Consider the following 71,243-nt stretch of genomic DNA (forward strand, 5'->3'; position numbering starts at 1 on the left):
GTGGCACCCTGAGGCTGGGTGGTCCTGGGCCAGGCACTACCCCTTAGGGCCTTAGTTTCTCATTTGTGACTTCCTGAGTCCAGGAGTGCACTCAGTCATGGAAGTGACCCTGGGTGCACGCTGAACCCCTCTTGTCCTGTCCCTGTCTGGGTCTGTGATGGAGGTGGTCACAGGCTCTTTCTGGGGTGGGGGGTGAGACTTGGGGAGTTGATGGCAGGGACCCAGCCTGGGCTGTGCTCTCAGGCCCATGGGCCACTGGTGCTTAGGGCCTGAGGCAGCATTTGGTTCTAGTAGGTGGGGACAAAGCACTGTCACTTTATTCATAAAGTAAACATTAGGAGAGTGCATTCCTAACTCTCTCTGGAGCCAAGCTGGGTGCTTCCCAGCTCAGAGTGGAACCCTGTGTCCTGGTGCTTCCAGCACCCTCTGCTGGTGGCTTTGGGAGACTCCACAGCCTACTGGGCAGAGAAGGGGGGCTGAGCTGCCTCTGCTGCCCTTTCCTTTGTGTGGCCAGTCCTGTGACCTTGTGGGGCTGATGATCAGCAGGAGGAAGGCTGATCAGAGACCTGGGATTTAGCTGAAAACCCATTCACTGTAACTCAGGACTGGCATCAAATTTATTATTATCTTTTGTTAAATATTTTATATTTTCAGAGCATATGTTCTACAAGAGGGGTGGGGCTAGATTTTCTTCCCAGTACATTTTTGTGTGTGCAGTTATGTGACAGGAGAATAAGTGACACAAACAGGTGGTACACATGTGAGAGGGGTCTCAGGCCTGGGCCCCTGCATGCAAATCATGAGTTGCTCCTCTGATTGAAAACAGCCTCTGGACTTCCACCAGGTAAACCTGAGACCCAAGTCTCACAGGCAGGTGACATCAGAGGAGGAGGTCCACTGGGGACAGTCATACCTGCATTCACCATATCTTAAAGGAACAATACACAATGTGGGGGGGGGGTTTCCTGCCGGGCAAGCCCCTGCTCGCTGCACGGCCGCCTGTCCTGCAAGCGTCTCATGGGGTGGGGGTGGGGTGTCAAACATTGTGGTGCTAACTGGGATGAAGGTCTTTCTCCTGCTAGGGGTGTGGGTAGCTAGGGAGTATGAACTGGGCTGGGGTGGGGGGCCCTGGGCAGAATGGCTCCAGCCTCCAGATGGTCCTCTGCTGTTCTGTGAGAGTAGAGGCTTGACTGGCCTGACTCACTCCCCAGGGCACTGATGTCAGGGACAGATCAGGGGGCAGAAGACAGGGCCTCCCTGGGGCCACACGCACATCCACTGATTGCCTCCTGGTATAGAGCTATGCTGGTGGGTCATCTGGGCCAGCCCCAAAGCCTTCCTCAGTGGAACCCACAGTGTTTGCCTCTCATAAGGATGTTCACAGCTTAGGATGGTGCCTTGGGCGGCAGATCTAGGTCCCAGAGGGAAGAACCAGGTGATTCTCAAATGGGGCAGCTCTAGACCATCGGGTGATTCTTCCAGTTCTGGGCTAGGCAGGTGAGGCTGGGGACTTTCTCCAGAGAGAGGTGGCCACAGTGGGGTCTGTTATGACAGCACTTGACTGGGTGTCAGAGGCAAGGATAGTCCAGATTCAGAAACACCTTCCCTGGGCTCCTTTCAGACTGAAGTTTTAAAAAGTAAATTCTTCACAGCAGCTCAAATAGTCTCTGAAGTTCTAAGGAAAAAAACAATGTTGAATAGTACTTCTCAACACGCAGGAGAAGAAGGTTTGCTGTAACTGGCTCAGCACTGTGGAGATGGCTTCTCTGAGCTGTTTGGCCAGGCTCAGGAGAGGACACCCCCATTCCCCCCACAAATTTCTCATTTGTTGCTTTGAGCTGGAATGCATCTTTGAGCCATATGCATCTTCTCCTGAGCCTTGGAGTGGCACATGAAGAAAGCCATTCCCATGGGAAGAGAGGCTGCATGGAGGGGGCAGCATATTGGGTGGGTGCTGGGAGACCACAGCTGAACCTTGATTACTATGTGATTCTCAGACCCTCATATTCCTCATCAGAAATCAGGGATCACACCACCCACCATGCTGAGAAGAGGCACCCAAAGAGATACTTTCCATGAGAGTGCCTGACCCAGGGCTGGCCCCTGTGGATGTTGAGCTAAGTGGAATCTGAATCTGAAGGGGAGAAGGGCCCAGGGATCAGCAGGGTGGTCCTGGGCAGGCATAGTTATAGAGTTCAAGAGAGCCCTGGAGCCTGGGTTTTGCTCTTCCCCAGACTGAATGAGATGAGTTCCCAGCCTGGGCCTCCAGCCCTCTGCTCGCTGGCCAGGCACGGTCCCCACCAACTGTTGGAGCCCAGGGTCCAGTGGGCCTTGCCTGAAGCTGCTTTAGTAGCTGCTGTCTGTGAAGAAGGGCACTTGGGCAGATGGGATGCCGTCGCTCTCCTCTGGTGGCCCTGCCAGCTCCCCGTACTCGCTGTTGTAGAACACCTGGCCCTGGGCCCCCAGGTCTGGCCTCTGCCGCCTCCCTGGTGGGTCAGGGTGTGCCATGGTCACGTCCATATTCCTGCCTGGTCCTTTACAGCTGCTGAGACAGGGAAGGTGATGTCAGTAAGAAAAGAAGAGAAGAGTGATTGAAACCATGTTGGGTCTGATAGGAATCACCAGACACAACTGGAGCAATAAGAAAAGCCAATGGAAGCACACTCAGACTTGACTTAAATACAAAAACAAACCGATGTGACTGTTGGCAAACACCAGAGCTTTCTTTGTCCCAAGCCTGTGTGTGGGACAATGGAGAAAGCCCAACTTCATCCCCCCAAACCTGCTTCTCTCCCAGTCTTGCCCATCTCTGTAAGTGACACTAATGCTGATTCAATGACTCAAGCCCCTGGGTGTCATCTTTTCTTCCTCTCCCTTTCCCTCATCCCTTATATCCAGCCCACCCAGAAGTCCTGTCCTGTCTATTCCAAAATGCATCCATGCCCCTCAATCCATGCTCTGCCCCTACTTTAGAGTGAGCTGCCATCACTGCATGCTCTGGGCTACCCTAGCACATCTTTCTTCTCCCATTCATGCCTCCCTATAGGCCAGTCTTCAGAGATCCTTCAAGTTAGATGGTGTCCTCCTCTTGATACACCCTTCAATGGCTTCCCAACACCCTCAGAATAAAATCCAAGCTTCTCCCCCTGGGCCCAGGAGGACTTGCTGCTTCCAGTCCCCACCTTGCCTCACTGATGGCCCTATGATTCTCCCTCCTTAGCACTGATTTTCTTTGAGATTTTTGAAAATTTGTTTCTTTGCTTTTGCTTCCGTTTTTGCTTTGCATGGTGCTATTGAAAAGCCCGATGCCAATCTCTCTCTCTCTCTCTCTTTTTTTTTTTAAGTGACTTGGTCTTTTTGCCTGGATTCCCAGAATGTTTATCTCTAAAGTCTAATAGTTTAACTAGGATATGCCTCAGAGTTTACTCTTCTTGGGCCAGTTTTCCCAGGTACCCTTCCAATATGTAGATTCAGGTCTCCTTTTATTTAAGAGTTATCTTGATTTACATATTTAAAATATTAGTTCTATTTCACTGTTGGCATTCTTCTTCCTCAGAGACACCAATTGTACATATGTTGGACCTTTTCTACTCAACTTCTAAATTTTTCACGTTCTTTCTGACACTTTTTTACTTCTTTACTTATTTGTTTTAATTTCTTGACTTCTTTTCATGTCTATCAAATGTGCCCTCCACTGTAAGTCTGATCATATCTAATTGTCCCTTGGGCACTCTGCTCTTCATTTTTGAGAGGATTTGTTTTTTATTTCAATTTCTTCCATGAATTTAGTCAGCTCCCATTTGATATCTTCACACTGTTCATCCATTTCTATTCTGAAGTTTTGAATTTATGATTCATTGTGCAGCTGCTTATTTAATTATAAATTTAATTCATGTTGATGTGTTGTATCAGTTTTTCCATGCTTTTTTTTTTTTTTTTTTGGAGTGTTAACAGCTACTGAAAACTTTTAATTCTAATTTTATTTTTTATTCTTCTATGGATAGTGCTTATTTTTTCTGTTCATGATTATTCACGCTGAGATTACCCTATGGAAGGGGGGCCAGGGATGTGAGTGTCTCCCTAGGTTTCTTCATTCAGGAGTGCTGTATCAGATCCACATCACCTTGAATTCCTTCAACTGCATCCCTCTTTCCAAAGGCTCTGTTTGTGTCCCATGCTGTATCACCACTGGGGACCAGCCAGTCAGTTAGCAGGGAGTGCTGGACCCCCTCCTGGCTGCTGCCATTCATCCATACTGACCAACCACAAGCCCAGGGTTTCCAGATCTTCCTTTCACCTACAGACTTGGATGAAACACCACACTACAGGGAATGAGATCTGGCATCCTGAGTGGCCACTGAAAGGGCTGGGTGAACCACCTGGAAGTGAGGGTGAGTTAACTTCCCATAGGGTGAGTACTAACCAGTGGTTAAGAGGAGATAGGAAAGAACTGGGAAGATAAACTCCCTCCTTCTCCCTGACAGATGCCTCCAAGGCACATTCCATCCTTGCACCTGTTTGGAGAATGTTCCATATGTCAAGTGAATGTACCTGCCAAGTCACCTGCTACACCTCTTTGTGGCTCATTACAATGTGTTTCTAAGGGGACCTGGGAAGAGAACAGTGTACTTTGTTGCCCCATCATGAGGTGCAGTTTCTGTAATGAACAGATCCTTGGGTATCTGTCTTCTGGATTCTTAATACAATCTTGCTTCCATAAGAATCTTCTGCAACTTTCTTTTTCCTTCACCACCAGGCACCTGAGGTGTACACTCACTTCCTGCTCACTGCCCTTTCAGAAGCAGTGCCTTCCCAAGACAGCTCTTCTAGAGCTCATACTCCATTATCTCCCCAGTCTGTGTGGCCACCGTCCCAAGGACCTTTACATTCCCTTCTCACGGGGCAGTCCCCATCCTGCCCTCCTTCTGCCAGGGCATGGGCATGGCTCTGCTGGTTCTGCTGCTGAGTTCTATACCCACACATAGTTGGAGTCTCTCCCCTGGTTATATCATAGGCATGGGCTCTGAGAGGCCTTGTTCCATGTGTTGTTTTCAGGAAGATCTGTGGAGATTTGAATTTAACTAGCTACCATCATCTGGCTCACCCTCTTACTGAATTACTTTTTGGAGAGATAAAAAAAAAACTGTTCTGTAAAGAAACAGCCAGAAACTCTTTCTGTCAAAGAAATTAGCATTAATTCTCCAAACCTAGGTTACTAATAGAGATCACCAGATAGAATCAATAAAAACAAAAAATGCCAAGATGCATGACACAGATGCAGTAATTATCCCTAGGCATATGACCCCACAACCACCAGTGTCCACAGTGCTGCAAACATGCCCTTTGTAAGCTTCTGGGAAAATAACAGATATTTGGCTAAGTTGTAGAGGTCTTAACTATAACTATGAGAAAGGCGAAAAATGGCATCAACTATCCTAATGTAATACAAATTAACACCTGTGGTCTAGGGTAAAATATTCAGAGCCAACATCTGTTGATTCAAAAACAGCCTAGGCAGAAGCCAAGATTTGCTCTGAAAAACTGTGTCAGATGACCCAAAAAGGGGACCCTGACAGACACAGGTGTCAAAGGTGGAAGTGAATGGTCTGAACACAAGGATCTGAAGAAAACAGAAAAGAGCACTGTTTTATATAATATTGTAGGTCCTGTCATTTAAACAGCTATGAGCAAGTCAACTAGTAAAGTGGATAAGTAGATGTTTAACTACTTTATATATACCCTTAAAAGTTTAAATATTCAGTTTTTTTTGTTTGTTTGTTTTTTAGAGATGGGGGCTATCTTTTGTTTTTTTGCGGTATGCGGGCCTCTCACTGTTGTGGCCTCTCCCGTTGGGGAGCACAGGCTCCAGACAAACAGGCTCAGCAGCCATGGCTCACGGGCCCAGCCGCTCCACGGCATGTGGGATCCTCCCAGACCGAGGCGCGAATCCGTATCCCCTGCATCGGCAGGCGTACTCTCAACCACTGCACCACCAGGGAAGCCTGGGGGCTATCTTCTTGGGCAAATGGAGGTCACTGTTTATGCAGGTCACCCCCCTATGCAAGCACACAGGAGGATTTCTCTGTAACCATATTCTTATCAAAGTAGGACACCAGCCAGCTCTAGGTCACATGATCTGTGGCTTCCCCTGGCTGGGGGAAGGGTGTTACATGCATTGGGCATGGTGGATCTTTCCTGGTTTCACAAAGAGATGTTGTCTGAGCATCTGTCGAATGGCAGGGAGGTTTGGGGACCAGCACCAGGTGTACTGGGTCAGGACAGTGATGGGGGAGAGGGGGCCTTTGGTAAGGCTGGTGGACAAAGGCCTCATGTACCGGAGTGGCCTGCCTTGAAAGGCACAGAAAGGCACTATGGAGCCATGAAAGGTTTCAGGTAAGAGAGTTACCAGCACATGCCGGCCTGGCCTCCCTTCCCTGGCCCCTTCCAGGAGAGGAGGCTCCAGAAGCCCTACCTGAGCCCACTTTCTTGTCTGTGCCTGCTCTCCAGCCGCTCAAATTCCTCGGAGGCCAGCACCATCCCACTGTCCGTCTGGCTATCCTGTGCAGAGAAAACAAGCCAAGGCTGTGGGCCCCAAGGACCTGCCCCGCTGCCAACCTGACACTCATCCTGCGGGAAGTGTGCGGGAAACAGGCATCTGTTCCATCACCAGAGCCTGTAGGTTAGGGTTACATGCCCCCACCACAGAGAGAGAAACTGAGGCCTGGCTCAGTAGTGAGGCCATGCCTCACTTCTCAGGAAGGTGGCAAAACTGGAACACCCCACTGGGAGACATAAAAGGTGGCTATACACATGCTCAAGGCACAGGCAGAGCGGGAGCACCAGGAGAAACAGGGAAAGTATCTAAAGGACCTGGCAGCTCATAGCATAGAAAAATGATCCTTAGACACATCCCAGGTTTAGGGGGGCTAGGTCACCTTTAGCCTGACTTGGTGTGGTTTTCATTTTGATTTCCATGGAGGGGAACTGCACTCTTGTCAAAGATGGGGCCCCCCAGCGTTTTCATCTGGCCCTGGGAATGGGAGCCCGGGTCTGCATGGCTCTGGTCCAGGGCACCCACTGCTGCCTCTGCACCCAGCCTCCCCTGGGCCTGCGCTCACTCACCAACCCCATCTGGAGGGAGGCTGGGAGGCTGTCTGTGCCTTCAGGCTCACGGAGCTGTAAGAGGTCTACTCTGCTTGACCACATCTGAGAACACAGGTGGTTTTTCCTGCCCCTTACCCCAGCCTCCTCCTCTAGCGACACAATCTCCTCTCTGGCCATGCGGCTTGATGACCACCAAAGGGGGATCCTGACTCAGGCTGATCCCAGGAGAACCATCTAGAAGGAGTTATCTTTCCGCTGTGTTCCTACTAGGGTTTCTACCTTGCTGGGAGAGAAAGAGGGTGCTAGGGAGGTGAGCCCCTCTGTGACCAAGGAGGGCACAGGTGAAAGCAGCAGAGACACGGTGGCACTGCATGGGTGCCCAGACTCCAACACGCCTGAGGCACAACATGGACTTGACATTTTCAAGCTGGTTTCTGCTGCTGGCCTCAGGACTTCCTGACCTCTGACTCCCTGTGGAAAGAGCCCAGTGGCCCTGACCTGGGGCTCACAGGTGCACCCACCCCACTTACCACTGAGGCCTTGTAGGTTGTCAGGGTCATGGGAAATTCTTCGAACGTTTTCATCCTGAAGGGACCCTGGGTCTGAGTCCCCCTGGCAAGGCATCCCGGAAAGGACACACAATTATAATATCTGTGGGGAGAAGACGTAAAGTGCTGAGAAACGCTCTCCAGCACCCTTCCTGAAAGCTCTTTCCACCTCTCATTCTGCATCCCTCTCCAGTGGGGAGGGTGTGGAAGGTGAGTGGAGGGCACCCAGCTTATGTGTGACATGGAACTGGAGAGAGACTGGGGGAGGACTTCACCCCAGGATGGGCCACCCTGTACAAGACAGGCAGTCCCGGTGGTTCTGCAAGCTACTGCCTGACCTGCACGTGCGTGTATGTGTGTGTACATTCGAGTGCCTGTTCGGGGGCTGGTGGAAGGAGCCTGGCAAGAACCAGCTGGGAGTTCCTGTCCCCCAGGCCTGGCTTTTCTCTATGCTGGGGAAGATGGGGTGGGGAGTCTCAGAGCCCTTCTCTCAGCAATGTCAATGGGAATGTGGATACACGACTTTCTTGGACTATAGACATACACTGGCAAGAGACCTCTGACCCCAAACTCTGGGAACTTAGGCTGCATTCTAAATCCTAAATACAGGTTAGTGAGTGACCTGCCCTGCTCCCAGGGTCCCTACCAGTGGCCCTTGGGACTCGGCCCTCTCCCCACCCGCTCTGCTTTCTTTCCCTGCAGCGTGGAGCTGGCCAGGGCATTGTGCCTGAGATGGGCACTTCCTTGAAATTGGCAGGGGGAGGGCCACTCAGGGGCTAGGAGTGCGGGCAAGCAGAGGATGCCAGAGGGAAGAACTGAGGAGGTGTGGAGAAAAGCAAAGTCGCAAGGTTACATGGCCTTGGAGGGGCCCCGAGACTGACCAGGACCACCAAGGCGTCACTGACACTGGCACTGTCATTTAATGTCACTTTGTTGAATTGGTATACAATGGCCTCTCAAGTCCTTGTAGTTCACTTTTCCTTGATGACTGATGAGGATAAAACATACTATGTCCCCCTTGCCTGGGAGACCCCTGGACCTGGAGAGGGTGGCTGACCTGGCAGCCAGGCTGTGCCGGTGCAGGCTCGGTGGGCTGTCCTCCATGTCAGCATCAGTCTCCATGACATGCAGGGCCGTGGTGGATGCCTGCAAGAAGCTGCCCTCCTCTGAGCTCTGAGAGCCACAGGAAACCACGCAGTCCTCCTCTTCCTAGCAGGAATGCACAAATGGCCAGGGTCAGAGGCCCCTGTGCCCCCTCAGCCCCACCCCTGCACTCAGGACTGCTGGAGTTCCTGACCCTTCAAGTGCTGTGCTCAAGGGCTCCAAGGACTAAAGGAGCAAGCAAATTCTCTCCACAGCCCTCCCAGGTGCCCCATCTAAGGAGGAGGTAGGCACAACAAGAGCATCCTCACTCCAGAGCCCCGGCTGCTCCACAGCCTCAAGAACCAGCACTAGTGCTTCCCACCCTCTTCTTGGGCAGAAGTGGACCCCAAGTGCCTGCCTCCAGCCCCTGAGGCTGGGGCAGCAGGCAGCTCCCTGCTCCCACCTCCAGGTCCCAGGGCACTTGCTGAGGCCCTGAGCTGCCCTGAGCCAGCCCTGAGCTGCCTTTATTCCCCACCCCTGTGGGGGGAGATACAAATCAAAGGCAGGTGAAGGGGGCAGAGAGACAGAGGGGGAGGGAGAGGAACACACCACTATTTTGCTGGGAGGCAGGGCTCCTTGTAGGCTCCCTGAGGACCAGCCTGGGGCTCTTCATGGGCAAAGTTGGACTCTGACCATCCACGTGATTGTTCCTGGGTTGGGGCCAGAGGTTGCTGTAGTAGGACAGGGAGAGTGGGGGCTCACCTGATGGCCCCTGCCCTGAAGCAGGTCCCCCAGGATCTCCACCAGATCTGAGAATGCAGGCCTCTCTTTGGGGTCTCCGGCCCAGCAGCTCAGCATGATGCGGCGTCTGCGGGTACAGCCGGATGCTGGATTGTGTTCTGAGTGCACCCCTCACCCTACCCTGGCAGACCCCAAGCCCCCTGCCTAATAACCCCTCACTCCTGCTCTGCCTTCCTCCCTCCCCAGGGCTTAGGTTAGGGCTGTCCCTCCTGCCTGCAGGGAGGAGAGTCGTCAGTGGACCAGTGGTGGAGTTAGAGACCGTGTCTGCAGGCCTCCACCCCCACCCCTGTGACCAAACAACCTCCCACCTCCCACCCTTGCCTGCGTGCTGCCCTTCCCATGCCCGTACACAGCCCCTCTTCCCCTTTCCCAATGTCCACCCACCCCTCCAGCCCCCGGTGCCTCACGGCTTCCCAAGAGACTCACATGGCAGGAGTGGCCAGCTCTGGGGCCCTCATCCGGGTGCCTTCTTTCAGCCGTTGGCAGAACTCCTCATTGATCTGCACCCCAGGGTATGGGGAGGCCCCTGAGGGCAGGAACAGGATGGGTGGGTGCGGGCGGAGCAGGCTACTACTGTTCAGCCCAGACCCCGAATCGCCTCTGTCCCGGCCCTCCATGGCAGAGGGCTTGGCCTGCTGCTCCCCTCCCCCACTGCTAGTTCTTCATCTGGTTAAGAGGACGGTGGCACTCGCTTGTTAGAGCTGCCATGAGCATCACCACTTATCACAGGCACATTAGCGAAAACATGTCCCATCCTGGGATCATCGGGGTCAGTAGAGCTTCGACGAGCCAGTTGAGCTGCCCTGTCACAATGAACCCTCTTAGGAGAAGCTTTCTCTAATTCTTCCTTAAGTCCTGTGGCTGTACCAGCAAACAGGACCTAACCCCTCCTAGCTCCCCTCTTACCTCTCCTGACCAGGGGAAAAACAGCTCCTGCAAGCCATACAGCAGTGGAACGACCCTTGTCTTAAGAGTCAGATTGCTCTATCCCTCCCTCAAAACCCTGCATGGCTCCCAGTAGACTTAAATTCCAGGTCCTCATCCTGCAGAGGCTGGCTGCACAAGTCACCTCTCCTAGCTCTCGCTGCATCTCCCAAAGCCACCTGCTTACACCCTGCCCACCTCCAACACGCGGGGACCATGGCCATGGCTAACCCCTCACCCTGGACTGCTGTCCTCCTAGGCCCACCTGCCTCTACTCCACCCGCTTTCCTCAGCCTCGGCCCTCCTGGGCCCTCTAGCTCACACACAGTGCTGTCCTTCCTGCGCTCTTCCATGCTCTTTTATATTTAGTAACAGCATTGGTCATGGCTGCCATTCAGTGTTTTCACTTTCCCACTTGTTTACTGCCTCACCCTACCCTGGTGGGGGGGGGGCTTCACCTTGGTCCCAGCAGGGCCCAGGTTCCCATGTGAGGTTCTTGCAGGTGTGGTCATTGAGTGAGCACCCAGTCTCCTCCCAGCTGCTCCCAGCCCTGCAAAAGCAGGAGCAGCATCCCCAAATGGCAGGTGAGGAAGAGGCTCAGCCAGGGAGGGAGAGATCTGGGGGAACTCGTATGGTGTTACCCTCTGTGATCTGTGTTGACCCCAGGGGCTGCTGAGTGAACATAGCACAGGCTGGAGGTGAAGGGGAGATGTAGGGGGCTCTCCAACCACCTGCCTCACAATGACCTGGGCTGCTCACTCCAAGTGTGCACCTCTGGGCTGCTCAGCTCCCTGTGCAGAGGGGCTGGTGGAGTGACCTGGAACCTGTGATCCTGCCTGCCCCTTCCCCTGCACCCTGCCCTGGACTCACCCAGGGAGAAGATCTCCCACAGCAGCACCCCAAAGGACCACACATCGCTCTGTGTGGTGTACACCTTGTCGAAGATGCTCTCGGGGGCCATCCACTTCAGGGGCAGTCGGGCCTGTGGGAGGAACATGTGTCCCCAGTGGGGGAGGGAAGAGAGGGAAGAGGCCAAACCCTTGGGCAGCCCTCCTCCTGCCCCCAGTCTCCCCAGGACTCTGTGGAGTCACATCCCAAGAAAGGCTTTTTGGTCACATCCACCCTGTGTATAATCGGATGGCTCTTGCAATTTGCCCTGTTCCCCCTCCCCCATCCTGCAGGTAGGATGCAGAAGACTTCATTCCTCCCTTGAAGGCTTCTGCCCTGCTACTGTTCTCCTGGGTCCATCTGGGTCCCTCTCTTCCTCTGTGCTCTCCCAGGGAAAACTTGCAGCCCTCCTCCACCTCCAGACCCCTTGGCCCAGCATCCTGAGGAACACTCGTATCCCTGCACACCCTCACCACCTCCACCTTTCTCCACTCACTTGGTCCCCAAGCTGGAAGCATGGCATCATTCCTGATCCCTCCTCCTGTGGCTTCTGATGTGCCTTTTCTCCTATGGCTTCTACCTGGGAGCCCTGAGGGCCATGGCCCTTCCAGAATTGCCTCTGCCTCCACCCCAGCACCCCCACTCCCCTCTCCTCACAGCCTGCAGAGGGGGGGCGGTGGCTTCTGGACCTCACACCTGACTCTTACCTCCACACACCTGCCAGTTAGAATGAAGGACAAAAGCCTTCACGGTGGGCCTCTCATAGCCTGGACCCATTTTGCCTGTTGACCTCCCTCTAAGCCTCTTCCTTCCTTCCCTGGGGCAAAACCCTAATCAGCTATGGATGCTCAGATGCCTGCCTCTGAGCACCAGCAATGAGACACAAGTTGCACCTAGCACCCATGTACTTTGCTGTGACCCTGCTACACCAGGTCTGTCCACCTCCAAGACAGACACCATGTAGGGTCCACCTCTTCATGCCCAGCCCCTAGCGGGCAGGCATGGGGAGTCAGTGCCCACCTAATGGACCAAGGTACGGGGCCAAACACAAGCTCCAGTTGGAGCACTGTGGTCCCTGTTTGTCAGCTCCTGTCTCCACTCACCTGCTCCAAGTGCCTCAGCAAGGTCACCAGCATCCCCATAGGCGCAGGCCCTCAGACCTTCCATGAGTCCACCACCGTTCTCCATGGACCCCAACCCCCATCCTCCCTCTGTGGTCTGCACTCACACTGCCCTTGCGCACGTAGTCAGGGTCTTTGTAGATGTCCCGGGCCAGGCCGAAGTCACAGATCTTCACCACATCACTTTCTGACAGCAAGATGTTCCGAGCAGCCAGGTCTCTATGGATGCACTAGGGGTGTAATGAGGTGCAATGCAGTGATCAGTGCAGGCCCCTGGGGCCACACCCACACCTAGAGCTCCAGGGTGCACCACCTGAGCCCTGCTCTTTTGAGAACAGATTTCTGTGTGCCCCCAGGACTTGCCATGGAGAGAGCCTGTGGAACCGTGCGGACAGCAGAAGAGGCTATGCAGCGGGACAGACTGATTCTATATCTAGCTTTGCCTCTGACTAGCTGGAGATCTTGGGAAGTCAATTCCACCCTTTGGGCTCAGTTTATAACTCTGCGAAGTGGGAGAGTTGTGCCTTGATCATAGCTGTGCTGTGGGGTGAGCTGGGACCAAGCTTGACATGCTGGTGAGTTTTTGCCTTTCTCCCCTCTGAAGAGCCTGCCGGGGCAGTCACCTTGCGAGAGGCCAGGAACTCCATCCCTCGGGCCACCTGGAAGCTGTAGCAGACAAGGTCTTCCATGGTCAGTGGGCTCAGCCACAGGTCCTCAGCTGCACAAAGAAGCAAGGCTGGCTCAGGAGGGTCCTCCTCCGTGACTCCCATCTTCCACCCAGCCCCAAAGGGAGCATTTGTTCACTGAACCTGGCTGCATCCCTCCTGGCCGGGCGTAACAAGCATGTTGGCCCCCTCTCCTGCCCCTCAGCTTCCATTCTCTGTGACACCCACTAACCACTTCCAGAGCAGTGAATACTGTTGCCACACTAGACCTCTGCTCCTGCGACTTCTGCCTGGACTCTCCCCACCATGTTTGCAGGGCAAACTCCTCTTTATCTCTAGATGTCCAAATCAAACATCAAAAGTCTCTGTGAAAACTGTTCCTGGGGTGTCCTCCTTTCCTAAGGCAGAGTGCCATGCTCTCCCACATAAGTGTCTCCAGGAGGGCTCCAGGCTGGCTTATTCCAGGGTCCCAGATCATGAGGTATGAGTGTGCCAGCCAACTCAGGCAAGGGGAAGCCAGACTCTTACCTTCTTGGACCGGAGGGGCTCGTCCTGCCCCGCCCTTGCCCATCAGGAGCCTTGTGAGGAGGGCTCTGTCACTGCTCCCTGGCCTCCTCCGGTCAGCCTTGGCACCCTCCACCATGGAGCAGAAGCGCCTTCGCTGCTCAGGGGACTTCTCCTGTGATGCACAAAGCAGGTCCGAGGGGGAGGAGGCTGGCCATCTACTGCAAAAGCACTCCCCACGCCTTCTCCCCAGCCCATCTAAGTGCCTTGCCTGCTCACCAGCAGAACTCTGGCCCCTGGTGGGGCGCCTACCTACCGCGTAGGGGTTGAAGGCCTCCCGCTTGGCGCGCAAGAAGTTGGAGAGGTTGCCGTACTTGCAAAACTCCACGATCACCATGAGGGGGCCTGGGGCAGGGCAGGAGCCAGGAGCTTGGTGACTGAGGGCACGCTGGAGGGCAAGCACCACAGCCACGGCCCTGCCCCAAAGTCCTCCTGCACCCCTCCCTCCTCATCCCCGCCCATTCCCAGCCCAGCTGGCCCTTCGCACCCACAGAGACAGAGCACCCTGGGGGACTCACCCTCCCGCCAGGGCACCCGAGCTGTTTACCGTTGGGCTTGGTGCACGCCCCCAGGAGGTTGACCACGTTGAGGTGGTTACCGATGTGGATTAAGATTTTGAGCTCTGACATCAGGGCACGGTGCTCGCTGGCTGTGGCGCCCTCTGGAGGGAACATGGGGGCTTCGCGTGGTGCCCAGCCCACCACCCAGCCCCTGCACGACCCTCTTTCCGCTCTACTAGCTAAGTTGAGGCAGGATGGCCAGTGCTCTTGCTGGTGGGGGCGCAGCACATCCCACCTGCCTCTCTGAGGCAAAGGGTTTAGGTGGAACTGGTAAGTATTACTCAGAGATGAGCCCCAGGCTCGTCTCTGATTCCCACGGACTCGCTGTAGAACATAGGGTAAGAATCTGTTCTGAACCTCAGTTTCCCCTCCTGTACCACAGACCCACCTGCCCACCCAGAGCTGCTGATCCTCATCAGCTCAGCCACCCCTTCTACCAGCTGACCCCACACCTTTCAGCATTTTCACGGCCACAGTGTCACAGCTGCTGCCCTTGTTGATGCCAAAGGCCGAGGCTTCCACCACCTTCCCAAAGGCCCCATGGCCGAGGACTCTCCCTGTGGGGGCAGGGAGCCAGTTCCAGGTGAGCTGTATGGGGGTGAGGGTGGAGAGGATTGGGCAGAAGGGACAACCCCCGTGGAGGGCCAGGAAGGAAGGCCCAGGAGGTGGAGGAAAGTCGGGCTCCCCTCTGGCAAACAGGAAGTGCATGGGGAGCGGGAGTGGGAAGAGAGGGAGAGGAGAGGCAGACAGGAAGGCCTGCATCCTCTCCCAGCAGGTGTGATGGGCCCACCCTGCTTAGAGCAGCAGGAAGTGACCTCGGGGGCCTGGGAATTGAGAGCCCCAATCATTGTTCTGGGGATGCATGCCTAGATGGACAGGTCGGGCCAGGTGGGGGCTAGGTGGGACTTTCTGGCATGAGTTCTGAGGATGGAGGGATTTCAAGGCTCTAGCCCGCCAAGCCCCACAGCAGCTGAAGCCGTCTCTGCCCAGCAGTACAGGGTGGGTGAAGTGGGCTGGGTGCGGGGTCTCACCGAGGTGCAGCCGTTCCCTGGGGAACTCCCACTGACTGGCATCATAGGACAGGTATTCACACTGCTCCTCCAAAGGCACTTCTCCGGGGTCCATGATGATGGACAAGTAGCCGGTCTTGATGTCTGCATGGGTTGGCTGGGGGTGTGGATGGGGACAGCTCATTGACTTGGCCATACCACCCTGGCTTGGGTAAAACTTTGCCTGGGACAGATGGGAGCTCCTTAGGGACTTTCAGTATAGGAGGGGACAGATGGACAGACAACCTCTGGTCCTGTAAGAGCCCAGCACGGAGGGGTCCGGGATGCCTCCCAGGATACAAGGCTTCCACGTGGAATGATATTCCTTAACTGAAGGGCTAGCCAGGGTGGAGAGAGACCCCATGAGGAGCTGGGGAGAGACTCAGCTGGGGGAGGAGTGCTCACCCTCCTCATGTTACAGAAGATGAGGAGGAGGAGGACCCAGAAGAAGACGGCGATGACCCCGGTGCCAATAAGGATCACGATCTCCATGTTGCCTTTATCCTCGGAGCCTGAGTGGGCAGAAAGAGGCTAGTGTGTGCGTGTTGTGAGGGGGGAGAGGGTGCACCCTGTGGGAAGTGCCCCTTCTGGTGGGCACAACTAGCAGTGAGGTGGCCACGAGAAGGTGGCGCCAAGGGCAGGCCGAGGGTGGGTGGAGGGGCGCGAAGGGGAGGCCGGACCTTCCACGGCCACGCTGGCGGAGGAGTTGACACAGCCCTTGGCGTTGCACACACTGCACAGATAGCGCCCGGCATCCTCCTCGCGTACGCGCTGGATGCTCAGCCTCTGGTTCGAGTCAGCCAGGTCGATTCCTGCAGAGTTGCGGTGCAGGCAGGTTCGAGTTCAGGTAGATCTGGGGCCTTGGCCTCAACTGCTTCCGGACCCCGCCCTTTACCCACTTCCATCCCCCTACCGGACTCTTCCTCCAGCGGCCTCTCATCTTTGTACCACACGATGCTGGGCATGTGCGCCCCGGCCACCGGGCACCTCATCTCCAAGGAATCGCTCACATTCACCAGGAGGTCGGTCAAGTTCTGCGTGAGCCGGGGGACTTCCAGGGCTGGGGGTGGGATGGAGACGGAGCTAAGTAGAGCTGCAGAAAGCGGGAGGGCACTCCAGGAAGGGGCCCTCCAGGGCTGGGAACTCTCGAAGCTGAAGGGTCAGGGTTTGAGCTCGGGGGTGGGCCGGGCTGCGCACCTCCACAGAAGGGCTGGGGAGGGTGACGCTCTTACAGGCTCGGGCTCGGGAATGGACCGCCCAGGCGCGTGCTGGGCTGGGGGTGAAGGCTCCTTGGGAAGCGCCGCCCTGCCCTGCCCTCAGGCCCTGCCTGCCTCACCCTGCACTGACAGGTACTTCTTGTGGCAGTGCTTGTCGTGGCTGCGCCGGTCCTGCACCTCGCACACGTAGTCGCCTTCGTGTTCCGGTGCCACGCTGGGGATGGTCAGGCTGAGCGTGGCGTGGCGCGCCCCGGGCGCCGCCTCCTCCAGGCTGGCTGCCAGCGGCGTGGCGAAGAGGTGCACGTTCTTGCAGTCGAGCAGCAGTGGGTTCCCGTGAGCGTCATGCAACGTGGACAGGTTGAGGCGGTACCAGCGCAAATGCTGATAAGTGTAGTTGTCGGCGCGGCAGCTCAGGCGCACGGCCTGTCCCTCTAGAGGATCTTCTGATGGCTCCGATTCTATGCTGAAGCCATCAGGGATGGCTGGGGAGGGAGGAGGAACCACTATGAAGCTGTGTCACAGTGTTGGCTCACTTACCGCCCTGCCCAAGGGCTCTCTCTCCCTTTTTCATTGGCCTTTGGACTCACTCAGCTCTCAGCTAAGGGTGTACATCACGTTTATCTGGGGCAGGGACACCACTCTGGAGCCCTCTTCTCCCTCTCACTTACAAGAGACCAGCTCTCTGAAGTCATTTCCACCAGGGTCTCCTCTGTCCTTGCCTCTCTCTAGCTTTTTCCTAGACAAGCCCCAACTGGCTGCTCCTCCTACCTCTCCCAGGATCACAGATCATCACTGAGTTCCTTGCTACCAGGCTCAGTAGAGGCCTGAGTCCCCATTCTCCCCACCACGGTCCTCTCCTTGAAACAATCTGGTTTCATCAGCTTTTGGCAATGCCTCCCAGTTTCCTTTTGTCCCTCTGGCCATTCACTGTCAAGGTCCTATGGGCTCCTCTCCCCACCAAAGTGTTCTCTTTGGCTCCATCTTTCTTCCACATGCCCTCGTCTACACCTCTGGGCCCAGTGACTGTCCTTCCATGATCTTCTTAGCTTTTCTGAGGTCACTAACAAGTTTGAGACTCTGAGGAAACTATAGACCTTCTCCCCAGGGCAAAACGCACATAGGAACCAGCTGCTGTGCAGGATCCAGGGCTTAGGAAGGGGGTGGGAGGGAAGTGGAGTTAGGCGGAGCTGTGGGGAACAAGAGGGCACGCGCAGGGGAGGCACTCCAGGTCTGGGGGCAGATGGTGCCAATCCACCCCAGTGGATTACCACCCCAATCCATACACCTATGACCTCCAAATCTATCCCTCCTGCCCAGACCCAGGGGCCCAGTGGACCCTGGATATCTCTCCTGGGTGCCTCAAAGTCACCAGAACTCAATGGGCCCCAATCTAGGCATATCATCTTCTCCCAGGCCTGTTCTCCTCCTGTGCCCACCTGGTTCCTGACCTCCATCCAGGCCTGCCCAAGTCACTCACTGGTCACGTAGAAGTAGATGAGCCGCTCATCCTGGCCCACTTTGTTGAAGACCACGCACTTGTACATGGCAGACACATTGGCGTCCTGGATCACCAGCTTGCTCACCGTCTGGACAGGGCATGTGTCAGGCATAAGGATCCATTTCCTGCATGAGTTCCCCTACCCCAACCTCCTTTTCTGCATAGAGGTTGCTGTGCCCACCAGAGTAATGGGGAAAACTGAGGCTCTGAGCTGGCGATGACCAAAGCTCAGAGACAGTACCAGGAATGGTGAGGCATGGAGAAGCTGGTGAGGCCTTCGGGCAGCAGCAAGAGGTGGCTCCCCAGAAAACCCAAGGACAGCACTATGGATAGTTGGCCTCAACTGTGGCTGAGGTCAGAGGGCAGCATTAGGCAGGACCAGAGAGACCTCTGGCTGTGGATGGGCTCAGGCTGTGGCCATATCGAGGAGGGGATAGGGGCCTGGTAGCACTGGGATGGTCCAAGCCAGAGTTAGGATTCATGCTCTGGTCACATCAAGGGTCAGCCTGTGGTCCATGGGGAGAAGCTGGTCACTGTGTGAGATCCTTGTGATGTGCCCATAAATGCCCCAGGGCTTTTGTGATGTGCCCACAAGTGCCCTGGGTAGTTGCAAGGGGAGGGGCTGGGTTCCAGGGCTCCAGAAGGACTCTGGCCTGGGGGGAGTAGGAAGCTTGGAAGCAGAGGAGGAGAGAGGGCCATAGGCCCTGCTTACCATCCAAAGACCCCACCCCCCAACCCCAAGCCGGGCACTTCCTGGCCAGCCTGGAACAGGAAGAGGCTCTGGAGGTGTGTAGGAAAACAGGAAGTGACTGTAGGAAGTGGGTGCCTTTGTTCAGTCCTTCCCCTGCCTGGCCTCTTCTAGGCATTGCCCCCAGCCTGAGCCAGCAGCTCAGCAGCCTTTGGTAAGGATGGAGCCGGCCCCCAGCCCCAACCCTCCCAGCCCTGGGTGGCTTGGGCCCATGGTCTTGAATCTCAGCTTCCTTGTTTGGGAAGCAGTTGGAGGTTTGGCCCCCACAGTCTACATGCAGGCAGGGAAACTGATGGCTAGAGACACTGCAGAAAGGTTGCTGACTCTCAGCTACTATCGCAAGAGCTCTGCAAGCCCAGTGGAAACCTAGAAGGCCAGGAGAGGGCCCCACCCCGCCTCCTTTCTTCTTCTCCCCCAGCCACTCAGTGGCCTAGTTGGCCCATACCTTATTTTTGCCCTCCACAAACTCAGTCCAGGTGTCCAGGCTCTCAATGGGGTTCACAGCATCCTGCATGGTCACCTCCCTCCAGTCCTGGCACTGTGGCATTTGGTCTCGCTGCTGCCGCTGCTGGCTGCTGAAGGCAAGGAGGGGCAAGGGCAGGTCAGGGATACAGGCAGAGACGGCCCACACTGGGGGTAGGGTCAAGCTTTTCTCCTACTCAGATTCATCTCACATCATGGTGGGTAAGGCTGGCCCTTGGGCTGAAGTGAGAGAGGGGGGCAGGGGCTTCATTTCTGGAACACTATTCAGGGCCTGGCGACCCATCCTGCATGAGCTGCCAGACACAGCCTTCCCCAGTAAGCCAGGACCTGCGCCTGCAGAGTAGCACAAGCCTGTGGCTCTGCAGTCATCCTCTAGTCTGCTGTGCCTCCTGCTCCTACCTGCATGTGTCCCTTCCTGCAAAGTCCACCCAGATCTCCTAGGGCAGCAAAGTCACCAATCCTGTTACAGGAAGCCCTCTCCCTCCCTACCCCTTCTAGAGCTGCAGCCCCTCCCTGGGCTGGCTGTGCACCCCAACACCTTTGGTCTCCTGCTGGGATGGGGGTCTAGGGGGAAGGGGTGGCCCAAGGGAGGCTCTTGTCTGCCCCTAATGGAGCAGAGTTGGCCCCAGGGTTCTGTAATCATGCACAGCATAACGGTAGAGCGTAAGAGGGAAGCACATTTGGAGGTGCCAGTGACCTGCAGCCTCGTGATCTAGAAGAATCTCTTATGAGCCTTGAATGCTGTGGGCTGGCCACCCTGACTGAACCTTCCTAACTGACCATGCCAGGGCCACAGCCCCTTTGCCGGTATATCCACCCTGTCTCCCTTGGGTCCCCAGCTCCTGTCTCTCCCCAGCCTGTGACCCTGCACCCTGCCCATTAGGATCGCTTGCTAAAAGGCAAATGTGACCAGTTATTTCCCTGCTCAACACCATTCACTGGTTCTCTAGTGCCTTCCAGACCACTGACCACCTTGGCCCCTCCATTCCGGGCCCTTGTTTGTCCAAGTTTTCTCTGTTCTCCCAGACTGTCTGTCCTGTTGGCGCCCAGTCAGGTAGGGCAGTGCGGCCTGGCAGTTGGGAAAGATCTGCTGCTTATGGCCATGACCTTAAGAAAGTCACATCCCTTCTCTGACCTCACTTTTCTCCTCTCTAAGGGGTCATGGTGAGTGCTGCATAGATGAGTTGATGAGCATTGGACATGCTTAGTGTGCTTTGGGGCTTGGTACAAGTCTCACAAAACTAGCCTAGCTCTGCCTGTTTGGTGAGAGGTGTCCTTCCTGGTGCCCAGAGGTCCTCTCCAGATATGCAATTGTGTGTCTGGGGGGCTTTGCTTTTAAGGGAAGTGGGTGGGCTGGACCATCCCCAGTGTCCAGCCCGGCCTGACTGATATAAGCGAGCCTTGCTCAGGAGAGGTGAGGTCAGGGATTGTAGCCAATCCCTGAATCGCGATAGGGTTCAGGTTTAGAGCTGGGGTCTGGGAAGGGCTGTGGACAGTAAGTAGGTGTTATGAATGAGGTTGGAGATTGGGCTGGGAAGTAAGAGGAGACAGGGTGGAGCCACACTTACGGGCTGCGCTGGGTGAAGGTCTTGCAGGGCGTCCACGGCCGCCAGTGCCACTGGATGCTGAGAGGAGGGGGCACCCCATAGGCAGTACAGGTGAGGGCCTGGCGACTATGGCGGGAGTAGATGCTGGGGGAGGAGGCCTCCTTCTCGTGGATGTGGGGAGGCACTGGGGACATAGGCAGACAGCCGGCCAGTCAGCCTCCCCCACCACACCTGCTTGTCCACCATCTCCTCTCCTGTCCTGCCCACACATACCATTTACCACCAGCTCCAGGCTGATGTTGCGCCTCAGGCCGGCCGCGGAGTTCCACAGGGCGAGGGTGTAGATGCCCGCACTGGCTTCCGTCACCTCCTTGAGCACCAGAACGTGTGGACTATGGCGCCCTGACACTGCCTTTCTGTCCTTGTACCTGGACCAGGAAGGGAGTTCAGGGGACTGTGTGGACCCCTCCCCGGCCCTGTCCTGGCACTCTTTCCATGAAGCACCCCAGCCCCTACAACTGGGATATACTGTCAGGAGGTAGGAGATGCCAGGAGCAAGAGGCCCCTCCTGCACCAGACCAGGCTGCTGGGAAGAGTAGTAGGGGTGTGGGCTGTGGCAGCTGATGCTGGACTGGGGAACAGATGGCCTAAAGGCTATGGGGATGGTTTCCGGGCTCAACCTACCGGGTCTCACAACACCTATAGGCTCAGGGCCAACTGCAGTCCCCAGGGGGCCTTGTCTGCCTCTCTTAGGCTTCACCAGTGTGTGCTGTGAAGGGGTGGAGGTGCAGTCCCCGAGGGGCACAGCTCCTTACCACATGGGGGTCCAGGAGCCCTGACCCTGGCTCTGTCCTTTTTGGAGCTCTCCAGATATGGGGCCTTCTTGCTGCCCTGCCCCCTCCCCAGGGCTATGCAACTCACTGTACTGCCTTGCTTGGATGCTAGACACCTGCAAGTCTCCCTCTCTCCTATATTCATATCACCCACTCGTCAGAGAAGCTGTGTGAACCGGGAGCTGGTCCTCGGGTCTGTGCCTGCTCATCTGCACACTAGTGTTCACACGTATGTCTGTTGACTGTCCGTCTCCCCTACTGAGCTGTACAGGGACTGTCCCCTCACTGCCATATCCCCTACACGTAGAGCAGCACCCAGCACATGTAGGTGTTTGACGCACATGTGAATGAATAAATAAACTCACACCCCAAAGGAGACTCCTCCCCAGTACTGAGCTGTGAGTGCTGCAGGCAGTGCTCCTGCAACCCAAGCGCTGGACTCTGCCTGGAAGCTGCCCTCTCTTAGGCAGGTGCCTTACCCTGGTTTACTAAGCCAGAGAGACACTAGGAGAAGCACAGCCCTCGGGGCAGAGAGTAACTGTGAGGGGGATGCGGGGGTCTGACCCTCAGCTGCAACACCACAGCCCTGTCAGAAGAGACGTGACTTGCCAGGAGTCACACAACAGGGCAGAGCAGGACCCAGGCTGTGAGGCCTGCTGGGCGCTGGTGCAGAATCCTGGTTGCCACCTGCCACATTTGTGATCCTAGATGAACTGCTTCACTGCCCCAAGCCCCTGTGTCCTCATCTGAAAACCAGGGAAACCAAATGAACCTTCTTGCAGGTGTCGTCAGGCCTACCCAAAATATGGCCTTTAGGGTCAGCACGATGCCGGACACACAGAGGCTGCTTTGGGAACCAGGACCAGCCTGTCTGGAGATCCACTAGATCTCCATCCATTCACTCACTCATAATTATCACACGATTACCTGGAAGAGTTGACCCCTGTGGAGCTATGGTCACCATTAGTGCCCTGGGGTAAGTGTCTCAGTGAACAATGGGCCCAGCTGAGCACTTCTTGGAGGCAGGTGTTGGCCAAGTGAAAAAAGAAAGGCCAGATGTGGTGGGAATGGTAGGAGGCAGTCAGCTGCCTGAGGATCAGGCCTGGGCCAGATCTCTGATGCAATAGAGCTGGCCACTCCCCTAGACAGGGTCAGTACTACAGGCCTTGGAGAGCAGGGTACTGGGCCCTAGGCATCTCCAGGAGACCGCACCTGTGAGGGAGGCTCCAGACTGCATCAGCGCCCTTCCGGATCCTGTCTCAAGGGTCCTGGTCCTGCACCAGATGCCCCTGATGGACCCCAAAGCCTGTGGCCTCAGAGGTAGGGTCACAGAAGGCGCAGGCCCAGGGCATCTGGGGGCTCTCCCAGGAGAAGCCTGTTTCCAGCCTATGGCCAATGAAGTGAGATGCTGGCTGAGAATGTCTGGGCTTCTGCTTGCCCAGCTCCAGGCTTTCAGCAAAGGTCATCCTGCCTGGTGGGAGGTGCTCCTAGCTGGGAAGGCAAGGCTTCTCTGGCCAACAGTGAAAGAATGGAGCAGACTCCTCCCAGGAGGCTCAGGGCTTGGACAGGAATGCCCTTCCCCTTTCCTGGCCTGTTTTCCTCATGTGTACGATAAGGGTCAGGCTAGAGTATGACCTCCCAGGGTCAGGCCAATTGGACTGCTCAGATGGCCGAAGGTTGCATGATGGGGTGCTGTGCCTTCCTGAGCTCTCCTGGAGCTCTCGGGGAGCACCTGGTGAGGATGAAGCCACCAGTGAGGGACCCCTCACTGACCCTTGGCATACCCTGCAAGGGAGATAATACTCTCAGGTCACACACCAGAACTGGGGATCTGGAGCCTGAAGGCCTTCCGGAAGTTCTAGCTCACTGCCACACAGATCAGGCCCAGCCCAGGGCCCAGCACCATAATAATTTGTGAAACCCTTGTGACATCTCCAAAATTCTGGTTAGAAGGATCCTGGGGGTGGCAACCTGTTGGGAGAGGGGCCTAGGAAACCTGAAGTCATCCCTCTATGACACCCTCCAGCGGGGGCCCTCAGAGAGGCTGAGTGGGTGCAGGAAATAGTTAGGTAAAGCCCTACGCTGTGCCCACACACACCCACACCTAACAGGAGACCGGTATTTACACTCTTTCACAGTTTAGCAGCAATTCAGGCCAACCTTTTCTCTAGCCAAAATATCGCATTATGTGCATATTCCTTAGAATCTTCATAGGGGTTCCCCGCCCAGCGTGCAGGCCCTGATAGTGCGGACAGTTCCCCATCCAGGTCTCAAGGAGTAGGCCGTGATGGGGAGAATGCTGCCCTTCCCTCCCTGTGGTTCTTTCCTGCATTGGACCTGGTGGGTAGTGAGGGGCAGGAGCGAGGGAGGTACCATTGGAACTCCGGCGGGGGGTATGCTGCCAGCTTCACGGGCAGTTTCACCAGCTCGTCTCCTGCCGTGGCCTCCAGGACGGGACCCTTGAGCCACTCGACGCTGATGAAGGGCTTTTCTGCCAGACGGGAGGCATCAGGGTAAAGCTGGGGCCAGCATCGCTGACCCACCACCACCCAGGGATTCACAGCCACCCCCAGTGGCCAGATGCCTTGCTTTCTGGGGTGTGGGAACCGGGCAGTCCGTCCACTCATGGCCCTCCCTTCCCTCTGGCTGGATTCCACACTGCTCAGGTGCAACATGACCTATGACCCCGGGCCCACACTGCACAAGAACCCTTGTTCCCAAGGCTTGACAACTGACCTAGCCCAGGCCATGCTGGGCACAATGACCTCACAGGCCGTACCATGCACAATGACCTCAGTGCTCTCCTGGAATTGCTGGATGCCATTGTTGGCCAGGCACACATATGGGCCCAAGTCGTGCTGGCTGACGTTGTGGATGGTGAGGATGCTGGAGAGCTCTGTGTGAGTCTGCTGGGATCGCCGCTCCGGCACCCACTTACCCCGCTCTGCCTGCCCAGGACCAGGGGAAGCATAGGGTCAGAGCAGGCTGGCTCTGACAGAACTAACCCCCATAGGCACACACCCCAGCCCAGCCAGCAATAGCTCCAGAAGCCTTGGACCCAGACCCAGAGTTTTCCTTGGGATAGGAAAACTGTATCAGACAGGGACTCCTGGGGCAGGACTGAGTCTGTACCTCTTCTACACAGAGGTTAAGTGTGTGCCTGACTAGGGTGAGTGTGGGTAGTGATGGGGATTCCTGGGGATGATTCAGGCACAGCCCCTGGCAGGGCTGCTGACCTCACCTGCTTCCCTGGATAGTCCCAGTCGAAGGTGACACCCGAGTTGAACTCGGCCCACACAGTGCAGTTCAGGACCAGCTTTTCCCCAACCAGCAGCTCCAGTGATTTCTTGGGGAACAGCTGGATGTCATAGAGCTCATTTCCTGGTGACACACACACAGTGACCCCCATGTCCCTCATAGGACAACGTGCACAGAATACAGGGCACACACTGAGACCAGCCAAACCATGGCACCTACAGGCTCATTACTGTGAATTGGGGTTCCCTGTCCTCTTCCTGCAGTTCTCCCCCCAGGACATGGGGAGTGGTTGCTGGGGGAAGTCCCTACAGCCCTAGGCAGCCCCTACCTGTGATATGCACGAGGAAGGGGTTGGATAGGAAGGCCTGGCCACCCCAAGTGGTCTCACACTGCAGGTACAGGGCATCACGCAGCAGGGGAGTGGGCACACGCATGCCCCGGCGGTCGTCCCACACCACCTCCTGCCCATCAGGCCACAGTGCTGAGCTTTGCTGTAGAGACATGGTGGCTGTCAGCGCCCAGCTGTCCCCTTCCTCTTGGCCAGAGAAGCAGCAGTTTTCCCAGGGACAGGACTGGAGGGCCAGATCCAGGGTGGGTGTTGGCGTGGGGTTGTACCGAGCGCAGCGTGACGTTGAGGCCGGGGATGGACACCAGGCAGGGCACCCACATGGAGTCCTTCCTGTTGACCAGGAGTGTGTCCGGCTTGTTGATGAATGGCTGCTCCAAGTCTGAAGAGAGGGGGCATGTTGTGGGAGGGGAAGGCGGGGCTCAGGGGTTCTCTGCCCAGGTCTGGGGCCGCAGGGCAGCCCCATGGGGTTCAAAGGCTGGGGGTGGGGGTGCAGGTGCCAGCCACCCCTCCAGGACCCAGGACCCTGCCTGTGGCTCCTGAGTGGCCGCAGGGGTGAGTGCTGGACCCCTCTCACCTCTCACAAATACGTAGGTGCTGGCTGCAGTGGTGCCCTCAATGCGAGCCTTGATATACTTGTAGTAGCAGCGGTAACTGCCCGTGTCATTGGCGTGGGCCTCCTGCAGCAGCAGAACCTTGCAGTAGGGCCGGGCATCTGTGCCCTCACAGTCTCGCACGATCCCCATGTCCTCGCCGTCCTTCTCCCCTGTGACTGGTGCATCCTGAGCCCCTGGCCAGGCCCACTCCAGGGGGTGCTGCCCCCTGGCAGAGGATGCAGGACATCAAGAGGGGACCAGGCTGCAGCCCTGGGGGACAGTCCCTGTGGAACCTCCTCAGGAGCCAAGCCTGGCCCATAACTTATCTCACCCAGAGGTCAGGGCAGACCAGCCTTTGGGCACATACCATGAACCCGGGGCAGGGTGCTCCCTGAGCCCCTTGGGGCCTCTGCCTGGCTCCTGGGCCTGCATGTGGCAGGCTGTCCTGCAGAGAAGCCTGAGCCTCAGATTATAGCTGTGGCTGCAGGGAAGATAACAGGTCTGGGGTCTGTGTGGGTGGGCCTGGGGCCAGTGAAGGGTGGCTGAGGGTGGGGGCAGGCAACCTGGGGTCCATGCAGGATGACTTGGGCATGGGCATGGGGTGGCCTGGGGTCAGTGTGGGGTGACCCAAGGGTGGATGCAGGGTGACTGATCTGTGGTCCATATGAAATTATGAGGGGTGAGTATGGGTGAAATGGGGATGGGTGCAGGGTGCCTGTGTCTGCAGAGCAGGGGATGGTCTATGCCTCCAGGCACCTACGACTCAAGCCACTTGGAAGCAAGCCTAAGCCTCGAGGCCTCTGCCCTGGGGAGAGGCTGCCTTCTGGGTGCTCCGCCACCATCTGCTCGGCCTTCTGTAGTCTCCTTGGCCTGCCAGGTAGGAGGGACCCAGCCCCCTGCCCTCATGGCTGAGGGCTGAATACCTGCAGGAGATGGACAGGCTGTCACTGGAGTCGATGACGTGTGTCTCCTCCGTGATGTTCAGGGTTGGGGGGGTCATGGAGTAGCCACTCGCCAGGCCTGGGGTGGGAGATAGGGTTAGCATGGGACTGGGTCATGAGTTCACATGATGACATCCATCTGGTGCAGATGGGCCCCTTCCCTGGCAGGGGCTGCCTAGGCTCTCAGCCCTGAGCAGTACCTATAAGCCCCCAAGACAACTGGTAACCTCCACCTCAGGTTGCCCCCTGGCTGCAGACTGGGCCCAGCCCCAAGTGAGCCCTGATTGAGGCCTGGACTGAACCTCTAGCTCCGCATGAGCAGAGCTGCCAACATGAAGTCAACAGGGGAGACCACAGGCCTCATCTTACGTTGGGCGAGGCCTGGAGCACATCTCGGTATTGTAACCCCCACATTTCTGCCTAAAGTCTCCTCCCCCCAGATGTACAGCTACTGCTTGTGAGGGAGACCTGCACAGTGCAGACCACCAAACATGCCCAGAACTCAGGTCTCGGTTTCTCCCTGGAATTCTGCCTGTGACCTCACCCTCTCCCATGTCCCATGGAGTCCAGCTCACATGTGCTTGGTTCCATCAGTTTCTCTTCACCCCCAAGGCGCCCTCTGGCTGCCCCAGCTCTCCTCTCCCTGCTCCTCCTGCCTCAGCCCCTCATTCCTCCAAAAGGGCTAATCCCCAAACAGATAACTGCCTCGCCTGGTTAAACACCCTCCAGGACCTTGGCCCTGCTGCCCACACAGCTCCTTACTCCCCATCCTCCTCCCAGCAGGATAGTGTGTATAGTGTGTGCATGTGCGTGTGCACGTGCGCACGTGTGTGTTGTCTCTGTGTGTGCGTAGATCTGTGTTTATAGGACTGATATATGAGTGTTGTGTGTGACTTTGTGTGTGTGTGTCATTGACATGTCTGCGTGTGCATGCATGTGAACTTGTGTGTGTGGTGTGATCCTGGGGGAGGGTGGGAGCAGGCCCCAGGGGAGGTCTGGACCTGGAACTCTAGCAGATGCATCCTGCCAGGACCATCCTGAGACAACAGGAAGAGAGGACTGTGTGGCTGGAGGCCCAGGGCTGCGTCCTGTCCCTCCCCCAAGTCCCTGTCCTCCTGGGGGGCACAGCCCACTATCCTGCCCCAGCCCCCAGTCCTACAGGTTCAGCTCCTCTGCTCTTCCCAGCCCAGCTCCCTGAGGCTTGGGGTCTTGCCCTGGCAGCTAATTGTGGGAGGCAGAGGCTGGGGGAATCCCCACCATAGTTGGTTCTACACCACCCTGACCCCAAGCTGCCCTAGGAAGAGCCACCAGGACGGCACACTCTGCACCCCAAGGTCTCATTTCAGCATCACCTGGACAAGTTGGCTGCCAGGGCCTGGCTGGCCTCTCTCTTCTGTGCCTCCTGCTGGCCAAACTTTTCTAGGTACCTACCACCGTAGGTCAGAGGCAGAAGGCCCTCATCCAGCATCTAATCCCACTAGTGTCTAGTACAGCCAGGGAAACTGAGACCCTCCACAGTCCTAAGAAGGCAGCCCTTCATCTAGCCAGCTGCTGTGAAAACTGTGAAGTCTCTCCTTAACTCGAATCCAGTGCACCCACTCCTGGCACTCAGGACAGCGGCCCCACCCTGGGGCCTCGAGATGGGAAAGTAGCCCTAGGCTCTGCCACCAGGTCCACTCCTCCCCAGGGTGGTACCAGCCCCCCATCACACCTCCCCACCATGTACCCACAGGGCTGCTGGGGTGGAGGAGCCCCACAGTGGGGAGGCTCCACTCTGGTGGTGAGGGGCCAGGAAGGGATCCAAGGTGGACACCACTAAGATGGGCTTCGAAAGAGAAGTAGGATTTTTCCAGGCAGTGGAAAGTGAATAAAGCCATGCCAGGCAAACTGGCCTCTGAGCTACATAAGTGGGGGGAGAGGGGAATGATGGACTTGGATTTGGACCTGTGAGGGTATGAAAGAACTGGCTGTCCCTGTGGACCAGTCAGGAGTCAGGCCTGAGGCTGGCATGTGGGCACCAGAGGACAGGTGCAGCGGCCAGGACCCACCTGCCCTGGGTTATGTATGCCCCATGGTGAGGCCTGCAGCCTTGCCATGGGGCCCCTGGGGAGGCCAAGCAAGAGTCCCCTTCTCTGAGGTGCTCCTCCAGGGCACACACCTGGCAACCTGGCAACGGAGCTATGGCATCTGTCAGCCCAACTTCCTTGTGCAACTCCTCTTTGCTTCCAAGATAAAGTGGGGGACCCCAGTCCTCTCCCTTCTGCCTACTCCCCTTCTCTCCAGTTTCAACTCCTGACACATCTGAGAGGAACAGACCTCTCACCACTGTCCCAAAGTGCCAGGCTTTTCATATCTTGAAGTATCTGTCTGCTAATTTTTTTTGCCCTGGACATTTGTACTTTCTTCCTTCCTGTGGAGCTCCTTCTTTAGGGTCTAGTTCATGAGTCCCTTCTCTATGGGGCAGTCACTGTTACTCAGGCAGTGTTGGCCTCCTAGGCTCATGGTATTAGAACACTTACTGGACTGAACTGTGGTTTTCTGGTCACATCTGAACAGAGGCTGTATTTTATTCATCTTTCTAACCTTAGTACAAAAGAGGTGCACACCAAAGATTGAGGGGATGGATAGAAGAATGGTAGGGTGGAAGATGGATGATCAGATGAATAAATGGATGGATATGTGGGAGGGTGGGTGGGTTGAGTGGATGGATGGGGGATGGAGCCTATAGGAGCTTCCTCCCTAGAGGCCACCATACCACCAAAGGAAGCATCTCCATCACTGTGCCAAACGGGAGGATCCATAGTGTTTGCCAACCCTTTCACATCTGAGAGAGCCTTTCCTTTGTTGCCACGTGCCCCGAATTTCCCCAGTGCTTCTCTTTCTTCAGTCACTTCCACTGGACCCTGTGTGATCAGTAGGCTTCACTGTAGACATCACTGTCCTCCTCCATCCTTCCTGCCTTAACTGAAACCTGGCTTTCTGAGGACACCACTGCCCCTGGGGAGATTCTTGCTCCCATTGCACACATCACAGAACTCCTTGCAGTCACTTCCCTTTTTTCAGCAGCACCAGCCACTCCCCACTAAAGCTGTCATCAGCTGCTGTCCTGGTCACTTCCCCTCATTCTCTGCTCTGGGCTCTTCAGGCCCCTCCACCCCAACTCAGGCCATTCCTCATAACTTCAACATCCACACGGGTGAGTCAGCAGCACCCTGGCCTTTGCAGTCCTCATCTCCATTGTCCTCCCTCCTCCCCTCAGCCCCTCAGTTCCTGGGCGCACCCTGGACTTGGTCCCCACCAGAAGCTGTGCCATCACTGAGTGCCTATCTTCTTGCACTTCTCTCCTTGCCTCCTCTGCCTCCTGCCAGGTGCCACTGTCTCACCACTGCCAAGTTCTTCAACCTCATCAAAACTCTGAGGCCAAGGACCCCTTTGCATTGCTACCTCCTCCTGGCCTCACCTCTCTTTTGGCACTGCATGTCCCATGGCCCATCAGTCTGAATGCTCCCTTGCCCCTGCTCTCCACCACAGCCCTGCAGCACCCATGTCCCTCAGTGGCTCAGCTTGCAGCACAAAGCCAGAACCCCATGCTGCTGCCTCCCCTTTCTTTTCCTTTTGGCAGACCCTAGATGACCCCTGGGCTGCAGTTCAGGGTGTTCCCTCCTCTCTCACTCTCAGCACTAATGAAGTAGAGCCATCAGATGGAGACACCTCATCTTCCCACGTCTAAATCCCACACCCTTGCCCTAGGCCCTGGAAACTCTCTGACATTCCTGCTCCCAAGGCAAAGCCCTCCATCAAGCTAGGGATCCCAAACCCCCAGATCTGACCACTGTAGATAATTTCTTTCTTTCCTGATTACCAATTTTTCTCTATGGAATCATCTCCCATCTTATAAACAAACAAAAACTCCTCAATTCCTTGATCTTATATCCCATTCCTCTTTTCTGTTCCCATTCCTAGCAAAAGCTCTGCTCGCTGACTCCTTCCTCTCACATTCGCTCATCTTCCCACAGGGTGCAGCCCCCTCCCCTGCTTCATGGAGCCACTGGTCAAGGTATCCTGTGACCTCCATGCTGCTGCGGGAGGCCCTCCAGGGCAGGGAGCAGAGCTGTTCCCTCTTCTGCTAGCTTCTGTGAGCTCACTCTCCCCTTGTCGCCCGTCCCCTCTGCCCAACACCAAATGCTGCTGCTACTCACTGTCTTTTCTCTACCAGTCTCTCTCCTAGGTGTCCATACTTCTGAAATCTCTACCTCCAGCCCAGACCCCTTCTCTCAACTCCAGCCTTAAGTATCTAGCTGCCACTTCATTTGGCCACCCCACAGACACCTTGAGCTCCACATTTCTGATGCTGAACTCCAGAATCACATCCTCTCCAACCCTGCCAAAGCTATCTCCTTGATAGCTCCCATCTCACCAAATGGGAGCTCCTGTGGATGCCCACCTCTCCCACCCCGGCCCATCCATCCACCACCAGAGCATCCCAGAGCCAGCCCCCACTCTCCTGCTGGAGCCTACGCAACTGCACTTGCCCCCAAAGTAGCCCCCTGGCCTACTCTTGCCCTCCTCCAATCCTTCACACAGTTGATAGTGATAGTTTAATAACACAAAGGGGCCAAATCATGGTCCTGATTAAATTTCATCAGTGACTTTCCACTACACTTTAAAGAAAATCCAAACTTCTGACCGTGGCCTGGCCCACGCCCCCTCTCCATGCCCTCTTGCTCCATTCTCACGTCCTATTCCCGTCCTCCAGCCACCATGGCCTCCAGGCTGTTCCATGAGATGCTATGCTCCTTCTTACCCCAGGGCCTTTACACACACCTCTCCTCCTGATTTGTCTCCTCTCACATGCCTTGCACAGCTGGCTTCTTCTCATCTTCAGGCCTCAGCCTAGACGTGACCTCCTCACCCCCTCCAAAACCTAAGTCCTCCTTTAAGCTCTACCTTAACCTCCTGGTTGCTTATTTCATTCTTCTTATCACAATATGTAATTTTGTTATTTACTTTTTAATTTATGTTTTTTCATTTTCTCTACTAGACAGTAAGTTTCAATGGGGTAAGGACCCAAACAGTCCTCTTTTCTACCCCACTCCATGCCTAGCACTTCACCTGACAGAGAGTCAAGGCTCCATAGATCCTTGCTGAATGAATAAACGAATGGACAGATGGACAAATGGATGGATGGGTGGATGAGTGGGTGAATGGAAGGTTGAGTGGATGGATGGATAGGTGGAAAAATGGAAGGAAAGATGGCTAGCTGAATGGACAGACAGATGGATGGATGGAAGGATGGAAAGGTGGAAGAAAGAAAGAATGGCTAGATGGAAGGACAGATGGACAGCTAAATGGATGGACAGACAGATGGACAGAAGGATGGATAGATGGATGAATGGATGGATGGATGGAAGAATGTTTGTATGGTTGGATGGATTAATGGCTGACTGGTTGGCTAAACAAACCTCTGAGGTCTTTCTTTGGGTTGGAACTTTGTCAAACCTTGTTGTTCCTTTGAAAAAGATGTTTCTGGTTTTAAAGGCCAGGTTCCCTGGTGACCATCTGTACCCCAGGCTGCTCAGCAGCTGGGGCAGATTCAGGCCTAGTTTGCCAGGCCCAGAGGCTCCGTGCTGCCCAGCCCCCACCTGAAACCCCAAAGAAGGCGCATCCTTCCTGCCTGGCTGTTGTCTGTCCCCGCTGTCCTTCCCTTCCCGAAGCAGGAAGCACTGTCATCCTGGCTTCTGCCGCACTCCCCCTGCCTTCCTGTTCCTGACCCAGGAACTGGCTTCTTCCTTCCCCTGGCCAGCAGCCCTGGCCCCCTAGCCTGAGCAGAGCGATCCGGGCAGGCGCCAGGCTGAGGTCAGGGAGGCCAGAGAGCATACCTCCTCTTCTCTGTGCTGTCAGCAGCCTTGGGCAGTGGGACCCTGGGGTCAGCCACAGGCGCTGGCTGTGGAAGCAGCACACCAGGATCCTGGGTGAGGGGCAGGCAGGAGGGGTGGGAAGTCCTGTGGGTTAGGCACTGAACCACAGCCCAGCAGTCACTGCCTCATTTGATCCTCACGTAGCCTGGGAGGGAGGGAGGGATCACGAGTCCAGTCAGCAATGAGGAAACTGAGGCTCCAGGCTCCACATCAGTGATAACCAGCAGCTGTGCAGGAGCCCAAGTCTGGCCAAGTCCAGGCCCATCCCTGCCTGGGACTCAGTCCTCACATCTCTCCATCTCCTTCTCTCCCACTGCCACCCCGAGTGCCAGTCTCCCTACCTCTCTGCTCCCTAGCAGTCTCCTTCCTGGCCTCCAATTTGTCGCTCAGCCCAGCGGACACCTTCACTGGCTCCTTGTGGCCCTCTGGAGCTGTGCATGCCCTTGGCCCGGCCTCCAGGGCGATGCCCTGCCCAACAGGCCTTCCTTCTAACCAGCTTCACCTCCCAATGCTTCTGCCACACAGTCAAGACACCAGCCACACCCAGTATCCACCTGCTGAGCACACCAGGCCCTCACCCACCACACGGGGAAGGTTTGTACCTTTGGGTGGCTCCTGGGGCCCAGGATGTCATTGGCCCATGGCTCTGTCCTCAGGTCCAGCACAACCAACCCAGGGATGATGTCATGATGGTGTGCAAGCTGAGGGGTGCCCCTACATACTCTGGCAGAGTGTAGCAGTAGTGGTTTTTGCATTTGCAATTCCTTATTTCAAGGAAATGTCATGGTCACCTGGTGGGTGACAGGCGCTGTACTGCAGTCCTGCTAGTCTGGTCCACAGTCTCCTTAGCAGCTGTGTCCTGGAGGACAGAGGCAGCCAGGGCCAGGCCCATGGCTGCAGACTGAAGGCAAGCTGAGGGGAAAGCACTGGGGGCAGGTGAGGCCAGGTTGGGGTCTCCATGCATCAGTCCCAGGGCTGGGCCAAGTTGGGGAGCCAGCTCTAAGGCCCTCTCCCTTCATTCTTGGGGCCAGGCTTGTGCATAGACCTTGGAAGAAGGCTCAGGGGTGTTCTGTCTTGGATTCCCCCCACCCCCACCTGGATGGCAGCCTCTGTGTCTCCAGAGGTCAAGGGTGAGGTCAATAGTCCATCAGTCTTCCCACCTCCCACCCTGCAGGACTGAAAGAGCTGAGATGGGAGGGGCTGTTCTGAGAGAGAGTGCCTGAAGCTCCGTGAGCCCAGCTGCATGACCTACAATGTCACTCTGACTGTATGACCTTGGGCAAGTCACTTCCCCTTCTCCAAGCTTATGAAATGAGAATTGTCCCCAAGATTATTGGGAACCACAGACCATCATAAAACCACACTAAGAACCATTGTAAGAATAAACTGTTGCTAGCTCGGGCACACTGAGACCTTCGCTGTCACTGCCTGCCGGCTGTTTTGCACGTCACAGCAGGTGCATCTCGCTGTGACTCTGTGCTTTGGTCACAGTGCCAAGGTGGGGGGTGGTCAGAGAAAGCCTTGCCAGTGGGAGGGAGTGTTCCTGTGTGTTGAAATAGGCTTTGTAGATGGAACAGGAGCTTGCTGGCCTAGGGGAGGGCACAGAGGGCAGAGGGACATGTGCAAAGACCAGAGTGTGGGTGAGCTCGGACTGTCAGGTAGGTGGAACAGATGGAGCATGGTGTGGAGGAATGAGGCCCCAGAGAAGGGCCCCGGGTCACAGGCCCAGCCTTAGGCTCTTGGTGGCTCATTTAACTGGAGCTACTCAAGGTGCACTCCTTCCTGCTGGAGGTGGCACAGCCCCAGGGCTTCAAGCCTACCTCTGAGCCCCCCACCCTCCTTGGCAGCTCTCCTGAGCTCCAGACCCAGGGGAATCTGCCTCCCAGGTGTCTCCTGCCAGGCCCCCCCAGGCCTCATACCACACCACCTACTGAGGAGGACAACGAGCCACAGGGCACAGAAGTATCCCCAGGCCAGATGAGCAAGTGTTAAAAGTAGAGAGAATTCCCAGTGTTGGCAAGGATGGGGACAAACAGGCACTCACAGTAATAAAAAAAATGCTCATATACTTTGACCCCCAAATTCTGCTTACCCCAGTACACCCTGTTACAACAACAGACAACAAGAGCAAACGTTTTCTGTATGCCATCACAGACTATGCACTTGCGCATACCACACCCCTCTATTGCCCCCCCGAGGTGGGTACTATTTTTACCATTTTGCAGATGAGAAAACTAAGGCACAGAGGTTAACTTGCTAGTCAGAGGTTATCTTTGGGGGACAGGGTTATGGGAAGCTGCTATTTCCTCTATACTTCCTCAGAACCAGCACCAACGGCAGCGTGGCTAGAAGCACCAGGCCTGCCCCCCTCCTCTCCCTGCCACTTGGCAAAGTGCTTTGCACTTGCAGAGCTCAGACGCTTAGCAGTAGATGCCTTCCAGCCCGAGTGCCACCCCTAGACATGCTGGGGCTGCCCTTTCCAGTCCCCTTCTTTGCCACCCCACTGCCTGTGCAGCCGCAAAATCCCTCCTCTGGCTCACCACACCAGTGTCTCCCCACTGGCCCAAGCCTTTCCCAGTGGTCAGAGGAGACTTCTAGAACACAAACCCCTCTTCTGCCTAAAACAATTTCCTGCCTCTCCGCTGCTTAGAGATGGAAACTGATCTCCTCAAGGGACTCACCAGTCACTCTCATCACCTGCCTGGTGCCTGCTCCAGCCCCAGGGTTGCAATTTTAGGTCCCCTCCTGGGGGCCTCTCTGCATGTTTCCACAGCTTCATGCAGAGGCTTGACTCACTGAACTTGACAGTTCCTCAGTGCAAGGATGAGAGCCTTTCCAGGGTGGCATCCCCAGCATGGACTTGACCCTGGATTGCCCTTGTCTGGCTTTGAGGATCCAGGAAACAAAGCGACAGCACACAGTGTGTGGGCAAGTGTGGAGGCAAGGGATGGAGGTGCAGATGTCCTGCCCTGAAGTAGGCACATCTGCCAGGGGTAGGCCTGGGGGAAAGCAATGTGTCTAGTGGCATGCTGCTTTTGAAAGCTGTACAGGACATCAAGGTGAAAATGTCCATGAGGTGGTCAGAAATTTAGGACCCCACATGCCCACCTCTCTTAGTGCTTTCCCTGGGGAATGTGGACAACACCTGCCATGCCTGCCCCTTCTTGCCCCTCAGCCCCTATGCCATCTGCTACCAGGCACCCGACACTTGTCACTTCCCTCAAAGCTGCTCTAGCATCTAATGAGCCATTTCATTCCTCTGGCCTTAACTTTCTAACCTCTAAAATGGGCACAATAGCCTATGTCACAAGGTTAAAATCTTCACACACCCTAGTGTGAAGAATTTGATTAACCATTTCAGACCGAGGTGTGGCTCACTGGTAGACACTCCAAGTGCGTGCAGGTGTGCACATAAGTGCTGCTTCATACAAACAAAACTCCATTTGGTAGAATTCAGGGTAGCTTTGAGGATGGTGCTTTAGGTTGGATAAGGATAAGAGCTTCCCCTGAACCTACCTGAAAGCCTAGATTCTGTGCTCCTGGGGCACACAGGGAGTGGGAATGAAGCCCCCCTCCCGCCCTAGTAGACCCCTCCCACTTGGAGCAGCATCACCTTCTGTCTGGAATTCTCAGCAGCTTTCTGCACGTATCTGGAGCAGGAGAAAGGTCATGTGCTGAGGCTGGGGTATGTGATGGGTGCAGGCTAGGTGGATGTCGGGCTACATACGGCTGCCCTTGGGACCGTAGCAGGAGGGCCTGTACTATCAGCCCAAGAGGGGCCAGCGGGGGCGGGTGGCCCGAGGAAGGCTCAGATCTGTGTTTTAGAGTGGTCCTGCTGAAGCAGCATAGAGGCAATTTTGGGAAGCAGGGAGTGTTGGAGAGGCTGAGTGTGACCATGGGCTGCCTGAGTAGCCCCTGGGGGTGAGATGGGGAGGAAGGGCGCCCTGGTAGATGTGGAGCTCCCAGTGCAGCACAGCTGTCGGTGCAGCCAACTGTGCCAGGCAGTTGCCCTGGGATCAGGGCTCTGCTCTGTGGCAGCAGGACGGGTGGTGTTATCAGACAGCCCAGCTGGCTCAGAGGTGGCCCCCCAGTGCTGCTAAATCTGGGCCATGGGCTCCTGTTGCAGGAAGAGGGAAATGCAGGCAGGATGTCCTCTCCTGTGGCTGACAAGTCCTTTCCCATGAACCCATGCTGACCTCGCTGGCCACGTGGCGGGGCTCCCCCACTTGCCACCCTGAAACCTGTGCCTGCTCACTGGGCCACCGACACCCCAGCCAGGCCTCGGGGATGGGGGTGGCCTGGGGCACCAGAGCCAGGCAGAAGCGTGCTTGCTGTCGGCCACACCCAGCCTCAGAGGCAGCCAGAACCAAAGCCCGCATCTTCCTGCTCCCAGACTTCTCCCTTTGGCGTGACCGGAAAACCGAGATCCCAGAGGAAGCCAGTGTCTGAAAAGGATCGAGACTCAGGAATCCCTGGCTCCAGCTGGACACGTCGGCTGTGTCTTGCTCAGAGGTCGGTGCAAGGAGTGTGAGAGGCTCTCCGGACCCCTCTCCCTACCCATCCCCCCTCTCTGAGGGGTATCTCAGGGCTGTGGGGCACAGGCTAGGCCCTAGTGGAGAGAAATCTACAATGGCAGGGCGGTGGGGGGACACCCAAGCGGCAGCGGGAGGGGTGTAAGCTAGACATAGAGAAGAACTTCCCCTCGTGGCTGAGACCCCATTTAATTTCCCTGGGTTCCCCGACTCCCCTCTGCCTCATCACACTCAAGTGCTCCCAACTTTCCTCCTCCCTGCCTTCGACTTGAGGCCCTGCCTCCCTAGTGGAGTGTCTCATCTTTCCCCACATTTCCTCCTCTTCTCAGGGTCCCCATCTGGTAAACAATTTCATGACCTGTTCTGTTGCTTAAGCCAGAGACTGGCACTTGTCCCTCTCTCTCCACCATCCCCTGCTGCCTCCTTCCCTGGTGTATCTCCTGGGTTCACCCACAGCCTCCTTGCTGTGGGCTTGCATCTGGTCTTACCCCTCTGGTGATGCCTTCAGGGGAATCTGACCAGGTGACTCCCTGCTCAGACCTCCCCTTTCCAGGTGTGCTGCTGGCACCTGCCACCTCCACTTGCCTGTCTCCTCCATCTCCTCCCTCTGCCCCTAGGAGTCTAGCCTCATCTGATCACCATCTGACTCTTCTGCCTCTGGGCCTTTGCGGGGCTCTTTGCCCTACCTGGAATCCCTCTCCCTGGAGTCTGCAGAACCCTCCAGGAAGCCCCAAGCTAGAAACAACCCTGTGCAGCCCACAGCCACCAGCTGGGCCTCACTGGGTCACTGAGCACTTTCGCCCCTGGGCTACGATACCATGTTTGTGTTCCTGCTAGTCTGGCGCTCAGGAAACCCCTGCAGGATGCGCTTGGTCCAAATCCTCCCTAGACTGCCCAGAGCAGACACTATACCTTTCAACTTGTACAGAACTGCAGTCCCCTTCCCTGGGTTGGGGTGCCACAGGCTGGGGGTCAGGGTGGGGATGGCACCGCAAGGAGCTGGCCAGGCAGTCCCCTTGTTATACCTCATGCCCAGTCTGGTGCCTGGCCATGTGGGCACTGGGCTCTGGGGAGGCAGAGAGCCTTCAGCCACACTGACCCAGTGCCTCCGGCATGCTGGGGATGTGAGCAGCACCTACACTTGAGTCCCCAGAGCACTGAGCCACCGATCCACAGGCACCAAGTAAGATGGGCCCAGCCCCCACATTCTGCCTGCACCCCCACCATGCCCCACACAACCTCTGTTCACACCTGGGTCTGGCTCAGGGCTGAGGAGCAGGGACAGCGAAGAGCTGGGATGGTCATGTGTGCCTCAGCCCATGGTAGGAGCCAGCATCCTCAGGCTGGGCCAACCAAGCTTCCCAGCACTTGCTGGGCTGACTGCCCACTGTTCAGAGGCACAAACAGCCTCTCTCTAGACTAAGCTCCGAGACAAAGTCTGCTGGAGGTGACCTCTGCCACCTACCTTCTCTACAGGGACACTACTGGGGCAAAAAGCCCAACCCCAAGCACAGCCCCTCAGTGCTTGCTAGCTTGTTGCACTCTACGCATGGGGAAACTGAGGCACAAGGAAAGGAAGAGAGGGGCTCAGGTACTATAGCAAGGAATTTAGGGGTAGAGCTAGGATAAGAGTCTCGTTCTGGGACCAACATCACACCTTTGAGGGTCAGCTTCACGGCCAGGCTGCTCACCTGCCAGCACTTGGCCTCCTACTCTGGCTGCACTCACACTTGGCTGCACTGGAGTGTTTATGCTTCTGCTCCAGTATCCCCCATCAGGCTGGCAGCTCCTCGGGTCCTCCTCAGCCCAGACATGGGTGGTGCAAATGCAAGACTCAGAGACAGCAGCAATAGACTGTTCTCCATGGGACATCTCCCCATGAGCCATGCTCTGGTCCAGCCTGGGCCACCCCCCTTCCATGGGCCCCTTAGCTTCATTCTCTCTCTTCCCCTTCATTGCCCAACTTTGGTAAGAATCACCTGCACTCACTGCAAGACTGACCTCATCCCCCCTCCCTCCTCCACCTCGCACTCTGCTCCACTCAGGAGCACCAGGACACAAGCCTCTCCTGGTTTTCCTCAAACCCTGCATGCAGAATGTTTCCCGTCTCCCTGGAAGCCTCTCCCTCTCTGGTCCCCTCCTTGGGGGAGAGGGTCCCATCCTAGACCCTTTGCTCTGCTTCCTCTCCAGCTCTCCAGCCCATCCTCCCTCCTGAGCCTTGGACACTACACCCAGTGCTTGCTGGATGTCGCCTCAAGGTGGGATCTCCCACTCCTCTGCCCCGAAGCCCAGCCATGGCGCCATTCAATTCTTTCCCCACACTCATTCAGTCGCTTAACAGATGCTCAGCACCTGTGAGAGCCTGGTCCTGGGCAGGGTGCAGGGGAGCGAGGAAGGGCCAAGTGGCAGCCCCTCTGCTCAGACCTGCCCTGACTTGGAGCCGAGACAGATGTCTTCCTCCCTCCTCCTCCCCCTAGGTTCACCCACGCCTTCCTCACCTCCACTATCCCTAGCTCTTCAGCCCATACAGGCACAGAGAACAGAGCTCTGTTATTCCAAAGACCTGGGTTGACCATTTCTCTTACTACTGGCTTCCCGGGGACGTTGGGGGAAGTTTTAAGTGTCCTTGGTCTAAGTGTTCCCATCTGTAAAATGGGTCTAACACTCCCTTGTGAGGATTAAAAGAAATGAAGCACTATTCAATGCCCATGGTGTTTAAAAATAGCGAGGTCCCCATCTCTCCCTTCAGACCTCCCAGAACTCCTTCCTCAACCACTGGGGACCCATTACCCATTACCCATTACCCCTCCTCCACCCTCTGATTTCCAGGGTCACCAGATCTTGCATGGGCTTCCAGCTCATCCTCCCCTCATTCCTGATGCTTTATCCTGACATCTCCAAACAACCATACCCCTCTGCCCCCTCCCTCATCCCCCACACTCTCTTCCCTCCAATCCCTCAGCAGCAAGCTCCAGTCATGTTCCCATCACAAACCAGACCTTGCCTCTCCTGTATTTAAGACCCGTCCGTGTCGGTCCCTGCCTAATGATCCAAAATCCTTAGCTTGGCCTTCCAGGGTCCTACCCCCTCAAATACGGTGAGGGCCGGCCTTCTGCCTCTTCTGCCATGCTGATCACTTACGAGTTGCCTCAAGTTCCAACAGGCACCTGCGCCCAATCCGCCCCACGGCGGAGCCTATCTCCCACGATCCCGAGCCCCTGCCCTGCAGTCCTTGGCCTGGGGAAGGTAGACACCAACCAGAGTTCCCTCTGGAGGACCGATCTCGAGCGCAGCCTAGAGGTGTCGGGAAGTGCGCACCCAGGTCTACGACCCGGCCCGGCGGGGATTGCAGCCTCTGCGCGGGGGGACAATCCCCAGTGCTCCCGGGTCCGAGGACAGAGCAGTGCGGTGCTGCGCCGAGGGGCCCAGGTCCAAGGGAGCTCAGCCACAGACTGTGGAGCGCAGTCGGGGACTGAGCACCACCTCTAAGCTGCGGTGCAGCCCCGCGTCCCGTCCCCGCCCTTTCCTCATCCCGGCAAGCCCGGCCCGACTCGCCGTGATCCTTCCGGTGTCTGAATCCTTGGCTCCCGACCCTGGCTCGTGCCGGAGGGTCCCGCGGGCCCTGTCCCACGCCCGTCTCCCATCGGTGAGGTCCCACCATTTGCCCAGGGAAAACGTCCCCCCTCGTGGCCAGCTGTACACTGGGGCAGGCGGAGGGCTCACCACGCTCGCTGTCGAGCAGTCCGAGGCAGAGCCACAGGCGCAGGCACAGCGCGGCACCCCGCTGCATCTCCGGCCGCTGTGGCTCGGGTCAGATGAGCGACCGCGGCTCGGGCTCTGAGTGTGGGCGCGCGGCAAGGCGCGGGTGGGGCCGGGGCGGGGCTGAGGCCGGGGCGGGGCGGGGCCTGGGCGGGGCTCTCGGGAAAGGGCCTGGCATCTAAAGCAGCCCTCGCACCTCTCAGTCCCGCCCTGCAGCCTCTAGGCGGGAGACTCCCGCCTAGACAGGAGGGTTGCTGGCTTTGCACTGTGGAGGGAAGGCTGGCTGGTCCGTGCCCCACTTCCAAATCAACCGCAGCCCTTCATGCCGGCCCTGGGGCTGCTCCGGCCAGCCCTTCATTTGTGCGCTAAAAAGGGAATGAATCCTGCCGTCAATGTTGGACAAAACGTGGCACTACGTATTTTTCTGTAATTTTCTTCCATCAATAAATGCTATGTTTACCACTAGCTATCTATTTTACGTTTGGTAGTGTGTATATGTCCATGCCACTCGCAGCCGCATAGCACAGGGAGATCAGCGCCATGCTCTGTGACCACCAAGAGGGGTGGGAGGGGGAGGGAGGGAGGGGGGGAGACGCAAGAGGGAAGAGATATGGGGACATATGTATATGTATAGCTGATTCACTTTGTTGTAAAGCAGAAACTAACACACCGTTGTAGGGCAATTATACTCCAATAAAGATGTTAAAAAATAAAAACTATGTTTAAAGTAAGAAAAAAATGAGCAATAAACATATTTTAAAGTAGCAATATATCAAATATTTGAGAACATTCAGCAAACTTTATGTTACCGCCTACGTGGTGTAGATGGAGGCTGTACCCTTGGGCCAGGCACCCAGTGTAACCAACCTCCATCCTGCAGGCATGTCCTCTTTAGATTTCCTCCAAATAGTTTTGTTCTGAGCTCATTCATAAGTCCTTTTATCAGGTGACACTTTGCTTTCTGACTTGGCAAACCTCTCACAGACTTCCTCTCTCTTTTCGGTTCTGTCTCTACAATTTTCCTATTTAAAAACAAATCCCATGAGGATGACTATCTCCCTCTCCAGCTTTTATATTCACACTTTTACTATCCCTCCCCTTTACCCACCCCCCCTCAAAAGTCAATTCATCCTTGCCAAAAACTATTGTTGATAATAACAGTTACCAAATCTCAAGTGCAAGTAAGAATGGAATATATTAAGTTGTAATCACATATAAATGGTTTAATAAGTAATGCTGGGGAAAGCAGGCAACCAAATAAACGAAGTTAGATTTTTTTTTTCCTCAACCATATATTGATTTTCTTTCAATTTTTGTTTAGTTTTAATATACGGAAAGTATATATCAATGTATTATAAATGTAAATTTTAAAGCAAACACCTATGCTTCAACCCTCCCGATCAAGGTATATAGAATGGCACTAGCTTTCCAGAAGCCCTCCCTTTCCCCTCCCTAACCCCCCAATCCTGGCTTTATCATTTCCCTGCTTTTCTTTATCATTTTATTGCACAAATACGTTTTGCTTGTTTTTTAACCTTACTTAAATGGATTCATCACACATATATTCTTTTGCTCAGCATCTTTTGTGAGATTTATGTGTACTGCTATGAAGACCTATACTTCACTCATTTTCATTGCTGCATAGTCTTCTGTGTGATACAGCATAGTTCGCTTGTCCATCTACTGTTGATGGAAGTTTGAGTTGTTACCAGTTTCCAACTTTTGCTGCTACAAACATGCTTTTATATGTTTCTTGGTGTACATGTGCCCTCTTCTCTAAGTTATGTGTCTAGGAGTGACACTATTAGGTCGTGGTATATGTATCCTCAACTTTGTACATGGCACCAACTATGTTTTTCATTATCTGTATCATTTTTCACTCCACAGCAGTATAACTAGCTCCCTGTGCTCCACATCTTCACTGACACTTATTGTCAGTTTTAATTATTAAATGTAGCCTTTCTAGTTGGTTTGTAGTGGCATCTCTTTATGATTTTCTCTAGCTTTTCCTTAATTAATGTTGAGTTTGAGCACATTTCTATAATGGTCCATTTGGATTTCAAGTCTTTTGCTTCTGAGTACTACCTTTTTCTTATGTATTTGTAGTTCTTTATATATTCTGGATATGAGTCCTTTGCCAGTTCTGGTTATTATTGTTCTGGTTATTATTGCTGCGCATCTCTTTGTTCTCTGACTTTAGGGTTTATGGTATACATCTTTAACTCATAGTAGTCTACCTTAAACTGATAAATATACCACTTCATGTGTAATATAATAACCTTACAACAGTTTACCTCCATTCTTCCCTCTCAGCCTTTATGCTATTGTTGTCATTCATTTTATTTGTACGTATCATAAACCCCACAATATATTGTCATTACTTTTGTATAAGCTAGTCACTTATCTATAGAAAGAAAAATATTATATATTTATTATTTATGATCTCATATTTTCATCAGGTATCATCAGGTATCAATTTCCTTCTGCCTGGAGGACTTCTTTTAACATTTCTTTTACTCTGGGTTTGCTAGTAATGAATTCTTTCAGCTTTGGTATGTCTGAAAAGTCTTTGTTTCTTCTCTATTCTAGACTTTGATGATATGAATATTATGAATATTAACAACTTGATATTATCCCATAGTTTCCTGAGAGTCTTTTCATTGTTTTTTAACCATTTTAATTTTTTAAATTGTGGTAAAATACACTAAACAGAAAATTTAGAATTTTTTTCAATTTTTATTTTAAAAAAATTTTATTGAAATATAGGTGATTTAGCATGTTGTGTTAGTTTCAGGTGTATAGCAAAGTGATCTATCTATCTATATATATATATATTTTCTTTTTTAGATTCTTTTCCATTATAGGTTATTACAAGATATTGAGTATAGTTCCCTGTGTTGTACAGTAGGTCCTTGTTGGTTATTTATTTTATATATAGTAGAGTGCATATTTTAATCCTAAACTCCTAATTTATCCCTCTCCCCTTTCCCCTTGGTAACCTCAATATTGTTTTCTATGTCTGTGAGTCTATTTCTGTTTTGTAAATAAGTTCATTTGTGTCATTTTTTTAGATTCCATATATAAGCGATATCATGTGATATTTGTTTTTCTCTGCCTGACTTTCTTCACTTAGTATGATAATCTCTAGGTCCATCCATGTTGCTGAAAATGGCATTAGTTTGTTCTTTTTTATGGCTGAGTAACATTCCACCATATATATATATATGCATTGTGTGGTGTATATATATATATATATATATATATATATATATATATATATATACCACATATTCTTTACCTGTTGCAACCATTCACCTGCTGATGGACATTTAGGTTGCTTCCATGTCTTGACTGTTGTAAGTAGTGCTGCTATGAACACTGGGGTGCATGTGTCTTTTTGGATTATAGTTTTCTCCAGATATATGCCCAGGAGTGGGATCACTGGAACATATATCTCAAAGATATAAATATATATATCTTTGAATCCCTGATTTAAATTCCTAAAGGAATTGCTGGATCCTATGAAAATGCTATTTTTAATTTATTTTTCGGTATGCGGGCCTCTCACTGTGTGGCCTCTCCTGTTGCAGAGCACAGGCTCCGGACTCACTGGTTCCGGATGCACAGGCTCAGCGGCCATGGCTCACGGGCCCAGCTGAGCTGCGGCATGTGGGATCTTCCCGGAGCAGGGCACGAACCCGTGTCCCCTGCATCGGCAGGCAGATTCTCAACCACTGCACCACCGGAAGCCCATATTTTTAATTTTTAAAGGAACTTTCATACTGTTTCCATAGCAGCTGCACCATTTTACACTCTTATCAACAGTGTACAAGGCTTCTAATTTCTCTGCACCCTCGTCTACATTTGTCATTTCTTTTTTTTCCCCTGATAGTATCCATCCTTAATGGGTGTGAGACAGTATCTTCTTGTCATTGTGATTTGCAGTTCCCTCATGGTTAGTGATGCTGAGCATCTTTTCTTGTACTTACTGGCCATTTGTACATGTTTGGAGAAATGTCTATTCAAGTCTTTTGCCTACTTTAAAAATTGGGGTTGGTAGCCTTTTTTAATCTAGTGTGTTTCAGTTGGATAGTTTCTATCATTCTTTTTCAAGATCCCTGGTTTTTCCTTCTGCTAATTTGTTATTTAACCCTTCCAATGAATTTTTCATGTCTGATATTATAATTTTTATTTTGATATTTTTATTTTGATATTTTTATATATCTTCAAGTTCCATGCTCATTGTGTTTGTTTGATTTTGTTTAAAATTCTTCAACAGAAGGAAGATCCCAAACAGAATGAGAAAAAACAATCAATAGATCCCAAGACCAAGGTGGCAGACATGTTAGAATTATCTGAGTCAGCTATCATAAAAAAGCTTCAATAAGCAATTATGAGCAAATAAAGTTGATTATTCTATGTAGATGTGTAAATCTTTTTGAGGTTATTCTACTTGGAGTTTGTTAAGCTTCTTGGATGTGTAGATTTTGATTGTTTTAATAAAATTTGATGAGTTTTAAAATAAATAAATAAATAAATTCTTCAACATATTTATAACTTTTAAAATAAATTTAATATATTTTTTATTTTCATTTTTCACACACACACACACACACACACAGTGTTTTATTTTTACAAGAGATAAATAAACTTACAGCAACATTGTAAATGGAAGACCACAACAAAAGCAACAATGATTGCAATTACCAAACACAAAACACACTCATACAATGTCATAATATTGACATTCAGTCCAGTAATCCTCCACTGTAACAGCTCCATTACTTTGCAGTGAAAATTGATTTGTATAGTTTTTGCCTCTGAGTCCTTGTGGGATTTTTTTTTATTCAAACAGAAAGTCACAAAAATTATAATCATCCTCACCAGTTCACTCAGTCCCATGTAATTAATTTTTTTATCTTGATCTTTTGTTAGCACTTTTATGAATTCATCAATTTTCCATTATAGTTCTGAAAATGCTTTTTCATGCAGTTCAGCAGTATAGTCAGTTAACAGACACCTGTACTTGTCAGAGTCTTTTCCAGGAATTCTTTGTCCCTTTTATAGGAACATTTTTGCAAAAGCATCAGAGTACACCCAGAACTGTCTGTAAATGCCAAAAGACTTAAAAATGACCATGGTTAAAGATTTCATGAAAGTTCATAATAATTCAATTTTCAATATATCTTTCCTTGTCAAGGAAATTTAGTTATTTCTGAGATATACATTTTAAAGTAATAACTAGAATTATAACGTGTAACATTATACCAGAACAAATAAGATTTTTAGAAATTTCATGTAATGTCTGAAATATTTATATCAACATATTTCCATACAAATATCCCAAAGAAACTTTAGTATTAGTTGTATTTTTTGTTTGTTTGTTTGTTTTTTCATACTGCAGGTTCTTATTAGTCATAAATTTTATACACATCTGTGTATACATGTCAATCCCAATTGCCCAATTCAGCACACCACCATCCCCACCCTTACGCAGTTTTCCCACCTTGGTGTCCATACGTTTGTTCTCTACATCTGAGTCTCAACTTCTGCCCTGCAAACTGGTTCATCTGTACCATTTTTCTGGGTTCCACATACATGCATTAATATACGATATTTGTTTTTCTCTTTCTGACTTACTTCACTCTGTATGACAGTCTCTAGGTTCATCCACATCTCAAAAAATGACTCAATTTCATTCCTTTTTATGGCTGAGTAATATTCCATTGTATATATGTACCACAACTTCTTTATCCATTCGTCTGTCGATGGGCATTTAGGTTGCTTCCGTGACCTGGCTATTGTAAATAGTGCTGCAATGAACATTGGGGGTGTATGTGTCTTTTTGAATTATGGTTTTCTCTGGGTATATGCCCAGTAGTGGGATTGCTGGATCATATGGTAATTATATTTTTAGTGTTTTAAGGAACCTCCATACTGTTCTCCATAGTGACTGTATCAATTGACATTCCCACCAACAGTGCAAGAGGGTTCCCTTTTCTCCACACCCTCTCCAGCATTTGTTGTTTGTAGATTTTCTGATGATGCCCATTCTAACTGGTGTGAGGTGATACTTCATTATAGTTTTTATTTGCATTTCTCTAATAATTAGTGAAGTTGAGCAGCTTTTCATTTGCTTCTTGGTCATCTGTATGTCTCCTTGGAGAAATGTCTATTTAGGTCTTTTGCCCATTTTTGGACTGGGTTGTTTGTTTCTTTAATATTGAGCTGCATGAGCTGTTTATATATTTTGGAGATTAATCCTTTGTCCGTTGATTCGTTTGCAAATATTATCTCTCATTCTGAGGGTTGTCTTTTCATCTTGTTTATGGTTTCCTTTGCTGTGCAAAAGCTTTGAAGTTTCATTAAGTCCCATTTGTTTATTTTTGTTTTAATTTCCATTACTCTAGGAGGTGGATCAAAAAAGATCTTGCTGTGATTTATGTCAAAGAGTGTTCTTCCTATGTTTTCCTCTAAGAGTTTTATAGTGTCTGGTGTTACATTTAGGTCTCAAATCCATTTTGAATTTATTTTTGTGTATGGTGTTAGGGAATGTCCTAATTTCATTCTTTTACCTGTAGCTGTCCAGTTTTCCCAGCACCACTGGGAGAGACTGTCTTTTCTCCATTGTATATCTTTGCCTCCTTTGTCATAGATTCAGTGACCATAGGTGCGTGGGTTTATCTCTGGGCTTTCTATCTTGTTCCATTGATCTATATTTCTGTTTTTGTGCCAGTACCATATTGTCTTCATTACTGTAGCTAGACTGTAGTATAGTCTGAAGTCAGGGAGTCTGATTCCTCCAGCTCCGTTTTTTCCCCTCAAGACTGCATTAGCTATTTGGGGTCTTTTGTGTCTCCATACAAATTTTGGGATGATTTGTTCTAGTTCTGTAAAAAATGCCATTGGTGATTTGATAGGGATTGCATTGAATCTGTAGATTGCTTTGCGTAATATAGTCATTTTCACAATATTGATTCCTCCTATCCAAGAACATGGTCTATCTCTCCATCTGTTTGTGTCATCTTTGATTTCTTTCATCAGTGTCCGATAGTTTTCTGAGTACAGGTCTTTTACCTCCTTACGTAGGTTTATTCCAACATATTTTATTCTTTTTGTTGCAATGGTGAATGGGATTGTTTCCTTAATTTCCCTTTCTGATCTTTCAATGTTAGTGTATAGGAATGCAAGAGATTTCTGTGCATTAATTTTGTATCCTGCAAATTTACCAAATTCAGTGATTAGCTCTAGTTGTTTTCTGGTGGCATATTTAGGATCCTCTATGTATAGTATCATGTCATCTGCAAACAGTGACAGTTTTACTTGTTCGTTTTCAATTTGTATTCCTTTTATTTCTTTTTCTTCTCTGATTGCCGTAGTTAGGACTTCCAAAACTATGTTGAATAATAGTGGTGAGAGTGGACATCCTTGTCTTGTTCCTGATCTTAGAGGAAATGCTTTCAGTTTTTCACTATTGAGAATGATGTTTGCTGTGGGTTTGTCATATATGGTCTTTATTATGTTGAGGTAAGTTCCCTCTATGCCCACTTTCTGGAGAGTTTTTATCATAAATGGCTGTTGAATTTTGTCAAAAGCTTTTTCTGCATCTACTGGATGATCATATGGTTTTTATTCTTCAATCTGTTAATATGGTGTATCACATTGATTTGCATATATTGAGGAATCCTTGCATACTGGGGATAAATCCCACTTGACCATGGTATATGATCTTTATAATGTGTTGTTGGATTCTGTTTGCTAGTATTTTGTTGAGCAGTTTTGCATCTATATTCATCAGTGATATTGGTCTGTAATTTTCTTTTTTTTGTAGTCTCTTTGTCTGGTTTTGGTATCAGGGTGATGGTGGCCTTGTAGAATGAGTTTGGAGGGTTCCTTCCTCTACAATTTTTTGGAAGATTTTGAGAAGGATGGGTATTGGCTCGTCTCTAAATGTTTGATGGAATTCACCTGTGAAGCCATCAGGTCCAGGACTTTTGTTGTTGGACGATTTTTAATCACAGTTTCAATTTCCTTACTTGTAATTGGTCTGTTCATATTGTCTATTTCTTCCTGGTTCAGTCTCGGCAGGTTATACCTTTCTAAGAATTTGTCCATTTCTTCCAGGTTGTCCATTTTATTGGCATAGAGTTGCTTGTGGTAGCCTCTTAGGATGCTTTTTATTTCTGCAGTGTCTGTTGTAACTTCTCCTTTTTCATTTCTAATTTTATTAATTAGAGTCCTCTCCTTCTTTTTCTTGATGACTCTGGCTAATGGTTTATCAATTTTTTTTTTTATCTTCTCAAAGAACCAGCTTTTAGTTTTATTGATCTTTGTTATTATTTTCTTTGTTTCTATTTCATTTATTTCTGCTCTGATCTTTATGATTTGTTTCCTTCTGCTAACTTTGGGTTTTGTTTGTTCTTCTTTCTCTAGTGCAAGGTTAGATTGTTTACTTGAGATGTTTCTTGTTTCTTGAGGTAGGCTTGTATAGCTATAAACTTCTCTCTTAGAACTGCTTTTGCTGCATCCCATAGGTTTTTGATTGTAGTGTTTTCATTGTCTTTTGTCTCTAGGTATTTTTTGATTTCCTCTTTGATTTCTTCAATGATCTCTTGGTTATTTAGTAATGTATTGTTTAGCCTCCATGTGTTTGTGTTTTTTACGTTTTTTACCTGTAATTCATTTCTAATCTCAGAGCATTGTGGTCGGAAAAGATGCTTGATATGATTTCAGTTTTCTTAAATTTACTGAGGCTTGATTTGTGACCCAAGATGTGATCTATCCTGGAGAATGTTCCATGCACACTTGAGAAGAAAGTGTAATCTGCTATTTTAGGATGGAATGTCCTATAAACATCAATTAAATCTATCTGGTCTATTGTGTCATTTAAAGCTTCTGTTTCCTTATTTATTTTCATTTTGGATGATTTGCCCATTGGTGTAAGTGAGGTGTTAAAGTCCCCCACTATTTTTGTGTTACTGTGGATTTCCTCTCTTAGAGCTGTTAGCAGTTGCCTTATGTATTGAGGTGCTACTATGTTGTGTGCATATATATTTATAATTGTTATATCTTCATCTTGGATTGGTCCCTTGATCATTATGTAGTGTCCTTCCTTGTCTCTTGTAATAGTCTTTATTTTAAAGTCTATTTTATCTGATATGAGTATAGTTACTCCAGCTTTCTTTTGATTTCCATTTGCATGGAATATCTTTTTCCATCCCCTCACTTTCAGTCTGTATGTGTCCATAGGTCTGAAGTGGGTCTCTTGTAGACAGCATATATATGGATCTTGTTTTTGTTTCCATTCAGAAAGCCTGTGTCTTTTGGTTGGAGCATTGAATCCATTCACGTTTAAGATAATTATCCCTATGACCATTTTCTTAATTGTTTTGGGTTCATTTTTGTAGATCCTTTTCTTCTCTTGTGTTTCCCGCTTAGAGAAGTTCCTTTAGCATTGGTTGTAGAGCTGGTTTGGTAGTGCTGAATTCTCTTAGCTTTTGCTTGTCTGTAAAGCTTTAGATTTCTCCGTCGAATCTGAATGAGATCCTTGCCAGGTAGAGCAGTCTTGGTTGTAAGTTCTTCCATTTAATCACTTTAAGTATATCATGCCACTCCCTTCTGGTTTCTAGAGTTTCTGCTGAGAAATCAACTTTTAACCTTATGGGAGTTCCCTTGTATGTTATGTTTTGTTTTTCCCTTGCTGCTTTCAATAATTTTTCTTTGTCTTTTATTTTTGCCAGTTGGATTACTATGTGTCTAGGCGTGTTTCTCCTTGGATTTATCATGTATGGGACTCGCTACACTTCCTGGACTCAGGTGGCTATTTCCTTTCCCATGTTAGGGAAGTTTTCAACCATAATCTCTTCAAATATTTTCTCTGGTCCTTTCTCTCTCTCTTCTCCTTCTGGGACCCCTATAATGTGAATGTTATTGCGTTTAATATTGTCCCAGAGGTCTCTTAGGCTGTCTTCATTTCTTTTCATTCTTTTTTCTTTATTCTTCCCACAGCAGTGAATTCCACCATTCTGTCTTCTAGGCCACTTTTCTATTCTTCTGCCTCAGTTATTCTGCTATTGATTCCTTCTAGTGTAGTTTTCTTTTCAGTTATTGTATTGTTCATCTCTGTTTGTTTGTTTTTTAATTCTTCTAGGTCTTTGTTAAACATTTCTTACATCTTCTCAATCTTTGCCTCCATTCTTTTTCTGAGGTCCTGGATCATCTTGACTATCATTATTCTGAATTCTTTTTCTGGAAGGTTGCCTATCTCCACTTCATTTAGTTGTTTTTCTGGGGTTTTATCTTGTTCCTTCATGTGGTACATAGCCCTCTGCCTTTTCATCTTTTCTGTCATTCTGTGAATGTGGTTTTTGTTCCACAGGCTGCAGGATTGTAGTTCTTCTTGCTTCTGCTGTGTATGTGCCCTCTGGTGGATGAGGCAATCTAAGAGGTTTGTGTAATTTTCCTGATGAGAGGGACTGGTGGGCAGGGCTCAGTAAAACTTTAATGTGCTCGACTATTGATAGGTGGGGCTGGGTTCCCTCCCTGTTGGTTGTTTTGCCTGAGGCAACCCAACACTGGAGCCTACCTGGGCTCTTTGGTGGGGCTAATGACAGACTCTGGGAGGGCTCATATCACGGAGTACTTCCCAGAACTTCTGCTGCCAGTGTCCTTGTCCCCACGGTGAGCCACAGCCCCACACCCCACCTCTGCATGAGACCCTCCAACACTAGCAGGTAGGTCTGGTTCAGCCTCCCATGGGGTCACAGCTCCTTCCCCTGGTTCCCGATGTGCACACTACTTTGTTTGTGTCCTCCAAGGGTGGTGCCTCTGGTTCCCCCAGTCCTGTCGAAGTCCTGCAATCAATTCCCACTAGTCTTCAAAGCCTGATTCTCTAGGAATTCCTCCTCCCGTTGCCAGTCCCCCAGGTTAGGAAGCCTGACGTGGGGCTCAGAACCTTCACTTCAGTGGGTGGACTTCAGTGGTATAATTGTTCTCCAGTTTTTGAGTCACCCACCCAGCAGTTATGGGATTTGATCTTACTGTGATTGTGCCCCTCCTACCATCTCATTGTGGCTTCTCCTTTGTCTTTGGATGTGGAGTATCTTTTTTAGTGAGTGCCAGTGTCTTCCTGTCGATGATTATCCAGCAGCTAGCTGTGATTCTGGTGTTCTCACAAGAGGGAGTGAGAGCACGTCTTTCTACTCCGCCATCTTGGTTCCTCTCTATTTATAACTTTTAAAGCCACTGTCTGCTAATTACATTGTCGCTCTCATTTATGAGTTTGTATTCTGTTGACTGTTTTTCTCTTGGTTTTGTGTCACATTTTCCTGCTTCTTTGCATGTCTAGTAATTTTTATTGCATGTTAGACATTTTATGTATTATACTTATGAATGTCTGGGCTTGTTATGTCCCTTCTGAGGGTACTAATATTTGTTCTGGTAGACAGTCAAGTTATTTGTAGATCAGCTTGTTTCTTTTGACACTTATTTTTAAGCTTTGTTATGGAGATGTAGTATTCTCTTACTAAGGCTTTATTATTTTGGGGTTTCTACTGAATGTCGCAAGTGTTCAAAAAGGTCTCTTCTGGCTGTTGCTTCCAGCCCTTAGTGTGTTCTTGGAATTGTTTGGCCCATAGCCCTCTTCCCAGCCTCTTCGACTTTTGCCTTATGCAAAGACAAATGCAGCTTAACACTCGGCAAAAAACTTGAGGTGACTCATTTACAGATTTAAGGAGTACTTCTTATGCATAACTTAATCTTGTCCTGAGCCCTGTACCACAAATTCCAGCTGCCTTGGCCCTAATTCTGGGGTATGTTGTCTTAACTCAGCAGGTCTACTCTGCTTTATTTGGGTTTCTTCTCTTTGTGCAATGATCTAGAAAGTTGAAAAATTTGTATGACTCATCCAGTGAGACAGTTGGACTATTTGTAGAACTCACCTGGTTTGTTGTCCAATATTTGAAAAGCATTGTTTGATATAATTTGTATGGTTTTCTAGTTGTTTATAGTCAGAGGGAAAATTTGTCATGATGGAATTGGAAGTCTTCTCATTTTAGCTGAATTTGCATTTATGTGTATATTGGTTATTTGGATACTCTCTGTTTTGAAGTTTCTGTTCAGTTCTTTTGTCTATTTTTTATGTAGTTGTATTTTTGTTTTTAATCTGTAGAACTTCTTTATGTATTCTGGCTACAAACCCTTTGATAAGCATTTGCATGGAAAATACCATCTACTCAATGATTTGCCTTTGCATTGCTTTAACATTACCTTTGGTAAATGGAAGTTATTATTATTTTAAAATTAATTTTTATTGGAGTATGGAAGTTATTTTTAATGTAGTACATTTTATAATTGTTTTCTGTTGTGCATTTTTGTGTGTTCTATTCTAAAAACTTTCTGCTTACTCCAAAGTCATAAAGATACTTTCCTCAACATTTTTTCTCAATGTGTTAGTTTTCTTTTTTTACATTTTTATTGACAACTCATTTAGAATTGATTTGTGTATGGTGTAAGATTGGTATCAAGATTTTTTTGTATTGCTATTTAGTTGATTTAGATTATTTTATGGAAATAACCAGCCTTTTCTCACTGCATTGCAGATGCACATTTCTTATAAACCATGTCACCTTATATGGATTAATCTGTTTCTGGACTCTTATGTTTCATTTGTCTGCTTACCTATCTTGCCCAGTACTACACAGTTGTAATTACTCTGGTTTTTATAATAACTTTTAATATGTAGTAGTGTTGGTCTTTGAAATTCATGCTTTTTTTCCCAGAGTGTCTTACTTTTTATTGGCTTTCTGCATTTATGTATTAACTATAGAAGCAGCTTCTCAATTTTAAAAAATGAAAAATGTGCTAGAACTTTGATTGGAATTACACTGAGGAATTTCAAGGAATTGTCATCTTAACAGTTTTCACTTATGAATATGGTATGTCCATCCATTTATCTAGTTTTTCTTTTATTTATATCTATAATGTTTTGTAGTTTTCCTTTATTTTGTTGTAAATCAGATCATAGAATTTTCTAATTTCCAGTGTTATTTCTTCTTTGAACTATGGGTTATTTAGAAGTATGTTGTTTAATTTACAAATACTTGGGGACTTTTTATTTCTAGTTTAATTTAATGTGATCAGAGAATGTATTCTCACTGAGTTCAATACTATGAAATTTGTTGAGACTTGCCCTTAGGCTCAGTATATGGTCTATCTTGGTAAACTTACCAACCTTGAAAAGGTTGTTTGTGTAGCATGGCACTATACATGTTCCTAGATTAAGTTGTTTAATCATGCTGTCCAAATCTTCTATCTCCTTAACTTTCTGTTTGTTTGTTTTCTTGTTCTTTTCAATTACTGAAAGAGGTATGCTAAAATTCTAACTATAATTAGGATTTGTCAATTTTCCTTTTAGTTTTGTTAATTTTTGCTTTACATAATTTCAACGTATATTATTACATGTTTATGTATTTGTTTTCTGTGAGTTAATGAAGAGGTTTTTTGCTTTTTAATGGATTAATCAAGTATTTTTTATTGTTGTTTTTCCCTTCTATTAATGTGATAAATGGCAAATGTGGTCACCATCCTTTACTTCTATATCCATGCCCTTTGCAATATGACTTGATAGCTCCTATCATCAATTTTACATATTTTGAAAGAATATTATTAGAGACATACAAATTTAAGATTGTTTATATCTTCTTATTGAATTGACCCTTTTAGCTATGTGTAATATTTGTAATTTTTAACTCTTGAAATACATCTTAACTAAGTATAATTTGTCTGACTTTGTTATAGCCACACCTCCTTTCTTTTGCTATTTTTGTGTGTGGTTTATCTTTTACTTCCAACCCACAATCAACTCTGTTTTAATTCAACATATGGGTTCTTAAAATCCATCAAGCCATACAAAAAGTCCACAATTAAAACCATGGAGTGTATGGGGGAAATGGGACAGGGGCATAACACTCAAAAACTTAATCAGGGATACATACAAAAGATAGGAATCTAGTAAAAATGGTAGCACAGATTCCAGTGTTATGGCAGTATGAGGAGCTCTATGGACACTACTGAAAATTATTTTAAAACAAACTTAAAAAATCTCTAGAAATGGCCTGAAGCATACAGAAAAGGAAGAAACATTTATTCAAGAAAACCTGCTAAAATTTGGTAAAAACAGTGAGAGTCAATGGCAACTGAAGCACAACCTGCTCCCTCCCTCCCTTCGCCCAGCTCCTTTCCCCCAGTGGAAACTCCACTCGACGCAGTGCAGCCAAGAGCACATGGCACCCTCTTCCTCATCCCCCAACTGGAGGCCCAGGAGGGGCAGGGCATCAACATTTCTCATCTTGCCCTTGGCCATCCACTGTAGAAGCTAAGTTCCTGGTGAATGTGGTTAAGAGGTGGGGGAGGTCCCATATTCTGTTCAGTCTCTGCTTGTACAAGAGAGGTTCTACCTTGAGTGTGGTCCACTGAGAATATAATGGCCCTTATGGCCCTCACCCCAGCTGGCATGTGAAGTGGAGATTCCATACCCAGTGAGGCAAACCAAGACCAGAGGCTGCAGCATGCCCTCCTCTTCCATGGAGTACCCACTTCTTAAAGCAGATGTTTTTCTCACAGAAAAGCATGCCACTGTCCCCATTCCTAACTCTAGAGCTGTGGCTCAAAGATTTTTCCCAGAGGGAGAGGTAGGTGTCAAACAGAATACTTTGAAGCTCGTCCAAAAGGAACTGAGCTTATTTGCAACAGGAAGTAGAATTATTCAAGCCTAAAGACTGTTTAGCATTATGCCAAAAAATAATAGAGGTTGTGGTGAAAAACAATAAAAGGGGACACTGCTAGATTTATTAGAACTATAAGCTAAACCATAGGGTGCCTAGTTTAACAGAGACAACCAGGAAATAAGACCACTAAGAAGAGCTCTCCTTAGGCTCTTTGTTGTCAGAACAAATCTCAAACACTGACTTCAAAATCTATCCCTGTTCAGGAACCCAAATTTAATTTGATGAGACTGTGCAGCAATTTAAACTCAAGGGCATTATTAAAAACAATAGAGCAATCAGTAAGCAATTAGTGTAGTTCAACATCTGGGCGTGGGGAGGGAGAAAGACAAAGAGGCTAAAATCATTATCTTCCCAGGGTGAGTGTGCACATGCTCAAGGCTGCACCCTCCAAGGCTTAACACTGAAGGGGAGAAATTTTCACTAAAATAATTGGGAGTCACTAAACAAATAAAGAGCAAATAATGACAAAAAGTCCTGGGAATGGGGAGGATAGAGACCAGTACCCAGAACTGCTACATTACCTAAAATGTCTGGTTTCCAACAAAAAATGTTTCATGAGATGGAAAAAAAAACCCCAGGAAAATCTGACCTTTACATAGAGAAGAAAGCAGGTAACAGAAACTGTTTGGAGAAAGGACAGATGTCTGATTTAACAGACATATATTTCATAGTAGCCATTATAAATATCTTCAGAGAACTAAAGAAAACCATGCATAAAGTAAAGCATGTAAGATGACAATGTCTCATCAAATAGAAAATATCAATAAGAGTTATAAATGATTAAAAAGAATCAAAATGGAAATTCTAGAGCAAAGTATAATAACTGAAATGAAAAATTCACCATAGTAGGCTCAACAGCAGATCTGAACTATCAGAAGAAAAATTAGTGAGCTTGAAGATAGATCAACAGAAATTATATCAGCTGAAGAATAGACATAAAAAAGAAGAAAAATGAACAGAGCCTCATAGACATGTGGGACAACATTAAGTGCATCAACATATGTGTAATGAGAGTGCTGGAAGGATAGGAGATAGTGAAAGCAGAAAAAATATTTGAAGAAAAAATGGCTGAACACCAACATTTGAATTATAGGGGTCCCAGAAGAAGAAGAGAAAAAGAAAGGGACTGAGAAAATATTTGATGAGGTTATAGTTGAAAACTTCCCTAATATGGGAAAGGAAATAGTTAATCAAGTCTAGGAAGCACAGAGTCCCATACAGGATAAATCCGAGGAGAAACACGCCAAGACACATATTAATCAAACTTTCAAAAATTAAATACAAAGAAAACGTATTAAAAGCAGCAAGGGAAAAACAACAAATAACACATAAGGGAACAGCTGACCTTAACATAAGGTTAACAGCTGATCTTTCAGAGGAAACTCTGCAAGCCAGAAGGGAGTGGCAGGACATATTTAAAGTGATGAAGGAGAAAAACCTACAACCAAGATTACTCTACTCAACAAGGACCTCATTCAAATTTGCTGGAGAAATTAAAACCTTCACAGAGGGGCAAAAGCTGAGAGCGTTCAGCACCACCAAACCAGCTTTACAACAAATGCTAAAGGAACTTCTCTAGGCAAGAAACACAAGAGAAGGAAAAGACCTACAAGAACAAACTCAAACAATTAAGTAAATGGTAATAGGAACATACATATCGATAATTACCTTAAATGCAAATGGATTAATTGCTCCCACCAGAAGACACAGACTGGCTGAATGGATACAAAAACAAGACCCATATATATGCTGTCTACAAGAGACCCACTTCAGACCTAGGGACACATACAGTCTGAAAGTGAGGGGATGGAAAAAGATATTCCATGCAAATGGAAATCAGAAGAAAGCTGGAGTAGCAACTCTCATATCAGACAAAATAGACTTTAAAATAAAGACTATTACAAGAGACAAAGAAGGACACTACATAATGATCAAGGGATCGATCCATGAAGAAGATATAACAATTGTAAATATTTATGCACCCAACATAGGAGCACCTCAATACATAAGGCAAATACTAACAGCCATAAAAGGGGAAATCAACAGTAACACATTCATAGTAGGGGACTGTAACACCCCACTTTCACCAATGGACAGATCATCCAAAATGAAAATAAATAAGGAAACACAAGTTTTAAATGATACATTAAACAAGATGGACTTAATTGATATTTATAGGACATTCCATACAAAACAACAGAATACACATTTTTCTCAAGTGCTCATGGAACATTCTCCAGGATAGATCATATCTTGGGTCACAAATCTAGCCTTGGTAAATTTAAGAAAATTGAAATTGTATCAAGTATCTTTTCCAGCCACAACGCTATGAGACTAGAGATCAATTACAGGAAAAGATCTGTAAAAAATACAAACACATGGAGGCTAAACAATACACTACTTAATAACGAAGTGATCATTGAAGAAAACAAAGGAAATCAAAGAATACTTACAAACAAATGACAATGGGGACACGACGACCTAAAACCTATGGGATGCAGCAAAAGCAGTTCTAAGAGGGAAGTTTATAGCAATACAATCCTACCTTAAGAAACAGGAAACATTTCCAATAAACAACCTAACTTTGCACCTAAAGCAATTAGAGAAAGAAGAACAAAAAACCCCCAAATTTAGCAGAAGGATAGAAATCATAAAGATCAGATCAGAAATAAATGAAAAAGAAATGAAGGAAATGATAGCAAAGATCAATAAAACTAAAAGCCTGTTCTTTGAAAAGATAAACAAAATTGATAAACCATTAGCCAGACTCATCAAGAAAAAAAGGGAGAAGACTCAAATCAATAGAATTAGAAATGAAAAAGGAGAAGTAACAACGGACACTGCAGAAATACAAAAGATTATTAGAGATTACTACAAGCAACTCTATGCCAATAAAATGGACAACCTGGAAGAAATGGACAAATTCTTAGAAATGCACAACCTGCCGAGACTGAACCAGGAAGAAATAGACAATATGAACAGACCAATCACAAGCACTGAAATTGAAACTGTGATTAAAAATCTTCCAACAAACAAAAGCCCAGGACCAGATGGCGTCACAGGCGAATTCTATCAAACATTTAGAGAAGAGCTAACACCTATCCTTCTCAAACTCTTCCAAAAGATAGCAGAGGGAGGAACACTCCCAAACTCATTCTATGAGGTCATCAGCCTGATACCAAAGCCAGACAAAGACGTCACAAAGAAAACTAAAGGCCAATATCACTGATGAACATAGATGCAAAAATCCTCAACAAAATACTAGCAAACATAATCCAACAGCACATTAAAGTGATCATACACCATAATCAAGTAAGATTTATCCCAGGAATGCAAGGATTCTTCAATATACACAAATCAATCAACGTGATACACCATATGAACAAACTGAAGGAGAAAAACCATATGATCATCTCAATAGAGGCAGAGAAAGCTTTTGACAAAATTCAACACCCATTTATGATAAAAACCCTGCAGAAAGTAGGCATAGAGAAAACTTTCCTCAACATAATAAAGGCCATATATGACAAACCCACAGCTAGCATCGTTCTCAATGGTGAAAAACTGAAGCCATTTCCACTATGATCAGGAACAAGACAAGTTTGCCCACTCTCACCACTCTTATTCAACATAGGTTTGGAAGTTCTAGCCACAGAGAAGAAAAAGAAATAAAAGGAATCCTAATTGGAAAAGAAGAAGTAAAGCTGTCACTGTTTGCAGATGATATGATACTATACATAGAGAATCCTAAGGATGCTACCAGAAAACTACTAGAGCTAATCAATGAATTTGGTAAAGTAGCAGGTTACAAAATTAATGCACAGAAATCTCTGGCGGGTTCGTGCCCCGGTCTGGGGGGATCCCACGTGCCGCGGAGCGGCTGAGCCTGTGAGCCATGGCTGCTGGGCCTGCGTGTCCGGGGCCTGTGCTCCGCAGCGGGAGAGGCCGCAACAGTGAGAGGCCCACATACAGAAAAAAAAAAAAAAAAACTACAAATAGTACTACCATATGACCCAGCAATCCCACTACTTGGCATATAGCCTGAGAAAACCAGAATTCAAAAAAAGTCATGTACCAAAATGTTCATTGTAGCTCTATTTACAATAGCCAGGACATGGAAGCAACCTAAGTGTCCATCAACAGATGAATGAATAAAGAAGATGTGGCACATATATACAGTGGGCCATAAAAAGAAATGAAACTGAGTTATTTGTAGTGAGGTGGATGGACCTGGATTCTGTCATACAGAGTGAAGTAAGTCAGAAGGAGAAAAACAAATACCGTATGCTAACACATATATATGGAATCTAAGAAAAAAAATGTCATGAAGAGACTAGGGGTAGGACGGGAATAAAACACAGACCTACTAGAGCATGGACTTGAGGATATTGGGAGGGGGAAGGGTAAGCAGTGACGAAGTGAGAGAGTGGCATGGACATATATACACTACCAAATGTAGGGTGGATAGCTAGTGGAAAGCAGCCGCATGGCACAAGGAGATCAGCTAGGTGGTTTGTGACCACCTAGAGGGGTGGGATAGCGAGGGTGGGAGGGAGAGAGGCGCAAGAGGGAAGAGATATGGGAACATATGTATATGTATAACTGATTCACTTTGTTGTAAAGCAGAAACTAACACACCATTGTGAAGCAATTATACTCCAAAAAAGATGTTTTAAAAAAAGTTAAACATAGAGTTACCATATGACCCAAGAATTTTACTCTTAGGTGTATATCCAAAAGAAATGAAAATATATGTCCACACAAAACTGTGTAAACAAATATCCAGAGCAGTATTATTCAGAAAAGCCCAAAGATGGAAACAACTCAAATTTTCAACTGATGAATGGATAAGTGAAATGTGGTATATCCATACAATGGAATGTTATTCTGCTCTAAAAAGGAATGAAGTACTGATACATGCTGCAATATGGATGAACCTTGAAACATTATGCTATGAAAAAAGCCAATCACAAGAGACCACATATTATATAACTCTTTGTATACAAAATGTCCAGAGTAGACAAATATATAGCAGCAGAAAGTATAGTAGAGGTTGCTTAGGGCTGGGGGTTTGGAGCATAGGAGTGTGATAGCTAAAGACTACAAGGTTTCTTTTCAAAGTGATGAAAATATTCTAAAATTGGCTGTAGTGATGATTGCATAACTGTCTACATATACAAATGCCATTGACTTATATACTTTAAATGGATGAACTGTATGATATGTGAATTAATAGCACAGTTTTACACACATTGAATGGTTAAGAAATAAATGGTTAAGAAACACTACAATAACTATGGCATTTAACCTTGAACAAAATTTTAAGGTTGCTTCTGGAAGTGGTTGAAGGAAGGTTATCTCAAATAAGATGGGATGGAGAGTTGTTATACCAAATGTGGATGGGTGTAGTTCATAACACATACACACACACAGCTGGTGGGCAATGGAGGTGTGTGCATTTGTGCTTTTTGTGCACGTCTACATGACTGAATCAGCTGGGACTGGGTATACTTTTCTGCATTCACTTTTGTTTCTAGCAAATGAAATCACAAATGGGCAAATGCAAAATTCATGTTATGCTCAAATTGTTCCCTAATATATCAATTGTGTTGGATCAAAGTCAAATATTTACAGCAAGCATTATAACACAATTGACTGTAGCTATTCCCTTATATTTAAAAAGTCTTTGGTAAATAAACTCAAAATGGATTAAAGACCTAAATGTAAGGCCAGACACTATAAAACTCTTAGAGGAAAACATAGGTAGAACACTCTATGACATAAATCACAGCAAGATCCTTTTTGACCCACCTCCTAGAGAAATGGAAATAAAAACAAAAATAAACAAATGGGGCCTAATGGAACTTAAAAGCTTTTGCACAGCAAAGGAAACCATAAACAAGATGAAAAGACAACCCTCAGAATGGGAGAAAATATTTGCAAATGAAGCAACTGACAAAGGATTACTCTCCAAAATATACAAGCAGCTCAAGAAGCTCGATATCACAAACAACCCAGTCCAAAAATGGGCAGAAGACCTAAATAGACATTTCTCCAAAGAAGACATACAGATGGCCAACAAATGCATGAAAAGATGTTCATCATCACTAATCATTAGAGAAATGCAAATCAAAACCACAATGAGGTATCACCTGCACCAGTCAGAATGGCCATCATCAAAAAATCTACAAACAATAATGTAGGAGAGAGTGTGCAGAAAAGGGAACCCTCCTGCACTGTTGGTGGAACTGTAAATTAATATAGCCACTATGGAGAACAGTATGAAGGTTCATTAAAAAACTAAAAATAGAACTATCTTATGACCCAGCAATCCCACTACTCGGCATATACCCTGAGAAAACCATAATTCAAAAAGAGGCATGTATCACAATGTTCATTGCAGCACTATTTACAATAGCCAGGACATGGAAGCAACCTAAATGTCCATCAATAGATGACTGGATAAAGAAGATATTGCACATATATACAATGGATATTACTCAGCCATAAAAAGGAATGAAATTGAGTTATCTGTAGTGAGGTGGATGGACCTAGAATCTGTCATACAGAGTGAAGTTAAGTCAGAAAGAGAAAAACAAATACCGTATGTTAACATGTATATATGGAATTTTAAAAAGCAGTACTGATGAACGTAGTGGCAGGGCAGGAATAAAAGATGCAGACGTAGAGAACAGATTTGAGGGCTTGGAGGAGAAGGGGAAGTTGGGATGAAGTGGGAGAGTAGAACTGACGTATATACACTACCAAATGTAAAATGGATGGCTATTCGGAAGCTGCTGCATAGCACAGGGAGATCAGCTTGATGCTTTGTGACGACCTAGAAGGGTGGGTTAGGGAGGGTGGGAGGGAGGCTCAAGAGGGAGGGGATATGGGGATATATGTATACACATAGCTGATTCATTTTGTTGTACAGCAGAAACTTACACAACATTGTAAAGCATTTATACTCCAATAAAGATGTGAAAAAAGTAAAATATAAAATGTCTTTGGTAATCAGCGCATAGTTAGCTTAAAAAAAACTAGACTGACAATCTTTGACTTTAGTTCATTTACGTTAAATATAATAACGAATAATTTAGGTTTATGTCCACCATCTTGCTATTTGTTTTCTATTTGTTTAATCTTTTTACTGTTGATTTATTTCTTCTTTCTTACTTTTTATGGATTAATTTTTTTAATCGACTTTTTAAGAGGAATTTTAGGATCACAGCAAAATTGAGTGGAAGGTACAGAGATTTCCCTTATACCTCCAGCTCCCGCACTGCATAGCCTTCCCTATAATCAGTATTACCCACCAGAGTGGCACATTTGTTACAATGGATGAACATACATTGACACATTATTATCACAGAAAGTCCATAGTTTACATTAGGGTTCACTTGTGGTGTTGTACATGCTATGGGCTTAGACAAATATATAATGACATGTATCCACCATTACAGGGTAGTTTCACTGTCCTGGGAAGGTCTGTGTGTCATAGGTAGACAGGAGGAAGAGTAGGGACTGGAGTAGGAGTCTCATGAGGCCTGGGTCCTCAGAGGGACTTGATGCTGCCAGTACTTGGGCCATACCCCAGGAAGGGGTCACGGGATGATTATTGGGGGGATATCTCAGGGCACAGAGGCAGTGTCTTGTTTGCTTGGGACTGGCCCAGGAATAATGTGGACACTATAGAGATGCCGATGTCCAGCACAGTGCTGGAGACCCCAAGGGAGGGCCAAGGGAGGGCCAAGGGAGATGCCTGCAATAACAGGCCCAAGGTAGCCTCCCAGAGATAGCTTTGTACAGTGCATGCCAGGAGGGTAGGAGAGAGGTCCCGGGACTGGTTACCATAGCACATAACCAGCAGGTATGGCCTGGAGGAGCTGTGGTCACAGTTGGAAGCCACAGCGGAGCACTGGACTGGCCAGCCACATGCCAGTGGTCCAAGACAGGAGATTTTAAGACTGCTGCTGAAGCATGAACTTCAGGGAGCCTCTATGACATTCAAACTTAGATCACCTTCAGGGAGGAGGGGAGACGATGGAGAGTGAGGGAAACGTTGACAGACCAAGCATTTACTAAAAGGAGATTGAGTTAGCTTGGGGGAGGATGTGAGTCAGTCTAGAAATGGTTTAACAAATGCGTAGGCACAGGTTTTTTACAACATCTGTGGAAATGGGGGATGGTGCTTGAGAATAACTTCATCCAGTTATGGGTAAAAAATCATATATTTCTGTGCCTCTGAGTTACAATCTGTGTATGGCAAAGCCTCCACATTTTCAAGAGAAGAGCCTCAAGAAGAGATTTTGTTAAATAAATTAATATAGCTGCATAGCATGGAATACCAGACAGCCACTAAATGGAGGTGATTGCTTTATATGCGCTGAGAAGCCCATGAGATATTGTTTGGTGATAAAAAGAAAATGGCAGAGAAAAATGTACAGTGTGATCCCCTTTAAGTGAGAAAAAGGAAGGGAGGGAGGGAGGGAGACAGGTGGGGAGGATGAAGGGTAAGGACCTACCACTGCCTCATAGTCAGGCTGCTGCTGCTCCAGGCCTTGGGCCCACCTAAGTGGAGGAAGCGGAAGACCCCCATAGTAGAGCCCCTGCACATACCAGCAACCCTGACCCCACCCTCACAGGCCACCCTGCCTCTTGGGCCCCATTCCCTCCCACTGCAGAGGGAATGCCTCTGACTTCATTTCCCCCAAGATTGGCCCACAGTACCCCATCTTCAGATAGCTAATGGTCTGTTGTGGGGAACTAGAGTTGATTCTTTCTACGTGGCTTTGGGCGACCAATTGGAATACAATCAGGTTTTCAAGTGGTTCCATTTTGTTTGAAGTAATGTGCTTTTGAAGACCCTGCATAATGAAAATATACATTTTTCAAGACTTTTTCCCTTAGATTTGCGTATGTGTGTGCTCTTGGTACTCACTTATCTGAGGCTATTGTCATGCATTTCTACTTTAGTACTACTGTCTTTCCTCTACTCCACATTGTCTCTTATACCTTACAGACTCTCTTTCTTGGATTATAAGCATGGCTTACTGTGGTAGAAGTTTTGTCTGCTTCATAACATTTTACCACATGTAATTTCAAGCACTGATTGTGTTTCTCAGCTCTGGCACAAGCGCTGCCACTAATGGATACCAAGCTTACACTGTGATACGAATTTTAAAACAGCATAGTCACAGAAACCACTTACAGATGGTGAGATGCAGGGATACAACCAACAGTCTGGCTTACAAGATTCTAAGCAACTATGGCAACAATTTGGTTATTGCCTAAATGTCGCCACCGTGTGGCCATATTGTACCATGTGGCAACGTGCTGAATACTGGTGATCTTTGCAGATCATTACCCCAATTAATTTTTTAAATTTAGAGAGATTCACATTATCCTCAAAAATTGTTCACAAGGGGAGGATTTATGAATGATTTTTGGTATGAAATTTCAAATTTACATACTTTATACCTTTAGAAAAGAAGAGTGCAGAGACTTGAACTTTGAGAAGAGCTGTGTAGACAATGTGTCAAGAGGATCTATTTTTCCTCTTTCCACCTGTGCTGGGGTTTCCAAAGAAGAAACCCTACATTAGAGCAGGTGACAGATCCAGTAATGGTCATTATATTTATCAGGTACCGACTGTGGCCAGCCTCCATGCTAAGCACTCCATGCATTTATTTAATAATTTACTTATTCATTCAACAGTTATTTCTTGCATTCCTACCAGGTGACAGGCACTCATGATACAGGGAAGAATCAATAGGAGTTCCTTGGATATATCATATACACTATATAATCTACTGGCTTTCCCACAACCCTGTGAGGTAGGTACTATGTTAATCTTTGCTTTTTGTATTGGGAAACTGTGTCATGGAGCAGTGACTTGGATCAGTGGTTTGGAGATGGCTCTGCCATCCATGGTCTCCAGCAGAGGCCATCTCTTGGGGGATGGAAGAGCCACACATGGGAGGAGCACTGCCTGGCACGCCAGGAGATCTCCATGTCTCCATCTTCTGTGGATTTTCCACTCACTCACTCACTCACTCACTCACTCACTCATTAGCTTCTGTATAAGGAGCTCTTGAAGACACACATGAACAATTAGGGCTACTTAGTGGGAACCTTAAGTTGGAAGGGCCTTGAGAGGTGATTCAGTTCTCCCTCTAACCTAGCACAGCGTCCACTGTAGGGGGGCTTCTGCTTTGGCTTGTGTGTGTTCAGTTTTAGAGGACTCAGCCCTTGTAAAGCAGTTGATGAAACAAGCCAAGCTTCCCTGTATATTTGAAGAAAAACACAGAAGTCCTATAAAGAAGTGAATCTTCAATTTCAATAGTATTTTATCCACTCTTGAAATTAAGACTTAGATATTTCTTTGCCTAAAATGCCAAATACTTAAAACATATAGATTGAGTAGTCTCTTCAGACCCTCAGACCTGTCAAGATCTATCATCTACTATATATTGGGAAACTGATGGAATTGTTGCATATGCGTTGGGTCTATTTCCGGGCCCTCTGTTCTATTCCACTGGTCTATTCATCTATCCCTGTGCCAGTACCAAACAGTCCTAATTATTATGGCTTCAGAATACATCCTGATGACTGATAGAGCAAATCACACCTCTTTATTTTTCTCTTTGGGAAGTCTTTGGTGATTTCAAATAAATTTTGTGTGCCTGTGTTAATATAGGTTTTATTATTATTTAGTTATGATGAGATGACTGCTATTGAAAAGATCCCAGGAGGGTGGGAGGGAGGGTGATGCAAGAGGGAAGAGATATGGGAACGTATGTATCTGTATAACTGATTCACTTTGTTGTAAAGGAGAAACTAACACACTATTGTAAAACAGTTATACTCAAATAAAGATGTTAAAAAAAAATAAAAATAAAAATAAATAAATAAATAAAAAAGATGCCCGGAAGAGGGAACACACTGCCACACCATGGGGGCTACGGAGGGAAGCCAGGCGTCAGGGAGGAGGCAGAAAGAGGGGGAGAAACTGTGGACACGAACCTTTATTGTAGTTTTTGCAGAAAGAAATCGGCAAAGCAAGATAAGCAGATTTAGGATTGGCTAGTTTGAATAATTTCAGTGAGCTCTGGAGCATAGGGGTTCCCCTTGTTGTACAGCACCAGCTCTGGGTGATTAGGGCAAGTGGACCAGAGTGTGAGAGCCTATAAAGGAGGTGGATTGGGTCATTGGAATATGAAAGAAATGTTCTCAGGTGACGTGTTTATTATCTCTAGAAATTGGCTAACCCTGGGAGGAACAGTCCCTCCAGGGTCAACAAGACCTCAGATATCAAAGCATCAGAATCCAGAAAATAAAAGACATGAGTAATACCATATCCATTTAAAATTATTTTAAAATTTACCTATAATAAATTCTGTGGTATACAGTTTTATAAGTTTTTCAAATGCATACATGGGTGTATCGATTACCAGAATCATGACACACAATTCCATCAGTTCCCAAAATCTTTCATTTTGTCCCCTAACCCCAACCCCTGGCAACCACTAATCTAATTTAACTTTTTCAGAGTATCGTATAAATGCAATCACACAGTAGGTAGGTAATCTTTGGAGTGGCTACTTTTACTTAGAATAATGCTCTTGAGTTTCACCTAACTTATTGTGTATATCAGTAATTAGCTCCTTGTTTAATGAGGTAGAATTCACTCAACAAAATTGACTGTTCTAACCATTTTAAAGTGTGCTATTCAGTGGGATTTAGTACCATATAATGTTGTGCAGTCATCACCACTATCTAGTTCCATAACATTTTCATCTCCCCAAAAGAAGATGCTTTACTTATAAAGCGGTCATCTCCTTCCACCCTCTCCTCATCCCTTGGCAATTATAAATCTGCTTTTAATCTCTGTAATTTGCTTCCTTTAGATATTCATACAGATAAAAACCATGCAATTTGTGACCTTTTGGTCTGGTTTCCTTCACTTAACATATTGTTTTGAGGTTTATCCATGTTGTAGCATGTATCAGTACTTTATTCCTTTTTGTGACTAAGTAATATTTTATTGTATAGATAGATCACATATTGTTTACTTATTCATCCATTGATGGATGTGTGTTCGCCTTTGGCTATTGAGAGTAGTGCTGCTCTGAACAAGCGTGTACTTGTATGTGTTTCATTACCTGTTTTCAATTCCCCTGTGTACATACTTAAGAGTGGAATTGCTGGGTCACCTAGTAATTCTAGCTTAATTTGTTGAGGTATGTCAAACTATTTCCCACAGCAACTGCACTGTTTTACATTCCCACCAGCAATGCATGAGGGTTCTAATTTCTCCATGTCTTGGCCAACATTTGTTATTTTTTGTTTTGTTGAGTATAGTCATCCTAGTGCATAGTGTCTCATGATTTGATCCGCATTTCCCAAATGATTAATCACATTGAACATCTTTTCATGTGCTTGTTGGTCATTTGTATATCTTCTTTGGAAAAATGCCTATTCAAATCCCTTGCCCATTTATTTTTTATGTTTTTTCTTTGCCCATTTTTTAATTGAATAGTTTGTCTTTTTGTTGTTGACATGTAGGAGTTCTTTATATATTTTGGATACAAGAACCTTATCAGATATATGATTTGCAAATATTTTTTCTCATTCTGAGGATTGTCTTTCCACTCTCTTGATAGTGTACTTTGAAGCACAAAATTTTTAATTTTGATGAAGTCCTGTTTAAATTTTCTTTGTTGCTTATGCTTTAGATGTCATATCTAAGAAACCATACTTAAATCCAAAGTCACAAAGAATGACCCCTTTTATTCTATGAGTTTTAGAGTCTTAGCTCTCACATCTTGAGTTAATTTTTTAAAAATTTTTTTGGTACGTGGGCCTCTCACTGTTGTGGCCTCTCCCATTGCGGAGCACAGGCTCCGGACGCACAGGCTCAGCAGCCATGGCTCACGGGGCCAGCCGCTCCGCAGCATGTGAGATCTTCCTGGACCGGGGCACAAACCCGTGTCCCCTGCATCGGCAGGTGGATTCTCAACCACTGCACCACCAGGGAAGTCCTTGAGTTAATTTTTATTTATCATCTGAGATAGGAAACCAATTTAATTCTTTCATATGTTGAATATCTGGTTGTCTTGGTATCATTTATTTAAGAGGCTATTTTTCCCCATTGAATTGTTTTGGGCACCCATGTTGAAAATCAATTGACTACAGATATATGAGTTTATTTCTGTACTCTCAATTCTATTTCATATATCTCTGTATCTATTATTATGCCAGTACCACACTGTGTTGATTACTGTTATTTTGTTGTAAGTTTTGAAATCAGGAACTGCAAGTCTTCCAAATTTGTTTTTCTTTCTCAAGATTATTTGGCTATTTAAGTGCCCTTGCAGCTCAGTATGAATTTAGGATTGGCTCTTCCATTACTTAAAAAAAAAACTGCCATGGGATTTTGGTAGTGATTTCATAGACTATGTAGATTGCTTTGAGGAGTACTGGCATATTAACAATATTAAGTTTTCCATATCATGAACACCAGACATCTTTTTATTTACTTAAGTCTTTAGTTTCTTTAGCAATTTTTTTCAGTTTTAATTATACAAAACTTACACCTTCTTAGCTAAAATTTTTCCTATGTATTCTTTTTGATGCTATTATAAATTGAATTGTTTTCTAAATTTCTTTTTTGGGTTGTTCATTACTAGTGTGTAGAAATACAGCTGATTTTTGTGTCTTGATCTTGTACCCTGCAGCTTTGCTAAATTCACTTATTCGCATCAATATCTTCTTTGTGTGTTTGTGTCGATTCTCTAGGATTTTCTATAAATAAGACCATGTCACCTTTGAATAGAAATAATTTCAGTTCTTCCTTTTTAACCTGAATGCATTTTATTTGTCTTTCTGACCGAACTGCTCTGGCTAGAACTTCCAGTACTATGTTGAATAGCAGTGGTGAGAGTGGGCAGTCTTATCATGCTCTTGACCCTAGGGGGAAGCTGTCAGTCTTTCATCATTTTAATTGAAATATAGTTGATTTACAATGTTAGTTTCAGGCATACAGCATAGTAATTCAGAATTTTTATAGATTTATACTTCATTAAAAGTTATTACAAGATAATGGCTATAATTCCCTGTGCTGTACAATATATCTTTGTTACTTATCTATTTTACACATTGTAATTTATCTCTTAATCTCATACCCCTAACTTCCTCTCCTCCCCAACGTCCCTCTCCTTTTTGGAAACCACGAGTTTGTTTTCTATACCTGTGAGTACTGTTTTCCATAGTGGCTATATCAATTTACATACCCACCAACAGTGCTAGAGGGTTCTAAAGGAGACACTTTTAATTCAAATATACAAAGAGATTAGAAGTAAGTTTATAGAAAAAGATATATCATGCAAACAGTAACAAAAAGAAAGCAGGAAAGCCTATATTAATATCAGGTTAAATTGATGTTAAGACAAAAAATGTTTCTAAAGACCATGAAAATTTATTACAATTAAAGTCACAATCAAGAAATATAACAATTATAAACATATATGAACCCAACAACAGAATCCTGAAATACATGAAGCAAAACTGATCAAACTGAAGGGAGGCAAGCAATTCAACAATAATAGTTGGAACTCCAATACTGATCCCAATAATCAATAAGACAACTAGACAATTTGCTTAGAAAATAAGCAAGAATATAGAAGATTTGAACAACACTATCTATCAACTACACCTAACTGTCATCTATCAAATATTCCATCCAACAACACCAGAATGCAAATACTTCTCAAGTATGCATGGGATAATCTCCAGGATAAACCATATGCCATACAATTCTCATAAATTTAATAAATTAATTAATGTATAGATGTCAACAGCATAAGGAAATTTGAGAAATCTACATATATGTGGAAATTAACACATTTTCAAATGACCAATGAGTAGAATAAATCACAAAGGAAATTGACAATTAAGAAATAGAGCTGAATTAAATAAAAAACACAAGAAACCAAATTTATGAAATGCAGATAAAATCATATTTAGAGGAAAATTTACAGCTTAAAACACATATATTAGAAAAGGAGAAATATCTCAAATCAATAACCTAACTTTCCACCTTAAGAAACTAGAAAAAGAAGAGGAAACTAAACCCATGTAAACAGAAAGAAGGAACTAATAAGGATGGTAGAGGGAGTAAGTTAAATAGGAAATAGAAAAATGTAGAGAAAATTAATAAAACCAAAAGTTAGTTCTTTGATAACATTTTAAAAACGGACAAACCTTTAGCCATGTTAATCAAGAAAAATGAAAGAAGACACAAATTGATAAAGTCAGAAATGAAAGGGGGACTATCACTTCTAACCTTATAGAAATCTAAAGGATTTTAAGGGAGTAATATACATGACTTCATGCCAACAGATTAGACTGCTAAGATGAAATGGAAAATTCTTAGAAAAAAAGACACAAGTTACCAAAACTGAATCCAGAAGA

At 48.2% G+C, this 71,243-nt stretch overlaps 1 protein-coding gene across 7 annotated transcripts; it reads right to left on the reverse strand.

Annotated features, from left to right (window-relative positions):
- Positions 1 to 296: 296 nt before the first annotated feature.
- On the reverse strand, positions 297 to 41,085 carry FLT4 (fms related receptor tyrosine kinase 4). Of its 7 annotated transcripts, none has more exons than XM_067032254.1 (31): positions 40,948 to 41,085; positions 26,757 to 26,853; positions 25,815 to 26,059; positions 25,507 to 25,619; positions 25,220 to 25,382; positions 24,875 to 25,014; positions 24,413 to 24,581; positions 24,007 to 24,124; positions 21,074 to 21,228; positions 20,822 to 20,984; positions 19,216 to 19,345; positions 18,002 to 18,110; positions 16,644 to 17,006; positions 16,221 to 16,367; positions 15,988 to 16,119; positions 15,713 to 15,819; positions 15,290 to 15,425; positions 14,711 to 14,815; positions 14,246 to 14,359; positions 13,955 to 14,043; positions 13,663 to 13,813; positions 13,093 to 13,187; positions 12,577 to 12,699; positions 11,331 to 11,442; positions 9,963 to 10,062; positions 9,498 to 9,603; positions 8,710 to 8,861; positions 7,635 to 7,755; positions 6,473 to 6,558; positions 2,336 to 2,542; positions 297 to 1,675 (listed from the first exon to the last, which is right to left on the reverse strand). In XM_067032254.1, exons 1-30 carry the CDS (start codon positions 41,012 to 41,014, stop codon positions 2,347 to 2,349), a joined length of 4,104 nt encoding a protein of 1,367 aa, XP_066888355.1. In that variant the 5' UTR covers positions 41,015 to 41,085; the 3' UTR covers positions 297 to 1,675; positions 2,336 to 2,346. The 7 variants fall into 7 exon arrangements, 6 of the variants coding, with proteins under 6 accessions (XP_066888355.1, XP_058916129.1, XP_066888353.1 ...); XM_059060146.2 differs by having other exon boundaries at positions 601 to 1,675; positions 2,336 to 2,545; positions 19,216 to 19,342; XM_067032252.1 differs by having other exon boundaries at positions 601 to 1,675; positions 2,336 to 2,545.
- Positions 41,086 to 71,243: the final 30,158 nt, after the last annotated feature.

Source organism: Kogia breviceps, chromosome 4 (assembly GCF_026419965.1).
Source record: "Kogia breviceps isolate mKogBre1 chromosome 4, mKogBre1 haplotype 1, whole genome shotgun sequence".
Taxonomy (NCBI): domain Eukaryota; kingdom Metazoa; phylum Chordata; class Mammalia; order Artiodactyla; family Physeteridae; genus Kogia; species Kogia breviceps.

Bases quoted from the DNA above. Each gene is read 5' to 3' on its own strand.
- FLT4 (XM_067032252.1), bottom strand. From the start codon at position 41,014: ATGCAGCGGGGTGCCGCGCTGTGCCTGCGCCTGTGGCTCTGCCTCGGA. The intron at 15,426-15,712 runs GTGAGCACTCCT...CCACACCCCCAG, and splicing joins TCTTCTGTAACATGAGGAGG to CCAACCCATGCAGACATCAA. The intron at 13,188-13,662 runs GTAAGAGTCTGG...TTCTTTGTGCAG, and splicing joins AGCCCCTCCGGTCCAAGAAG to CTGAGGACCTGTGGCTGAGC.